The sequence below is a fragment of the Oncorhynchus nerka genome, linkage group LG14 (genome assembly GCF_034236695.1).
Source record: "Oncorhynchus nerka isolate Pitt River linkage group LG14, Oner_Uvic_2.0, whole genome shotgun sequence".
Lineage (NCBI taxonomy): Eukaryota > Metazoa > Chordata > Actinopteri > Salmoniformes > Salmonidae > Oncorhynchus > Oncorhynchus nerka.
In genome coordinates, this window is record NC_088409.1 from 38,957,493 (window position 1) to 39,018,440 (window position 60,948).

The 60,948-nt window shown below is 41.7% G+C and overlaps 4 protein-coding genes across 6 annotated transcripts in view; 1 reads left to right on the forward strand and 3 right to left on the reverse strand.

The window, feature by feature from the left end:
* LOC115141011 (tumor protein p53-inducible nuclear protein 1-like) overlaps positions 1 to 6,463 on the reverse strand; it is an 11,290-nt gene extending 4,827 nt beyond the window's left edge. The window contains exon 1 of the mRNA XM_029679574.2: positions 6,303 to 6,463. Coding sequence (XP_029535434.1) covers positions 6,303 to 6,429 — 127 coding nt within the window. The 5' untranslated portion in view covers positions 6,430 to 6,463. The remainder of the gene's footprint in view (positions 1 to 6,302) is intronic.
* Positions 6,464 to 15,246: 8,783 nt separating this feature from the next.
* Positions 15,247 to 33,228, reverse strand: nagpa (N-acetylglucosamine-1-phosphodiester alpha-N-acetylglucosaminidase). 2 transcript variants are annotated; one of them, XM_029679575.2, is made up of 12 exons: positions 33,046 to 33,228; positions 31,026 to 31,237; positions 30,557 to 30,824; positions 29,295 to 29,434; positions 28,715 to 28,823; positions 27,944 to 28,072; positions 27,550 to 27,755; positions 27,379 to 27,426; positions 26,828 to 26,956; positions 25,977 to 26,108; positions 18,715 to 18,793; positions 15,247 to 17,987 (listed from the first exon to the last, which is right to left on the reverse strand). In XM_029679575.2, exons 1-12 carry the CDS (start codon positions 33,126 to 33,128, stop codon positions 17,741 to 17,743), a joined length of 1,782 nt encoding a protein of 593 aa, XP_029535435.1. In that variant the 5' UTR covers positions 33,129 to 33,228; the 3' UTR covers positions 15,247 to 17,740. The 2 variants fall into 2 exon arrangements, 1 of the variants encoding a protein (XP_029535435.1); XR_010458460.1 differs by lacking the exon at positions 15,247 to 17,987 and adding an exon at positions 20,729 to 20,853 and having other exon boundaries at positions 18,714 to 18,793.
* Positions 33,229 to 33,401: 173 nt separating this feature from the next.
* ndufaf6 (NADH:ubiquinone oxidoreductase complex assembly factor 6) lies at positions 33,402 to 49,226 on the forward strand. 2 transcript variants are annotated; one of them, XM_029679577.2, is made up of 9 exons: positions 33,402 to 33,676; positions 33,990 to 34,089; positions 38,834 to 38,956; positions 39,294 to 39,350; positions 39,446 to 39,548; positions 42,306 to 42,439; positions 43,808 to 43,909; positions 47,815 to 47,871; positions 48,631 to 49,226. In XM_029679577.2, the coding sequence occupies exons 1-9, from the start codon at positions 33,486 to 33,488 to the stop codon at positions 48,757 to 48,759; spliced, it is 996 nt and encodes a 331-aa protein (XP_029535437.1). In that variant the 5' UTR covers positions 33,402 to 33,485; the 3' UTR covers positions 48,760 to 49,226. The 2 variants fall into 2 exon arrangements, with proteins under 2 accessions (XP_029535437.1, XP_029535438.1); XM_029679578.2 differs by lacking the exon at positions 33,402 to 33,676 and having other exon boundaries at positions 33,991 to 34,093.
* Positions 49,227 to 57,654: 8,428 nt separating this feature from the next.
* LOC135574983 (trace amine-associated receptor 7c-like) lies at positions 57,655 to 59,748 on the reverse strand. Its single transcript, XM_065027121.1, has one exon. It carries the CDS (start codon positions 59,746 to 59,748, stop codon positions 58,690 to 58,692), a length of 1,059 nt encoding a protein of 352 aa, XP_064883193.1. The 3' UTR covers positions 57,655 to 58,689.
* Positions 59,749 to 60,948: the final 1,200 nt, after the last annotated feature.

Genomic DNA, 60,948 nt, shown 5'->3' on the forward strand with positions numbered 1-60,948 from the left:
TACAACCATTGAGTTTTATAATTGGAGATAAAAAAAAACTCCCCATGGCAAAATATAAAAATGCAATATGATGGTCTTGAGCTCAACCTGGGTGGGATAACAACTCACATGCAATACCCTAACATGACTTTAGGGGGCAATGTGGCAGAGAAAATGGCTTTAGTAATCAAAACAAAAACCATCTTTTCCCCTGATGTATTGGTGTCAAAGCCCTACAGGCACAGCGCAGTGTTCTGTCTGTCAGAATAACATGCCTGACCCAAGATACTAGTGTGTGTGCGCAAGAGCTGTCACTCATAGGATCAAGCAGCTTCAGCAACTCCCTCTACCAAACTGCTGCCAAATGCTTTCCAGTCTTTCCCAACTCTAGAATGCACCAAAACACTTTTTTTCCCACTAGCTAACTATCTCAAAAGGATAGGAGAGAAACTAAGTTTCAATAGAATAAATCTAATCAAGTTAAATGAGGTGGTTTGGCAGGAGCGAGAAGTTGCATTCACTGCATCCCTGGGCAATACAGCATGTCTTGCTTTGAGACTCGGTGGTATTACTGTCAATAGTGCTCTAATAAATCAGAATAATACACTGCCATATGGGAAGTATGATGGAAAAAGCAACTTGATACCAGATGGGAATCAAAGCCAGCAGATTGCTGTTTGGGTTCCCATTATACTAAAAATAGCCTGCACAGACGTCTGACCAAAACTTAATTCCTGGCCAAAGTTTAAACCTGACTGTCTGTCTTTTTTTTGGACAGAATCTCTGATAAACAGCTGAGTGTGTGCATGTACATGTGTGTGTAGATGTTTTCCTCTGTGTTCTTTGTGTATTAACAGTGTTCTCTGTGCATAACAGTGTTCTCTGCACATAACAGTGTTCTCTGCACATAACAGTGTTCTCTGCACATAACAGTGTTCTCTGCGCATAACAGTGTTCTCTGTGCATAACAGTGTTCTGTGTGTGTATTGGATGTGTTCCCTTGTGTGCATGATCATGAAAGTTTTCCTCTCTTTCCTTTTCAGATGATGTGTGCATAGATGTGTTGTGTTCCTCAGAGTGTGTTCATTTCTGAGTGTGTTATGGTGTATATATGTGTGATATAAATACACCCACTCCCAAGGACACCAGTTCCCATCCTCATCTTTCTCTGTCACGCATGTCAGCAGCAGTGCAGCCACCTTGTTTACTCCAAAAAATAAAAATAGTAAATCTCATCTGTGCCGACACACACCCTTAGTTTAGCTGCTAAGCAACACAGCAGAACCCTAAAACGGCTTACATTCATCATCACTGCCTCTGTAAGGCTAATTGGGACCTGTAATCCTCTCACCATCCACCTTGTGTTGGTTTGTGTGTGTGTGTGTGTACTGTATGTGTGTGCGCACGCAGGAAGGGGGAAGGAAAGCAGTCCACGCTATTGATATAATAGATTAGCAGTTTAGAAGAAGTAGGAGACTAGTGCAACTTGAGGTGTTGAAGTGTGCCAGGAATACAGCTCGTACACACTAAGTAGTACACACTTTAAGTGTGTGGAATCAATCCCTACTGTAAAATAGGTCACGGTACTGCAGTCTGTGCAAGAAAGAATGTTTCAATGCTGTCAGAGACAAAACATCTGACCTCAAGTGTCTGCTTACTGCATTCACTCTAACAGTTCTATAAAACAGACACGTAATAAAGGGTTTATGATACCATGTATCATCAGATATTAGAGATTCACTGTGATCAGATGAATCATTATTATATCATACTGTTCTATGATCACATAACAGTTTGGGTAAGGATACAGAGTGCTTGGACTGTAGGGTAATATATCAACCACCTGTTTGTAAAGCATTATGAATTCAAGCATTTACATGGAACACCTGTAATGAATGATGTGTCACATGGTTTATGAACACATTGTCAGCCATAATGCATTTCCCAAAGGTTGTCGTAAGAGGCTATGAGCTACATATGCAAGACAAGTCCAATAACGAATTATGGCGTGATAGACGACGCTATGAATGCATTAATCGCAGGTGGTTTGGGTCATAGACCGTGTTACCGACTGGGGACAATTCTGAAGGGGAATTCTGCTGGGCTGTCTGCCCACACTTCTCACTCCTCAGAGCCCAGAAGGGCAACTCTACTGGGCCTATTTTTATCTTCCTCCCCTCAGCCCCACATGCTGTTGTTTGACCCGATTACAGACATATTGCCCATATACTGCCCCATATCCCTTCCACCACCCTCCCCTCCCCCATACAGAAGTGGGCCAGCAGGATTCAGTCTCTCACACCTTGAATATTCACACACTTGTGGAATATGAGTTCTATCAGAGACAGACGGGCTGGATGCACTCCCTTCCCCCAAAGAACAAGTGTGTGCCAGGTGTGTGTGTGTGTTATTGAGCAGCATTTATATACTGTATATGTATAGAACCATGCATGTATGGGCACACGTGTATTTGTTTTTGTGTGTATGGATATTGGGAACTTTGCCAGGGCTTAGAGTAGCATCCTTGTGTCTGCATTTGTGAATACAGGTGAACCTAGGTTGCATCGGTTTATAGAGACTATAAGGCACCTAAGGACTGCATAGCCAAGCAGTTGGATAAGGTCATTTCATAGATGTTTATGAGATGTAATATCTGATAATATGCTCACATGGAAAAACAAACGCTGCAGTGGCATATACAGTGGGGCAAAAAAGTATTTAGTCAGCCACCAATTGTCCCACTTAAAAAGATGAGAGGCCTGTAATTTTCATCATAGGTACACTTCAACTATGACAGACAAAATGAGAAGAAAAAAAATCCAGAAAATCACATTGTAGAATTGTTAATGAATTTATTTGCAAATTATGGTGGAAATAAGTATTTGGTCAATAACAAAAGTTTATCTCAATACTTTGTTATATACCTTTGTTGGCAATGACAGAGGTCAAACGTTTTCTGTAAGTCTTCACAAGGTTTTCATACACTGTTGCTGGTATTTTGGCCCATTCCTCCATGCAGATCTCCTCTAGAGCAGTGATGTTTTGGGGCTGTTGCTGGACAACACGGTTTTTCAACTCCCTCCAAAGATTTTCTATGGGGTTGAGATCTGGAGACTGGCTAGGCCACTCCAGGACCTTGAAATGCTTCTTACGAAGCCACTCCTTCGTTGCCCGGGCGGTGTGTTTGGGATCATTGTCATGCTGAAAGACCCAGCCACGTTTAATCTTCAATGCCCTTGCTGATGGAAGGAGGTTTTCACACAAAATCTCACGATACATGGCCCCATTAATTATTTTCTTTACATGGATCAGTCGTCCTGGTCCCTTTGCAGAAAAACAGCCCCAAAGCATGATGTTTCCACCCCCATGCTTCACCGTAGGTATGGTGTTCTTTGGATGCAACTCAGCATTCTTTGTCCGCCAAACACTAAGAGTTGAGTTTTTACCAAAAAGTTATATTTTGGTTTCATCTGACCATATGACATTCTCCCAATATTCTTCTGGATCATCCAAATGCTCTCTAGCAAACTTCAGACGGGCCTGGACATGTACTGGCTTAAAGCAGGGGGACACGTCTGGACCTGCAGGATTTGAGTCCCTGGCGGCGTAGTGTGTTACTGATGGTAGACTTTGTTACTTTGGTCCCAGCTCTCTGCAGGTCATTCACTAGGTCCCCCCGTGTGGTTCTAGGATTTTTGCTCACCGTTCTTGTGATCATTTTGAGCCCACGGGGTGAAATCTTGCGTGGAGCCCCAGATCGAGGGAGATTATCAGTGGTCTTGTATGTCTTCCATTTCCTAATAATTGCTCCCACAGTTGATTTCTTCAAACCAAGCTGCTTACCTATTGCAGATTCAGTATTCTCAGCCTGGTGCAGGTCTACAATTTTGTTTCTGGTGTCCTTTGACAGCTCTTTGGTCTTGGCCATAGTGGAGTGTGACTGTTTGAGGTTGTGGACAGGTGTCTTTTATACTGATAACAAGTTCAAACAGGTGCCATTAATACAGGTAATGAGTGGAGGACAGAGGAGCCTCTTAAAGAAGTTACAGGTCTGTGAGAGCCAGAAATCTTTGTTTGTAGGTGACCAAATACTTATTTTCCACCATAAATTGCAAATAAATTCATTAAAAATCCTACATTGTGATTTTCTGGAATTTTTTCTCATTTTGTCTGTCATAGTTGAAGTGTACCTATGATGAAAATTACAGGCCTCTCTCTTCTTTTTAAGTGGGAGAACTTGCACAATTGGTGGCTGACTAAATACTTTTTTGCCCCACTGTAATCATACTATACCGGCTCCGACACTCGTCGGATGTGGCAGGGCTTGCAAACTATTACAGACAACAAAGGGAAGCACAGCCGAGAGCTGCCCAGTGACACGAGCTAAATAACTTCTATGCTCGCTTTTAAGCAAGTAACACTGAAACATGCATGAGAGCATCAGTTGTTCCGGATGACTGTTTAATCACACTCTCCGCAGCCGATGTGAGTAAGACCTTTAAACAGGTCAACATTCACAAGGCCGGAGGGCCAGATGGATTACCAGGACGTGTACTCCGAGCATGCGCTGACCAACTGGCAAGTGTCTTCACTAACATTTTCAACCTCTCCCTGTCAGAGTCTGTAATATCAACATGTTTCAAGCAGATCACCATAGTCCCTGTGCCCAAGAACACTAAGGTAACCTACCTAAATGACTTCCAACCCGTAGCACTCAAGTCTGTAGCCATGAAACGCTTTGAAAGGCTGGTCATGGCTCACATCAACACCATTATCCCAGAAACCCAAGACCCACTCCAATTTTCATACAGCACCAACAGATCCACAGATTATTTCATCTCTATTGCACTCCACACTGCACTTTCACACCTATGTGAGAATGCTGTTCAATGACTACAGCTCAGTATTCAACACCATTGTGCCCTCAAAGCTAAGGACCCTGGGACTAAACACCTCCCTATGTAACTGGATCCTGGACTTCCTGACGGGTCGCCCCCAGTTGGTAAGGGTAGGTAACAAGACATCCGCCACGCTGATCCTCAACACGAGGGCCCCTCAGGGGTGCGTGCTCAGTCCCTTCCTGTACTCCCTGTTCACTTATGACGGCACGGCCAGGCACGACTCCAACACCATCCTTAAGTTTGCTGATGACACAACAGTGGTAGGCCTGATCACAGACAATGATGAGACAGCCTATAGGGAGGGGGTCAGAGACCTGACCGTGTGGTGCAAGGACAACAATCTCTCCCTCAATGTGATCAAGACAAAGGAGATGACTGTGGACTAAAGGAAAAGGAGGACTGAGCAGGCCCCTATTCTCATCGACAGGGCTGTAGTGGAGCAGGTTGAGAGCTTCAAGTTCCTTGTTGTCCACATCACCAACAAACGAACATGGTCCAAGCACACCAAGACAGTCGTGAAGAGGGTACGACAAAACCTATTCCACCTCAGGAGACTGAAAATATTTGGCATGGATCCACAGATCCTCAAAATGTTTTACAGATGCACCATTGAGACCATCCTGACGTGTTGCATCTCTTCCTGGTATGGCAACTGCTCAGCCTCCGACGCAAGGCACTACAGAGTGTAGTGCGTACGGCCCAGTACATCACCAGTGCCAAGCTTCCTGCCATCCAAGACCTCTATACCAGGTGGTGTCAGAGGAAGGCCCTAAAAATTGTCAAAGACTCCAGCCACCCTAGTCATAGACTGTTCTCTCTGCTACTGCACGGCAAGTGGTACCGGAGCGCCAGGTCCAAGAAGCTTCTGAACAGCTTCAAATGGCTATCCATACAATTTGCATTGCCCCCCTTCTACACTGCTGCTACTCTGTTATTATCTAACTCTACCTACATGTACATATTACCTCAATTACCTTGACACCGGTGCCCCCGCACATTGACTCTGTATTGGTAGCCCCTGTATATAGCCACGCTATTGTTATTTACTGCTCCTCTAATTATTTGTTGTTCTTATCTCTTACTTTTTTAAAGGTATTTTCTCAAAACAGCATTGTTGGTTAAGGGCTTGTAAGTAAGCATTTCACTGTAAGGTCTATCTATACTTGTTGTATTCGACGCATGTGACAAAAACTATTTGATTTGCCTTTTAAAAGGTAGTGAAGTTCCCACCATGTGACTGTATGGAAATGATGCTCACTGTTGAACCCATCTGACCTGTTTTGTACATGGATACCAGGAGGTTATGGTGTGTGAGGGGTTGATTGTGTTTAGAGTATGTATTTGCATTTTTGTTTGTGTATTTTAGTGTTTATGTCTGTGTATGTTTCGTCTGTGTGTGTCTGTGTATGTTCTGAAGCTCACCCAGATAGTCCACCAGGATCCACTCTTCATCCTCCTCCTTCTGGCCAAAGCCCTGTTCTCCAGGGCCTCCCCCGCTCACCTCCTCCACATTGTCCCCGAACAGGACACTGGTGAGCCTCTGGAACATACTGGAACTCCTTGGGGGGGCACAGAGGGACTAAGGGGGGCTGAGCGGTGCGAGGACGGGGAACAGGCACTTTGGTCATCAGCTGCAGGTGCTAAAGTGCTTCAATAAGGTACGGATGTCTATCATCTGAGGGGAGCTGTGTAAAGTCTGGTCATAGCTCACCTCGACGTGTGCAAAATTACAAAGGACCTGAGAGACAAAAGGGGAGAGGGAGAAAGAGAGAGAATACGTCGTTGTGACCTTGAGTGACACATTTGAGACCATATACATGAGCTTATAAAGACCTGTGTGAAAAGGGAGGGGGAGATGCATACAAATATCCTTTAGCTTTTGGGCAATTGGCAGGAGGAAAACATGGTTCAGACTGAACTGGAAGGACATCCATGTTTCGTTCTGGCTCACTAGTTTTAGAGTACACTCCAATATAAACACTCTCTGCCAATAAATAGGTTTTCTATATCTCTAATACTCGATAATAAAACATATAAAAGGGTAGCCAGATCATTCACAACTGTCACAAACTTCAAAGAGGCACCGTATGTGGTCATAAATGTTTACAGGTGTGGGTATTATTTGCCTATCTACCAGACATCCCTCATACAGGCAATTATGGAAATAGACCCATCATCAACTAGCTGCCAACTGTCATAGACATACTGGCCAAATATGTGTGGGCCTAATAGGTCTGTAACCTAGCAGCTTGTTCACTGATAGGGTGGTCCTTTATAGAACACACACTATAGTGCTGATTATGCTGTATCTTCACCTAGGGATCAACTCTCTGTGGCCTTACAGTCCAGTATTGGTGGTATAGGCCTGACCTTTCTTTGCAATTAGACCTCCAGTCCCACTGACTAGAGTGTAAAAAGCCAGACAGCATTTGTCTGCTGATAAAGTTAACTACTGCCCCCACACTGACACACCAGGGATACAGCAAAGCAGTGACACTGTTTTCAGGTCATACATTATGACCCCTGACCTGAAGCAAGATCAGTGATACACAACAACCAATATTCTGCCAGACAACATTGAATTCCTACTTGTGAAGCCACATTTGTCAGTGGAATTGTAAACTATGAGTTGTATGCATGTACACATGTATGGTAAACAAATACAGAGCTGTGCAGCCAATAATTAGAGATCTGTGGGTTTGTAAGATCTGAAAAGCTGAGAGAACTACAGTAGCTTCTTTATGATAATGTTCAAAAAGGACAAGATAGTTGTTTGGTAGACCTGACACAAAAACTGAAACCTGGTCTGCCAGATAGGCTACAGGCAAACACACGTTATGCCAGAATTACAGGTTTGTCATATATTACCTAACATCAGACATATTCGTCAGAAGATGTGTAGGATGCAAGCGATTGCAAACAAGTCGTTCTTTGAGTCAATGTCCTCTTATTTGTTAGATTCAACGACAAATAAAGTGAGCAGCTGTGCTATGAGGTTGAGGGACTGAGGGCTTTTCTATGGGACTTTATCTACAGTATGTCCAATACGCAACCGGGTTATAATCTCCTGCACCTGTTCGTCCTCAACAAAATATCGCTTGCAAGCATTTTCTTCCCAGAACGGTGGCTCTACACGGAGGGGGGATGAAAGCGTCGTGATATTGGCAACATTAAAAAGGCACAATATTATTATTTACGGAATGAAACGGTAGGTTAATGTGAGAGCTCACTGGATAATATTTTCTTGTCGTATGTATTTGGATGGTTGGTTGGAGGCCTGTCGTCGACACCTTGGAATAGAGAACATTAGGAGCCGTAACGATTACGTCATATGGATATTCTCCATGAGTGTTACACCCAGAGCAAAATGCCTGAAATTGTCCCTGTAATAAAACAAAAAAATCTCTGAAAATATGAATTAAATGTTCAGTTAGTGTCTGTGGTAGGCTGTCTGCTTGCGGGATGATTTGTTGACTAGCATACAATCGGAGGGTGTATAGCGTAACCCTACACCTCTTAGGCGGGTCGCAGCTCCTACAATGTTCAACTGCCAGCAAAGTTTAACTTAAAAAGTACAATTCTGTTTTGTGCATATACTTAGCTCATCCCTCAATAGATAGGTAGACATCTAGACCTTGCCATTTTAATACATTTTCATTAGACTGCGGTCTGACTCTTATTTGGCAAAAATGTGCCGAGAATCTTATTTTTGCTACACAAAACACTGTTGGTGCATAAAAACAGTGGAAATAGGCTATGTATTTGTGCTAAACCGTACTTGTGTAAATAAAGTAATGTCAACAATGGCCTACAATTAAAATGCAAAAGAGAACTGTGTGTTCTTTCAACAACAGACAACAAAGAGACCCCCCAAAAAACTCACCTGCGGCAAGAAAAAATGTGAACAGCAAAGGACGGATATTTAGTGATAAAATCCTTAAGACTTTGAGGTAGATTGTATCTTTTCGAGAATATAAAGAAAGTTTTCTTCACGGAAGAAATGTAGTACATGGACCTTTGTTTTCGGAACAACACAGTTCGTTACTTTTCCGAGCCTTTCCGAGGTCCCACTGTTCCCTTTGTTATTGTTGAGGCGAAGTAACAGCTGATCGGAGTGACGTGTTTTCGGGCAGCCTATGGGAGGGCCCTGTATTACATCTGTAAGCCAATCATACGCCGCCGTTGACTATGACAGACTGTCACCAACGCACGTGACCCACCCCAGAGAAAGACAAGACTGGGCTAGGCCCAGCCCACACGTTTTTGGGAGTGCTTTTCAAAAAGTGTCTTCAAACTTGTCAAAATATTTGACTAGGCACCCTTACTTCCTGTGATGTGTAAAATATCGCCCATGTGTTTCCTTTTTTTCTTTTTACCTTTTCCCGGCTTAATTAAATCAAGCTTTATGGACAGCAGGCTATAAATTAACAATATTGTAATATGCTTATACCATGTTAATACAATGCTTATAACCCTATGTTATATAACTGTCTGTAAAGGGTCAATGAAGCCATCCTGTAACTTTTCCTTCGCTCAATAAACATCTCCCGGTAGTCAAATGCTCTATTAATATGAAGGTGACATTATCAAAATTACCAAAACACACAATTTCATCCTGAGGTGACTAAAATCCTTCTTTACATGCATAAGAATAAAAGCACATTTAATAGTGTGGGACCATGTTACAAAGCAATGACAGCTCTGCACCTTCCCTAAAAGGATACATTCAATAATGAAAATATATAGATTTTAACCTTATACCAAGTTTTTTGTTGTTGCAATCACTAAAATTAGATGGACGGATGTCTCCTTTGTTGGGACAGAATGGGCCATTGGCTTCACAAACAAAAAGGATCCAGACAAAGGAATAGGGGATAAAAATATGACAGTGCACTCAATAAATAGTATGTAGGTCACCAGTGAGGGGTACAATAACGCACCCCATTCCCTCAAGCGGTGCACATTGGGAAAAGGGACCTGACCCAAGACATGACACACCAACCCCCATACATAAACCGGATTAAGGACAGTTTGTACAAAGGACCCCCTGGGGCTGGTTGCACCAGTTGGTCGTAACTCTTCGTCCGATGTAAAATGATCTGGATTGCTGGCCCAGTATTCCATTAGGGTGAAAGTAAGACTGAAATTCACAGTGGGTATATAGATAGACATATAAGTGTCTTTATTGCCTAATAAGTAAGCCAAACACAACTAATATAAAATAAATACCAATAGCAAATCGTTATTGAGGCTAGAAAACACACCTCAATTTGGCTAACATTTTCCGAGCCTTATAGACTATTCAAACAGACATTCCGTGAAAACCCTCAAAAATGACTGATTTATCAAGACGAGTCCCCACGTTTGTATTAAAGCAGCACAATAACGCTGAAATTATTGCTGACCCCACACACACACACCATTTAAAACAGTTGGACGACTGGGAGTTTCTGTAACAATATGATAAATGTCTTCAATGGCATTAGCCTACTTTACTCCAATATTCCCGTCATTCAGTGATATTCATTCCCAGAGTAATTATTGATTAATCCATCCCATTGTGGTTAAGAAAATGTGCATGCATAGTGATGAGCTTTGTGAAGTGATGGGACGGACATGCCCTGCAAAGTTTAGAACCAATTAGGTGGTTAACCCCTGAATGACTAACAGGGGCCGTTGTATTGAACCCTGCGCGCAACCATCATGGCACTCCTCAATTGTAAAACATTTTGGAAGCTATAGAAATGCATTTATTAATGTCTACATTCGTTTTTTATAATAGACACCTTAATGCATACTTTTAAATTATGTGAGCTAAAACATTTTCCTTAAAAGTATTTTTGTTGTTGAGAGTACTAATGTTACTTTCCCCACTACAAATTTTTGTTTGTTAAACACATGTAATTTTGTCCTTGAAAAACTGAATTGAAATACTGTAGAATTCCACTCATTCCTATGGAGGACTGCTCCTAATCCAGAGTGCCAATATGGCAGACCAGGGGCTTCGAAGCCTCTCAATGGCCAATATATAGCATCAGCAATCCAGGCTTTATATAAATCATTGTTCAGAACTGCCATGGCCTACCAACCATAATTATGAAGCAACAAAATCTCATGAAGTCGCATTGCTTAAGCCGGATATAGCTACGACTAATCTCATTTTTGGTTGGTGCAACAGGTGCAACCTAGCATTTAACACCAATTATTTTTTTAACACCCAACTGGTGCAATCTGCCCCTGGACTGCTGTCCAAGTATTCCATTCTGGTGAAAATGGAACTGTATTTCAGTGGGCATATAGACTGACATAGGAAGTAAAAAGACACTTGTCTAAGTAAGCCATACACAACTAATATGTAATACATAACAAATAGTTTGAGGCGGCTAGAAGAATATCTACATGAAAAGTATGTAGATTGGAATAGTGTTTCTAAAACACCCAAAACAAAGAGCAATGTTGAAATGAGGAAGTCTCTTGTCAAAGGGCTGAGTAGGATGAGGCCATCATAAAAAATGTAGAGACCATAAATGGAGTATGTGTTGTCTTATGCCACAGCCACCCTGCCCTCTCCCTTTAGGGCAGTCTGGTTTGTCTACACTGGACCATAGGGCACAGCCACCCTGCCCTCTCCCTTTAGGGCAGTCTGGTTTGTCTACACTGGACCATAGGGCACAGTTGGTATTTATGTAAGCACCAAGAAACTCTTCCTGGAAGGCAAATATTTTCCCATCACCCCATCTTTCAGAGGTGAGGTTATCTAAGTGTGAATCAGTCATACAATTGAAGTCGGAAGTTTACATAAACAAGTTTTAATGTCTCCAACCTAAGTGTTTCAACCACTCCACAAATGTCTTGTAAACAAACTATAGTTTTGGGCAAGTCGGTTAGGACATCTACTTTGTGCATGACACAAGTAATTTTTCCAACAATTGTTTACATACATATTATTTCACTGTATCACAATTCTTGTGGGTCAGAAGTTTAAATACACTAAGTTGACTGTGCCTTTAAACAACTTGGAAAATTCCAGAAAATAATGTAATGGCTTTAGAAGCTTCTGATAGGTTAATTGACATAATTTGAGTCAATTGGAGGTGTACCTGTGGATGTATTTCAAGGCCTACCTTCAAACGCAGTGCCTCTTTGCTTGACATCATGGGAAAAAATCAAAAGAAATTAACCAAGACCTCAGAAAAAGAATTGTAGACCTCCACAAGTCTAGTTCATCTTTGGGCGCAATTTCCAAATGCCTGAAGGTACCATGTTCATCTGTACAAACAATAGTATGCAAGTATAAACACCATGGGACCATGCAGCCGTCATACCGCTCAGGAAAGAGACGCATTCCGCCTCCTAGAGATGAACATACTTTGGTGTGAAAAGTGCAAATCAATCCCAGAACAGCAAAGACCTTGTGAAGATGCTGGAGAAAACGGGTACCTATATCCACAGTATCTATATAAAGTATCTATATCCACAGTAAAACGAGTCCTATATCAACATATATATCAATATATGGCCGCTCAGCAAGGAAGCCATTGCTCCAAAAACGCCATAAAAACACCAGACTACGGTATTTAACTGCACATGGGGACAAAGATGGTACTTTTTGGAGAAATGCCCTCTGGTCTGATGAAACAAAAATAGAACTGTTTGGCCATAATGACCATCGTTATGTTTGGAGGAAAAAAGGGGAGGCTTGCAAGCTGAAGAACACCATCTTAGCCGTGAAGCACGGGCGTGGCAGCATCATGTTGTGGGGGTGCTTTGCTGCAGCTTCGCTGCACTTCACAAAATAGATGGCATCATGAGGTAGGAAAATTATGTGGATATATTGAAGCAACATCTCAAGAAATCAGTCAAGAAGTTAAAGCTTGGTCGCAAATGGGTCTTCCAAATGGACAATGACCCCAAGCATGCTTCCAAAGTTGTGGCAAAATGGCCTAAGGAAAACAAAGTCAAGGTATTGGAGTGGCCATCACAAAGCCCTGACCTCAATCCTCTGGAACATTTGTAGGCAGAATTGAAAAATCATGTGAGAGCAAGGAGACCTACAAACCTGACTCAGTTACACCAGATCTGTCAGGAGAAATGGGCCAAAATTCACCCAACTTATTGTAGGAAGCTTGTGGAAGGCTACCTGAAACTTTTGCCCCAAGTTACACAATTTAAAGGAAATGCTACCAAATACTAATTGAGTGCATGTCAACTTCTGACCCACTGGGAATGTGATGAAATAAAAGCTGAATTAACTATTTTAAGAATGTGAAATGTCAATAATAGTGAAGTGGTGATCCTAACTGACCTAAGACAGGGAATATTTACTAGGATTAAATGTCAGGAATTGTGAAACGGAGTTTAAATGTATTTGGCTTAGGTGTATGTAAACTTCCGAATTCAACTGTACGTATCCATGTAAATGTTTTTTCAAAGTCTAACCAGGTCTTTCGGTAATTTTCCAAGCCCAAAAACAGCCACACCTGTGCTGTTTTAGTTGGCCTACTATTGCATAACTGACCAGATGCAGCTTTCAGCTCAACTCAATTTCCTTTTTTCCACAACAGTGTTACATCACTCAAAATCAACCCGAGTGTTCTTGACCTACAGAACTTGAGGTCAAATTTTACTTGGATAAACAAATTAAAACATACTATTGGGTTTCTATTCTATTAAGAACATGTTTTTCAGAAACAAATATGGATTATATTGATAAAATGTTAAATTACCATCAGGTGTAAATAATGTCAATCCACCTAACATCAAGTAGACTTTCTCAGATACCACAGCCTCTCTTTGTCAATATATTTAGTGCACTAAAAAAATATTTTTTTTTAACATTAATTGTGTCATTTTAATGGGCCATCGTCATTGTATAAAAAATACAATACATTTTCCCTTTCACGTGAAGAAACCACATCCTTACATAATGTTGCCAATGTTTGTTTCAAAGTGGGCAATCCTTTTTGTCAATAGCTACAAGGGGACACAGTTCATTGATGACTTGTCATCATAATTTCAGCAGTTTAATAATCAATAACGTACATTTTATTACAGAACAAAAACAGACTAATTTGCATTTTCTCTGATATTTAACATGGTGAATTTAAACCATGCATTTGACAGAAAAGAACATTACAGAATCTTCTCAGAGTAGTCCATTTAAAATGCATCCTTAGGGACAGCTATTCCTTGAGGGAGAGGACAGTTTGTAAATAGAGAGGGGGTAAAGAAAAGGAAACCTATGTCGAAGGCCATGTGAAAGAGTTTTGGTGTGTTGGGAATTTGGGACAGAAAACAGAGCTGTGTATTCAAGCTGTGGGGTAAAGAGACAAGGCTGTGAAAACATAGGGGCATGCAAAGTTAAGGGAGGTCTCATTTAAGTGGTAGGCTACAGGCTATTTCATTCAGCCACATTCTGTGGTTGGATTGACACTGTCCATTGACACTGTCCATTCCATCCCTCAACAACTTATGTCAAGTCAAAGCACTAGGAAAGATTAATATGGAACTATGGGTAAAAAAACAACAAATGAAATCAATGTGAAATAGGTTCATCGTTTTCTTTCCTCCAGTCCCTTAGGAATGGACAAAAATATACATCATAAGACAAAGACGCACATAGCCTGCAGTATGTTTGACACCCAAAATAACCTGCGATAAGGATCGATGATTAGGTGAAACACAGAATTTGGGTCTGGTTCTGATTGATTAACATTGACCCAGGGTGTGACAGTTCACAGGCAAACAAGTGAATTCTAACCAACACAAAGAAACCGTGGGAGGGCAACCTTTCCTGCCAGTCTACTTCAAAAAGAAAAGCACAAACACTCAAGCGAAGGCACACACAGAAATTCAATAGTTACAATGAATGCTTAAGTTATTGTTTTGAAGTAGTCACGAACACTCTAGGTAATGTGGGTAAGGTATGTCATGAATGGAGATAAGCGGGAGTAAGAACATGATAGGACAACAGAGAGAGGACATTGAGGGAGCAGAAAAGAGGTGGACAGGGAACAAGCAGAATAAGGAGCAAAGAGATGCAGGGAGGGAGAGTGACATCCCTCTTAAGAATTGCATCAGCTGAACAGGACAGAGAAGGTGGGGCAGACATGGGTGAGTCAGCAAGTGATCGGGTGGGCCATCCAGTCAGTCACTCCCATGGAAAATAACCTTGTTGACTGTTGAACACCAACATGTAATGGACGCATGAGATTATAAAAATCAATCAAATGAGTTCATTGCGGTTGTGGAGGCAGCCTACGGACTAGGCTACTTCCTTTGTCCACCAAAATAAATCAATCACTTGTGAATGAGGTGTATGAATTAAGTCCTAAATAGTTCCAACCTAGCCCAGAGAATACATTGATACTGAAAAAAAGGCTTTATTGGTGAAAAATAATCTTTACTAAAACTCAGCAGTGACATGCCAACCACCTTCAACAAAATGCAGTTTCTCAATTCTTGACATTTGCATATTAACAGCAGGAAGTTTCAAGTAGACAAGGTATGCGAGTTGTCATTCACCACAATGACAGTAAAGGAAGCACAATCATGGGAAACTTTTACACCAGTTTCAGTTCATTGACTTTAGTTTGTGATTAAACACTATACATGACTATAGTGCATCAAATACGTTCCTTGGCAAAAATTAACACATTATCAAACTTATAAATATTGAAGTATCAATTCCTGACCCTTATTGGATGGGGACTAAACATAATTATGTCCTTGCCTGAGTAAAACACAGAGGAAGTCCAATTTTTAACAAATATATATTAAATCAACCCCCAATCATTTGGCATTATGCTATTATGCAAAAAATAAAAAATAAATAAAAAAGACATTCAAGCAAAAGACCCATTAATTACAAGCGTACAGTATGTAATAAAAATAATTTGGTGGGTGCTTATATTAGTCCTATTAATACACGTGTGTGATTTGGAAATTCATTTTTTGCATATCCCAACTCTTCCCAAGACACCCTTCAGAGAGTGGGATCGCAGCCAGTGTGACCCTGGAGCAATTCGGGTTAAGTGCCTAACTCAAGGGCACAGAGATTTTTCACCTTGATGGCTAGCAAGGAACTAGCAACCTTTCAGTTACTGGCCCAATGCTCTAACCGTAAGGCTAACCTGCCACATATATGTTCCAGGGTAGTGAGGCCAGGCACCTCTAGTTGTCCAGCTAGCTCATAGAAGCTGCATAATAAAACATCTACAATTTACCAAACAAAACCAGTCTCGCAACACTACAACAGGCAAATGTATTGAAACAAACATCTACTCAAGCAATCACCCTGATTTGCATTTTGCCTTGCCTGAAGTGAGAGCGCAAATTAAATTCCTTCATTTTCTTCACCAGTTCAAGGAAGTGCGAGTCAAGATAGGTAACTATACAAACACAACAGCATCGCTAGCACACAGTGAGTCATTGTCACTGTATAAAGTCCTTTCACTGTTTTTGAGCACAGGTCATTAGCCGTCTCAGTGGGACAATTAAATTCCCTAACAGCCTCCATATAGACCACAATCTGGTAACCTGCATGTTAAATACACATGTAAGAACATCAACAAAACACATTTCCCATCAAGTGTTCTCCCACAGCCTTGTAATATAACAACCCCTGGTATTTCTCAAAGTGAATCCTAACCTTAGTCTGAGAGATATAGATAACTCCACACACAGTTTGATTAAAATTGAACATCCTTCTTTACATCCCCACTCTCCCAACATAATTACCCCCCCCACCTCACCAAGCCGCCACACAATTCTTATAATATGGAAAAGAGAAAGGATTATCTAGTCTCTGAAGCCTCAACTGAAAAATAACTAGAATTAACTTTCTGTTAAATAATTGAGATTGGGGTCAAGGAGAGGTCAACAATCTGTCAGACAAAAAAATATATACTCACTCAGGTCCTGTCAAACTAGTTTGAGTACATGCTTATTTCTGCATTCAAATCCCTACTGCTGCCTTAGAAAATTTTGGCTGAACCAGAAGCACACTTGGCACCCAGACAACCTTTAAACATGATTTCAACAGTTCGTCTGAACAGTTACAAAAATGGGTGCTTCATTGGGCTGGTGGAAACATGACTTCACAGAAAGAAAATAGTTTGGAAATATTAAAAACAATCCCAGTGAACCTGGGTGCATTGAATCATTTGAAAAAGTGGACTCCATAAATACAAGGTTCAGTGGGTTGGAGCGTTGGGGATTTCCTGGCTAGGGTTCAAAGTTCTTACCTTGTCTGTTCTCATGGCAACAAGTGGAGAAATCCATCCCATGCTTGTGGAACAGGATGGCAAACAAAGGTCTTCTCTGTTTATGTCCCCTTAAAATAGCTATTCTTATATTGAAACATACAGTCTACTATTGATATTAGTCCCGATTAAATATTTTGGCATATTGTTTCTTCTTTGTCACTTAGAAAAATCTAGAGTGGAGCACAATAAAAGTCATTTAGTTTAAAAAAAACAGTACAAAGGGTGAGAAGTTATTTTCTTCCTCTTACTTCTATGCCTCTTTCTTTTCAGTCTGTTTTTCCTCTTTACATCCACTCTGGATAACGAGATGGTGGCTGATGAGCCGGAGGGAAAATACAAAGAGCCCTCTTCAAATAGGGGATAGAGTTTGAAACATCCGGTGGCCTCGTCATCACACCCCCCCTCCTTCTCTTGGATCCCTCTCTCTGCACTGCACTCTGACCTCTTTATGCTCTTCTCTATCCCTGGCTCCATCTCTTCCTCTCCTTCATTGATTGCAACCCATTCTCTATATAAACCTTCCTCCCCTCTTTACAATATGTTAGAGGTCCTAACAGGGTAGGATCACTCCCACCCGTCCCCCATCACCCTCCCTCAGCGTGGACCCGACCACAGTTCATCCTGGGAGTCTGAGTCCATCTCGAATACGCCTCTGCTGGGTTGCGACCCTTTCCCTCTGTCCCCTGAACTGCACGCACCACCAATCTCTGTCAGTGGCACGTAGGAGTAGTCCACACGGCCGGGGTGGTGAGCCGGGGACCGCCAACACATGATCAGGTGACCCACCAGGCTGGACAACAGCAGAGAGGTCAACAGGCCAGTGACGATGAGCCAGCACTGCCTGAGGAGAGATGGAGGGATGAGAAGAGAGAACAGGGGAGATAAATGGAAGACATCTGGTACTAGGCATCGGAAGTGAAATAGGTATATTTGCGGTGTGTAGAGCGCTTGGAAAATGTACATATCCAATCCAAATCAAACCCATTTTTATCATTATTATCAGAAGAGGATTCATTGATATTAGTATGGGCCCCAAAAAGGAACATTTGTAGGACAATGAGTAAAAATGTGAGGAGGAATTGAGAACGGGAGAGAAAGATGATTAATGAATAAATACATTTCAACCTCTCACTCCATCTGTGGATGAAACAATAGCAACTCTAAACAATCCCTCACTAGCATGTGAAGGGTAAGGGGGTTAATAAATGCGTATGGCTTCTGCGGTCTGTGACGTGTTTACAAGTATGGAGGGGTCAAGCCTGCTAAATACAGGTCTAGACCACTGTTGGTCCATGCAAATATTAGCACATCACCAAACATAGCAGTGGACATGCTGTTCTAGTCACACGAGGTGATTAAGTGATGAATGTCTCTGTCTGAGCCAAGCTGTGAAAAAATAGAAAGGCTGTGTTTTGCACAATGTTCATCTACATAAATTTACAATAGGAGAGCGACGGAGGGATTCAAAGGAGGGAGAGTGGCTGTGCATGCGAGGAGGGCGGTTACATTGATTTGTAGGTGGTTAACAGCAGGGAGGGGTTTCAGCTGATATGACCTTTGGCACTTACTCGGAGAGATAAGGCTTGGATTTGTGTGCCTCCTCCTCACTCCATGTTGCAAACATCTGATTGGCCAGACAATGGCCAGCTGTGGAAACAGTGGAAACAGCAATTACAGAAACCACTCATGTCTAAAGTCTCATCCACACACACACACACAATATCATACCAACTATAGATGGTCGCTTCAGCATCCTTGTTTGACTGCACTAGCTGTGACAATTTCTCTCTCCATAAAAACAGGAATCAAAGTACAAACACAACAATTTGTTATTCCTCAACATTGCCTCAAGCAAATAGTGCCTTCAGAAAGTATTCAAGCAACACGTGACTTACACATTTTGATACAGCCTGAATTTAAAATGGATTACCTATAGATTGTCACTGGCCTACACACATTTAAAATTGAAAATGCTGAAATGTCTTGAGTCAACAAATATTCAACCCTCTTTTTTTTATGGCAAGCTTAAATTAGTTCAGGAGTAACAACTAATTATCGTAACTCACATAAGATACATGGACTCACTGTGTGAAATAGTGTTTCACAAGATTTTTGAATGACTACCTCATCTCTGTACACCACACATACAGATAATTGTAAGGTCTCTCAGTTGAGCAGTGAATTTTAAAAACAGATTCCCCCACAAAGACTAGGGAGGTTATCCAATGCCTCACAAAGGGCACTTATTGGGAGATGGCAAAACACAAACTCAGCAAAAAAAAAGAAATCCTCACACTGTCAACTGTGTTTATTTTCAGCAAACTTAACATGTGTAAATATTTGTATGAACATAACAAGATTCAACAACAGACAAACTTAACAAGTTCCACAGACGTGACTAACAGAAATGGAATAATGTGTCTGAACAAAGGGGGGGGGTCAAAATCAAAAGTAACAGTCAGTATCTGGTGTGGCCACCAGCTGCATTAAGTACTGCAGCGCATCTCCTCATGGGCAACAGAACTGACATTCCTGTCTTGCAGGAAATCACGCACAGAATGAGCAGTATGGCTGGTGGCATTGTCATGCTGGAGGGTCATATCAGGATGAGCCTGCAGGAAGGGTACCACATGAGGGAGGAGGATGTCTTCCCTGTAACACAGTGTTGAGATTGCCTGAAAACAAGCTCAGTTCGATGATGCTGTGACACACCGCCCCAGACCATGACGGACCCTCCACCTCCAAAATCGATCCCGCTCCAGAGTACAGGCCTCGGTGTGACGCTCATTCCTGCGACGATAAACACGAATCCGAACATCACCCCTGGTGAGACAAAACCGCGACTCGTCAGTGAAGAGCACTTTTTGCCAGTCCTGTCTGGTCCAGCGACGGTGTGTTTGTGCCCATAGGTGACGTTGTTGCCGGTGATGTCTGGTGAGGACCTGCCTTACAACAGGCTTACAAGCCCTCAGTCCAGCCTCTCTCAGCCTATTGCGGACAGTCTGAGCACTGATGGAGGGATTGTGCGTTCCTGGTGTAACTCGGCTGTTGTAGTTGCCATCCTGTACCTGTCCCGCAGGTGTGATGTTCAGATCTACTGATCCTGTGCAGGTGTTGTTACATGTGGTATGCCACTGCGAGGACGATCAGCTGTGTGTCCTGTCTCCCTGTAGCGCTGTCTTAGGCGTCTCACAATACAGACATGGCAATTTATTGCCCTGGCCACATCTGCAATCCTCATGCCTCCTTGCAGCATGCCTACCGTCTGTAAGGTGTTCGTGTCTTAACAACCATTCCACGGGTGCATGTTTATTAATTGTTTGTTTATGGATCATTGAACAAGCATGGGAAACAGAGTTTAAACCCTTTACAATGAAGATCTGTGAAGTTATTTGGATTTTTACAAATAATCTTTTTAAGACAGGGTCCTGAAAAAGGGACTTGACTTTTTTTTGCTAAGTTTATATAAGGTACAGATTGAATATCCCTTTGAGCATGGTGAAGTTATTAATTACACTTTGGATGGTGTATCAATACACACAGTCACTACAAACACACAGGTGTCCATCCTAACTAAGTTACCAGAGAGGAAGGAAACAGCTCAGGGATTTCACCATGAGGCCAACAAAACAGTTGGAGTTTAATGGCTGTGATTGTTGTTGATCCATCCTCAGTGTTCACCATAGTAGATTCTCCACAATATTAACCTAATGGACAGAGTGAAAAGGAAGCCTGTAAAGAAAAAAATATTCCAAAACATGCATCCTTTTAGGAACAAGGCACTAAAGTAATACTGCAAAGAATGTGGCAAAGCAATTAACTTTTTGTATTGAACACAAAGTGTTATGTTTGGGGCAAATCCAATACATTACTGAGTACCACTCTCCATTTTCAAGCATAGTCATGGCTGCATCAGCTTATGGGTATACTTGTAATAGTTAAGGACTGGGGGAACTTTTCAGGATAAAAAAAATAACGGAATGAGCTTAGCATAGGCAAAATCCTAGAGGAAACCCTGGTTCAGTCTGCTTTCCACCAGACACTGGTAGATTAATTTTCCTTTCAGCAGGACCTAAAGCACAAGGCACTGGAGTTTCTTACCAAGAAGACAGTGAATGTTCCTAAGTGGCCGAGTTACCGTGTTTAATTAAATATAAAAGGCAACACCTGAAAATTGTCATCTAGCAATGACCTACAACCAATTTGGCAGCGCTTGAAGACTTCTGAAAATAATAAATGGGCAAATACTGCACAATCCAGGTGTGGAAAGCCCATAGTCTGGGTTAGTCTCACAGCTGTAATCACTGCCAAATATGCTTCAACAAAGTATTGACTCAGGGGTGTGAATACTTATGTAAATTAGATTTCTGTATTTAATTGTCAGTACATTTCCAGAAATGTCTAAAAATATGTTTTCACTTTGCCATTATGGGATATTGTGTGTAGATGTTTGACAAAAAAAATGTATTCAAGCCGGTTTAAATTCAGGCTGTAACAAAATGTGGAATAAGTCAAGGGGTATGAAAACCTCCTGAAGGCACTCTACATTTACATACTAGCGTAAACACAAGGAACATTGCAAACAAGCTATTAAGAAATGAAACTTGATATGTGCAGTTGAAGTCGGAAGTATACATACACCTTAGCCAAATACATTGAAACTCAGTTTCAGTTTCTGACGTTTAATCCTAATAATAATTCCCTGTCTTAGGTCAGTTAGGATCACCACTATTTTAAGAATGTGAAATGTCAGAATAATAATTGAGAGAATTATTTATTTCAGCTTTTATTTCTTTCATTACATTCCCAGTGGGTCAGAAGTCTACATACACTCAATTAGTATTTGGTAGCATTGCCTTTAAATTGTGTAACTTGGGTCAAACATTGTGGGTAGCCTTCCACAAGCTTCCCACAATAAACTTGGGTGAATTTTGGCCCATTCCTCCTGACAGAGCTGGTGTAACTGAGCCAGGTTTGTAGGCCTCCTTGCTCACACACACCTTTTCAGTTCTGCCCACAAATTTACAATGGGATTGAGGTCAGGGCTTTGTGGTGGCCACTCCAATACCTCGACTTTGTCCTTAAGCCATTTTGCCACAAATTTGGAAGTATGTTTGGAATCATTGTCCATTTGGAAGACTCATTTGCGACCAAGCTTTAACTTCCTGACTGATGTCTTGATGTTGCTTCAATATATCCACATCATTTTCCTACCTCATAATGCCATCTATTTTGTGAAGTGCACCAGACCCTCCTGCAGCAAAGCACCCCCACAACATGATGCTGCCACCCCCGTGCTTCACGGCTGCGATGGTGTTCGTCGGCTTGCAAGCATCCCCCTTTTTCCTCCAAACACAACGATGGTCATTATGGCCAAGCAGTTCCATTTTTGTTTCATCACACTAGAGGACATTTCTCCAAAAAGTACAATCTTTGTTTCCATGTGCAGTTGCAAACTGTAGTCTGGCTTTTTTAATGACTTTTGGAGCAGTGGCTTCTTCCTTGCTGAGCGGCCATTCAGGTTATGTCGATATAGAACTCGTTTTACTGTGGATATAGATACTTTTGTACCTGTTTCCTTCAGCACCATCACAGGGTCCTTTGCTGTTGTTCTGGGATTGATTTGCATTTGTCGCACCAAAATGCATTCATCTCTAGGGGACAGAACGAGTCTCCTTCCTGAGCGGAACGACGGCTGCATGGTCCCATGGTGTTTATACTTGCGTACTATTGTTTTTACAGATGAACCTGGTACCTTCAGGCTTTTGGAAATTGTGCCCAAGAATGAACCAGATTTGTGGAGGTCTACAATCTTTTTTCTGAGGTCTTGGCTGATTTCTTTTGTTTTCCCCATAATGTCAAGCAATGAGGCACTGAGTTTGAAGGTAGGCCTTGAAATACATCCACAGGTACACCTCCAATTGACTCAAATGATGTCAATTAGCCTATAAGAAGCTTCTAAAGCCATGACATCATTTTCTGGAATTTTCCAAGCTGTTTAAAAGGCACAGTCAACTTAGTGTAGGTAAACGTCTGACCCACAGGAATTGTGATTGTGAACTTTAAGTGAAATAATCTGTCTGTAAAGAATTGTTGGAAAAATGACTTGTGTCGTGTCCAAAGTAGATGTCCAAACAGACTAGCCAAAACTATAGTTTGTTAACAAGAAATGTGTGGTTGAAAAAACAAGTTAATGACTCCAACCTAAGTGTATGTAAACTTCCAACTTCAACTGTACATATGTAGAGGGCTGGGGATTTATTAGGGTTACTCTAATTTGTGACATACATCCCAACACAGCTTGATTAAGCCCCCCTTAACCCTCCTCTCTTTTACAAGGGTCTAAATATTTTAAGCTTCTACACGTGTGTTGTAAGTAGCAGCCAGGCAGTCAGTAGGCTGTGGTGTGGGCCAGTCAGCCCATCATCCTGATAAAGAGCACTGTCCTGGGCTATGCTCAGAGAGGGCGATCAACCTTGGGAGGACATGGGATGAAGGACTGCGGGAGGGGGTGAGTGAGAACACACTAGAATGAGAGGGAATGAGTCAGTGTAGTGTGGCGTTGATGTTTACAACCCCCACACATAAAAACGCCACCAACATAGAACTAGAGTAAATAGAGATGGTGGATCCCACAGAGATAACTAAAGTAAAACAAAGTGGTGAGATTAGAGTCTGCACAGGCCTGTCATAGTTTAGGAGAGCTCATGAACACATCCCTACTACGCCCTACATATGGACACAACCAGCAGAATAAGGGAGGGGGAGATGCAGACAGAGAGCGAGTGATTACCAAACCTTCCATAACGAAGTCATTCCCTACACAGACATTAACATGGAGAAGAGTCCCCTAAGCTAGCTGGTCCAACACAATTAGACCCAACCAATTCATGAGAACTAAAATAATTATTTCCAATGTGTCTAAACAGAGTACAGAGCGGCAGAATACCGGACCACTGACTGACCCAAAATGAAGGAAAGCGTTTGACTATGTGAACATAGCCTTGCTACTGAGAAAGGCCGCCTTGGCAGACCAGGCTCTCAAGAGAATACACGCTATGTGCACACTGCCCACAAAATTAAGTGGAAACTGAGCTGCACTTCCTAACCTCCTGCCAAATGTATGACAATAGAGACACATATTTCCCTCAGATTACAGACCAGCAAAGAACTAGAAAACTAAAATTGATCAACTCAAATATATTGGGTGAAATACCACTATGTGCCATCACAGCAGCAAGATTTATGACCTGTTGCCACAAGAAAAGGGCAACCAGTGAAGAACAAACACCATTGTAAATGATTATTTCCCCTTTTGTACATTGTTACAACACTGCATATAGCCAACAAGTAACGAACAAGGGAGGTAAAATGACAGACAGGAACAAAAGAGAGGGGAAGAGAAAATGAGGTAATACATGGAAGGGAAATGAGTCTGGGTGTGCTGAGACAGCTGAGATCATCTCAGAGATAAACCTTCCTGATTTGTACTACAATGAGAACACTAGACACACAGGGCGACTACATTAGGGTGCCCCCCAATTAGTTGACAGGCTGTTGGTCAACCAAGATGGGTTCTTTTGTCGACCAGTAGCATGCGTGTATCACACACACGGCCATCTCAGTGAACTAATCTATTGCGAAGGCCTAGACTAAAAGCCCATTTATGCTAGATCCGAGATGTGGTCGGAGGCGCCGTATGGAGGGTGTAACGCAATTACGGTGCCTCCAGAGGCATGCAGCAGCCATGCACCTCCCAAATGAACCAATGCGGAGGGCCCTGTATAGCTCCGCATTGACATTATTGGTTGACGGTAGATGGGAGCTGTACTACTTCCTTTACAACAGCTCTGCACTGCGCTGCGAAGCGTGAATGCCATGACTTCTGCAGAGGCCGATTCACCATAAATGCTGTACGGCCAATGCAGACGTCGGATTGACCATGACTCGCCCAGATGCACAATGCACTTCTCTCCAGAATGCACTTTCTCCCACCAATTTGTGCACATTCATTGTTTCAGAACTTCATTGTGTGATTTTTTTTGCGTTTGATCGTTAGCGTCTATCAGGTCCACATTAAAGAGATCACCAGTAGTACATTTACCATTAATTCTTAATCTACAATGTTTGTTCAGCTATGGTCATTTCTGTTAATGCATTCAATATATTATTCCTTTTACCGTTCTCATTGTCGGAGTGGACACATTGTTTGCAGAGCACACAACCTATGCAACACTTGTGAGGAACAAGTTGGTTTATTTCATTACGAATTTTGCCAATTCAATTTAGTCATTGACAGGAGTGCTCCAGACAAAAGACAATGTTGAGTAAGGACACGCACCTGATTACACTTAGAAGTAGGCCTATAGGCTACCTGGCCTGCTCACAAATGTAAGCATATAAAATGTGCCCATTTGGGGATCTGATAGTATTTCTGATTGTCTTAACGCATCACGACTAATGAGCTGTGGAGCTTCTCAAAGTTATGTTTTCTTCACCTCAAACAGCAAGCAAAAAAAGTATGTTTTAACATCCATTGAGAATGACAGTAGTTCCTCAATGTATTTGAAAAATCTTTCCAGCGCTCTCCCTTTCAAAGACCACTCAGTGTGAATGGAAAAATGTCATGCTCTGATCCAGTGGAAATGTCACTAAATAGGCCTACCTGATCACTTCTCATCAGTGGTTGACTCAGACTGAAATAGGTCCCGGCCCCATTTTGGGTGCTGGTACTGTTTATATTTAGGTGCATGAGCTCCACAATAGTTTTTAGCTAATATTCTATAAGAGGTACAGGAGCTCAATCAGTAAGTAACAGGTGGTTCCATACCTCTGTGTATGCTCTGGTTCTTCTCTCCCTGGAACAGGGCATTGCAGGTTCCTGTGACCGGGTCACATGGGCACATGTCCTGGCACTGGCACTCCTGCCCACAGTCCAGCCCGTACAAACCCAGAGGACACTCTGAGGGGAACACAGGAAGTGATGCGAGACACCAGGGAAACAGGGTGAGATGTCACTGGAAAATACAATAAAGCTTTAATGTAAAGAAAGTTCCCTGCTGAAAACTACTGCTCTAGCTTGCAACATCCGGGGTTCGTACCAATGTTTTAGTTTCCTAGACCATCTTAGGGATTTTAAGATAATGTTCACAATATGTAATTGTCACACATAAGCTAGTCCATAGTACATGGGAACTACAGCATTGATGAACATGAAGAGTTTAACAGCTCTGACAAGACAATAAGACATCAGAAATAGCTTAATTTAATCTCCAACGCCACAGGTATTCAGTCCAGGATTTGGGCATCAGAGTGCCAAGGAAGTGATATAACGAAGGCTTAGCATATTAGGGCTAATGTGTTCCAGCAGTTCTCATTCAGAGATTTGGAGCAAGACTATTGGCAGAAGTCGTACAGAGGGGGAGAATGTTCTAGCCAGACCACTGGGAAAGCTTTTGTTGCTCACCGTTATCCCTGTGAGACTGGGAATAAGGCATAACATTGGAAGCGATCCAAGGTGCTATTTCTAAAACAGGTGAGGGAAAGTCTGGGAATGTGAAAGAGAAATTAGGGATTGATAGGGGATTACGAATTTGCTTTGGAGGGTCGTAAAGGTTGTTTTAGGTGTACACCAATCAATCAGGGTTACACACTTATCCTGCTGCACTACTAGCAACACACCTTGTTCACAGGAGTCGCCACGGAAACCAATGGGGCAGCTGCAGTCACCGTGAACAGTGTCACATAAGCCCCCGTTAGTGCAGGTGCATGTCTGGTTGCAGCCGTCTCCATAGAAACCCAAATCACACACTGAGCGAGACAGAGAAAATAAGTTAAAATACACTAGTAAGCTGTGATGGGTAGACGGTCAGATACTGTAGATTTTGGAGGGAGTATTACAAGATATGAGGACAATATGTCATTGTATACAGTTATGTAGGACACAGGTTTGGTCAGGAAGGTAAATAGTGTATTATAGGGCCATTGGGTTGGGAGAAGGTGCAGTGAGTGAAAGAAAATGTGAGGTCTAGGAGGTGTTAAAGTACTGCCCTGGAATGTGAAAGTTATAACTACCAACCGTAATTGCCAAAGCTCGACAGAGCACATTCTTCACAAATCATAGGGTCCTGGGGACAAGCAACATGTTTCACACCAGGAGAAATGACAGACTTGTTGTGTAAACAAACCAAGCCAGAGAGAGAGAGAGAGAGAGACAGAGAGAGGCTGATTACCTTGGCTGCAGTTCTTCCCTCTCCATCCAGCGTCACACGCACAGCCATCTGCACCAGGAGAGAGGGATGAGAGAAAGAGAATAGAGAAATAGGAGAGGCATTTCATTGTAACCTCAGAGAGCTGGTTCAGAACTCGAGAGGAGAGAAAAACTGTACCCACTCCTCACTCACCCTGTGTACAGACACCGTGGGCACCACAGGCGGGAGGTTGGCACACCAGGGTGTCACAGCCAGTCCCACTCCAGCCCTCCTGGCATTGGCAGTGCCCATTGATGCACGTCCCGTGCCCACTGCAGTCCTCAGGCTGACACTGGGGCTGGTGGACGCACAGGATGGTGGAGACCCGCCGAGGGCAGCGCCACATGGGGTTTGAGACACTGAAGGAGGGAATAGAGGAGCATGGAGACAAAGAGCAGGTGAGAGAATGAATATCATGAATATTATAATTTACAGTGTGTCAAACAGCAACAACATATGACTAAAATAAAAGCCACAAAAAGCAGCTCCATAAACCTTGTAATGTCATTGCAATGAATATGTGACGTGAGCTTTCTGATTGGCTTACCAGTGGTCCGAGGGGTAGCTGGCCAATGAGCCGTTCGCCACATAAGTGGAGGAACCACCCCCATCCAGGTTGATGGCATTGATGACCCCCTGACCTTTCAGAAAATCTGCCACCTCCCAAAGATTCATACTAGAGAGAGGAGAGAACAATTGGTACAAAACCACTAGTACAGTACTGTACCATAAGGCCATATAGGAGGAAGGTGCTTGCATTTAAAGCAAAACAAATCCATAAGGACTTCTGAAGCAATGTTAATTGTGTGACAAATAAGGTCAATTAATTGGAGAAGGTCAATGGTTGGTCTGATTTGCACCGAGAGACTGCGCTTACTAGATAAGATTTAATGACTTTATATGGCCTGATAGAGTGGAGAGGCCATGGACATGAACAGACATGTCCCCTTGTGGTCTTTCCAAAGCCATGTCTTAAACTCATGAAACTCTAGGTTAACGAGGTAATTTGTTCATTGCACCGGTGCAGAGAAAGCCAGATCAATAGAATTGATTAGAACCTTTTTACTTAGCCCCATCTCCCTTCATATGCCTAAATGGCCCCACTTCTGCCTCCAATCAAACCTAAATTGTCTCACATTCCTTTCACTCTCCATCACTTTGACCCCCCCCCCCCACTGTATTCCCTCTCCTGACTCCCACAATACTCTCTACTTTTTCACCCTCATCCAATTACACCTGTATTATTTTCCACCCTTTCTATCTCCTTACCCTCTTCTCCCTCCCTTTTCTCAACTCCTCATCTCTTGTCCATTCTTACCCTCTGTGGTCAGTCTGTCCGTCTATGTGGAACAGGATTAGTTTCCCCTCCTGATCGTGACCAACCGCTGTCCTGGCTGACACTACGTCCACAAAATGGCGGAAATTCCCTGCGGAATCAAATGCATGAAAATTGAATTGAAGCATACTGGCTGAATTTGATAAAAACAACAATGATGTATTTATTCTACATAACCAGAATGGGAAAACAGGGTTTCACCATATGCATTTGTCAATTGTGCCAAATGCAATTTCTCTTCATATTTCTAAATGTATTTTTTACGATGTATTTTGACAACTCCCTGATGTTTTAAATGGCCATGTTATACGAGTGACGTGAAGCCAAAAACAGATTTCTACATCAAGTCTAGGACAAAGTTACCACCAAGTGCTGAGGTAAGGCCAGTCCTGCTTTTCACTTCCTAATCTAATGGTTGAGTAAGCCGATGCTAGACCTGCATTTAATGGAGACTTTTACCTAAAGTAATATTAAAATATGTCAATACTAACTACATATATCTCTAGCATTTTAAGTAAGTATGCCTAAGTTGAAGACATCCTCAGTATCCTGCAGTAGCTACCTGTCTCCTGTGTCGTGTCACACTCAGCCTCTATGCTCTGGTTAATGTAGACCTGGCTGTTTCGGAGCAGCCACACCACCCCACTGACCAACTGCACAAAGGGGTTGGCTTCATCCTGAACGTCCTCCTCAGAGAGATAACTTGAGACAAAAAGAAGTAGAGAAACAGGATGTAGAGAGGGTAAATCAGAGACAAAGATGAGGAAAAAGTCAAGTTACCCCCAAACAGCATCAAATAACACCAGTCAGTCATATCTCAAGAAAGGAATAACCAACTGTGGAACAAGGTCCTCATGAGATCACATGCTTTGATACTCATGTTAAAAAGGGTACATTCAGCAATCTAGTGAGATAAAACATGTTGGCTTAGTCAGCCAAAAAGCTCAAGTGCATCCTGAATCTCTGTACACAGTGTTTTCACCTGGCTAGCTTTGTTGGCCCCACAATAAATGTTTGTACTTCAATTTGTGACAGTTAAATAGCTTAGTGTTCAAAGCCCTCGGACTCTAACCTACGAGAAATCTATGGGGGGAATGAGATGTGGGGGGCACATTGGACACAGTGAATGGTTTGGTGATTCTGCCATTACAATATTACATCAGCCACTACACAAGAACCAAGCGGCTGGTTTCATCAGTTTAGGGACCACTGCTTTTTTCACTGCTCTTATTTTTCCCCATCAAACGTACCTGAACGTAAACACCATTATCTGGGAAACAGGAAAATTCCAAGGTAGAGCCAATACTCTACACGGAATGACTGACAGGTCAACACAACACGCCGTAGGGGTACGGCCACTTCTCCAGGGAACAGGGAGTACCGTCCTAATCTAACTGGTTATGTTCCAAAGTAGACGTCATTTACGCGGTTATTGTGGCATGTGCGTGTGTTTGCGTTGGGTTGCTTAATTTGGGCATGGAGGTTTGGCTAGCGGAAGTCCATTAAAGTTTCATATGGAGAAACAATAATAATAATTGCTGTTAGGGAGATGAGATAAGACTTGCGATAATTTAGAATGAGTAATAATCGTAGCATGTAATAAAGACCTTTGTGTTTGAGCAAATAAACATAAGATATTTGTATTTTATGATAACAGGATCAGTGTTCCACAATCTCAACTACAAGCCTTGACAGCATGTCTAGAAAAAGTTATGAAGTCCAAATTTCTGTTAGAAATTATACACATTACAACCACAAATAAAGCTCAAGTTGAGGTACAGAGAGATATTGAGAAGGAAATTCAACGAGACCGGCAGCTCTTACCCAAACACCAGCGTCCCGTCCCTCCGGATGCCAAACTGGGCATTCTGCAACCCTTTGCTGTCCCTCACTTGCACCCCGTCACTCACTAGATTCCCCAAACACTCCCCGGTCCTAGTATCAAAGAAACCTCCATTCTGGGCATAGAGACACCTGCCGGCTCTAGCAGTTTCCTCCACCGCCTCCCTCTGGTTCATCCCGCACCCCCCCGGCCCTCCAGGCTCCAGCACAGACACCGTCCTCAGGGGGTCGTGGACCACTGTAATGTGACCTGTGGCAGGGAGGAAATCATTTCTTAATTTTAGAGTTTATATACACAACAAAAAATTGGAAAATAATCTCACTTGACAAAAGCCTAATATTGTAAGGGTATGGTGTTTAAACTGCTGAATAGCTATGGAAACAAAGAAAATAACATTTTGCCATTATGATTTTTAGGGGTATTTTCAAAATAAGTATTTCCTCCACTGACCTGTGACCCATCGGGTTGTGCCAGGGACGTCAGAGATGAAGACTTTCGACTCAGCCACAGGCACCCCAGTGTGGTTGCTGGCAGGCCAGGTCTGGTGGGTGACGTTGCCATGGACAACGGACTGGCAGTCTCGGACATGACGGTGGGAGTGAGAGGGTCCATGGCTATGGCCGTAGGGGTACGGCGATAGGAGGTCATCGTCCAATGAGGGACTGTGGAGAACAAATATCCAGTTGTTTCAACTTTATTTACTCATGATGATACACTTCTCCTGAGTCCATATTGCATTAAACCTGAGGCAAAATAGACAAACTGCATTCAAAGAAATCAAGATCTGCAGTGAAAATGTTTATAAATGTTTTCTTTAAAGTAAAAGTACTTGTGACACATTTATTGAGTTGAGTCCAAAAACACTCTCAAACAATTGACTTATTATCAGTGCGTCAATGTGTCAAAAGAGTGTTGGTCATGTGACTAAATGTTTTCCAGAAGAAAAAGCCTTGGCCCACTTCAGACCAAGTTCTTTGCTATCCGGGATCCTTGGTACGTCTCAATGCTTATGTCACCAAATTGAAGTTGAAATGGCTACGGTAAGGGTTAATAAAGATGCACTATGCAAGATACAATATGCAGAAATCACACCTGATTTCAGTTAAAGTAACAAAACAGGCAAGTATCGTGTAGAGAATCATTGTACCATCTAAACCACTGTGAAATATATATTCCATAACCAAAAATATAGTATTTTTAGCAGTTTGAAGCTGGTCGTACAAAAACAATAGTAAAAGACGCAAAAATGTAACTTTAAAACAGAAAGCATTGAAATAGGGTACATAACAGATCTCCCGCTTCATAGACATGCTTTCAATGAGCTCTATAACTCACATTTCTATGTGAATTTTGTGGGGTCGCCCAAAAAGTTGCATTTTTGCAGCTTTAACTTGAGACCTTCAAATGGGTATTCTATGACATTAGACAACATATGACAGCTTATGCTAGTTGATAGGATGAGAGAAATGCTGGAGAGGTTGTTGTAACAAAGTAAAGACAGGGTCTGTAAAAAACAGACAAACTTGAGAATTGATTACTAGGAATTGATTTATATAATTTGAGATACAAGCACAGCACTATACAATACTGCTCTCTAGTGTTGATTATATCCAACTACCCGGAAACTTCAAGATGGGTGGTGACCAAAGAAACATCTCTGCCTCAATGCAATGACGTGTACTTTACCGTGGACTTCAGATTTGTACTTTAAATAACAATATAATTTTGTCAAGAATAGGGGAGGAGTTATTTCATGCATTAAAAAAATGCTCATATTTAACATTAGCAACGTACAAAAAAATACTAATATGAAAATGTATGGACTAAAATGTCAAATGTATGAGGGTAAATTAGTATTCCCTACCTATGTTCTGGGATTATAAACTAACCAACTAATGCATTCATAATTTGGTCAGTTATAATAAACACACATAGTGTATTTCAGATGGGTCCTCAGCTTGCAGTGAAGCAAAGTGTGCGTACCAAAGACTTCGTCACTTGACTATATTCACAAATGGACAGCATGCCGTTATCTCTACTGTCAGAGACAAGAATGACTTTGCACTTTACTGCTGCCACTGCAATAGATAAACATTATAATCAAGCAACTGGCTGGCTATAACTGACCAAATTATGAATGCATTAGTTGGTTAGTTTATAATCCCAGAACATAGGTAGGGAATACTAATTTACCCTCATACATTTAACATTTTAGTCCATACATTTTCCTTGGGAATAGAACCCACAAATCTGGAACTGCATGAGCCATGCTCTACTAACTTAACTACACGGGACTACGAAGTCAGATAAATGCTCCTCACAGGCTGTCCTAACAAGATTATTGTCTGCCTCTTTTAGACAGCAGCACAAGCACAACCAACCTAGCTAGCTAGCGAGCAGGCTAGCGCTTGTTAACTTCTGAGTCTGATTGTGAAAGTTTTGCTAGCGAGCTAGAAACGACGGCCCTTACCCAATATTGTTGCACTCCGAAAGCCAAATACCAATCCATATCAGGAGCAACGCAAAATGACCATTCACTGAAAGTGTTGCCATATGATAGCATAGACATTGAAAGTGTGCGCCTGCCTCACTCTACTTTTTAGCTACCATAATCAACGCGAGGGAAGTCATATGACTTGTCCAAGACAAGAAGAGCACATGATGTTCTGTTTACTTTGCCTGCTGAAAACGTCCACTATAAATTACACTGAAATGCACAGTTGTAGCTGCTACATATTGTTCGCTAAATTAGCAAAGTTAACCAATAATTAACTAACTTGAGACAAATACTTGACCTAAAACGAGTGTTCTGTATTTAAAAATACAGAAAGCGGAACACAAATTAAATAGGGAGGAAGCCTTTTGTTGCGACACAAGGTAAGGGTGAAAGTTGAAGGGTATGTTGTCAACATGGCATCTGGCATTAGTGCAAAGCATGGATTATTAACCACCAAATGTTCGGTGTTTCACTCACTCCAAAGAAAGATATTGCCACACGCTATTTGCATTCAACGACCTACAGAAGTGAAATGTCTACGAGCTTCAACAAACTCGACTATAGAGTCGCAGCACAACGAAAAATACTGTATCGATATTGTGAGGTAAGCAAGCCAATTTGTTAGTTAGTTAAATATGGCTCTAAATGGTATGACTTGCAAGCATCCTTCTATGCACAAATTGCATGGGCCCTCTGTGACTGGCTACATTGTCCAAATGTTCCTCAATGAAATGCTTTGAAGAGAATTGGACTTTCAGTGTATATACTGAATTGACCCCAACCCTGACTAGTTGTTTGTTTTTGTTACGTGTGTTACTGCATCCAATGTTTTCATTGTGAAGAAGATAGTCCACCACTAGCATTACACTTGACTTGTTTTGATGAACTTGCCTGTGTTCACTGCCTTGTTTCCCCAGGTCTCGGGACTATGACGGTTTTGTGTCTTCCCTGCTTCTCCCTGAGGATGCCCGACGCTCCTCACTGGCCCTGAGGGCCTTCAATGTCGAGCTGGCTCAGGCAGGTATTCCAGCAAGCTCAGTACTGAGTACCCTTGACTTGTTCCACATTTTGTGTTACAGCCTGAATTCAAAATGGAATATTAGCAGGCTTCCAGCCCACAGAGAATATTTTTTAAATATTTAAATATCACTCATCGTAACACAATACTTCATAATGACAAAGGGAAAATATTTTTTTCAAATGCATTTAAAATTAAATACAGAAATATCTCGTTTACATAAGTATTCACACCCCTGAGTCAATAGTTTGTAGAAGCACCTTTGGCAGCGACTACAACCCAGTCTTTCTGGGTAAGTCTCTAAGAGCTTTGAACACCTGGACGCAGCCACCAACATGCTTGCAAATATGAAGAGTGGAACTCCGTGACGTGTTGTGTTAAATATGCCCCAAATATAACACTTTTTATTCAGGACATAAGGGTAATTTCTTTGCCACATTTTTTGCAGTTTTACTTTAGTGCCTTATTGCAAACAGGATGCCTGTTTTGGAATATATTTATTCTGTACAGGCTTCCTTTGTTTCACTCTTGTCAATTAGGTTAGTATTGTGGAGTAACTACAATGTTGTTGATCCATCCTCCATTTTCTCCTATCACAGCCATTAAACTCTGTAATGGTTTTAGTCACCATTGGCCTCATGGTGAAATCCCTGAGCGATTTACGTCCTCTCTGGCAACGGAGTTAGGAAGGACACCTGTATCTTTCTAGTGACTGGGTGTATTGATACACCATCCAAAGTGTAATAAATTCACCATGCTCAAAAGGATTTTCAATGTCTGCTTTTAATTTTTTTTTGCCATCTACCAATAGGTGCCCTTCTTTGCGAGGCATTGGAAAACCTCCCCGGTCTTTGTGGTTGAATCTGTGTTTGAAATTCACTGCTTGACTAAGGAACCTTACAATTATCTGTATGTGTGTGGTACAGAGATGAGGTAGTCATTCAAAAATCATGTTAAACACTTATTGCACACAGTGAGTCCATGCAACTTATTATGTGACTTGTTTAATACATTTTTAACCCTGAACTTATTTTGGCTTGCCATAAAATGGGTTGAATGCTTATTGACTCAATACATTTCAGATTTTGTATTCATTTGTAAACGTTTAGAAAAACATAATTCCACTTTGACATTATGGGGTATTGTGTGTAGGCCAGTGACCAAAAAATCTCAATTTAATCCATTTTAAATTCAAGCTGTAACACAAAATATGTAAAGAGTTGAGGGGTGTGAATACTTTCTGAAGGCGCTGTATGAATATACAGTGGGGAGAACAAGTATTTGATACACTGATTTTGCAGGTTTTCCTACTTACAAAGCATTTTTTATCATAGGTACACTTCAACTGTGAGAGACGGAATCTAAAACAAAAATCCAGAAAATCACATTTGTATGATTTTTAAGTAATTCATTTGCATTTTATTGCATGACATAAGTATTTGATACATCAGAAAAGCAGAACTTAATATTTGGTACAGAAACCTTTGTTTGCAATTACAGAGATCATACGTTTCCTGTAGTTCTTGACCAGGTTTGCACACACTGCAGCAGGGATTTTGGCCCACTCCTCCATACAGACCTTCTCCAGATCCTTCAGGTTTCGGGGCTGTCGCTGGGCAATACGGACTTTCAGCTCCCTCCAAAGATTTTCTATTGGGTTCAGGTCTGGAGACTGGCGAGGCCACTCCAGGACCTTGAAATGCTTCTTATGGAGCTACTCCTTAGTTGCCCTGGCTGTGTGTTTCGCGTAGTTGTCATGCTGGAAGACCCAGCCACGACCCATCTTCAATGCTCTTACTGAAGGAAGGAGGTTGTTGGCCAAGATCTCGCGATACATGGCCCCATCCATCCTCCCCTCAATACGGTGCAGTCGTCCTGTCCCCTTTGCAGAAAAGCATCCCCAAAGAATTATGTTTCCACCTCCATGCTTCACGGTTGGATGGTGTTCTTGGGGTTGTACTCATCCTTTTTCTTCCTCCAAACACGGCGAGTGGAGTTTAGACCAAAAAGCTCTTTTTGTCTCATCAGACCACATGACCTTCTCCCATTCCTCCTCTGGATCATCCAGATGGTCATTGGCAAACTTCAGATGGGGCTGGACCTGCGCTGGCTTGAGCAGGGGGAGCTTGCGTGAACTGCAGGATTTTAATCCATGACGGCGTAGTGTGTTACTAATGGTTTTCTTTGAGACTGTGGTCCCAGCTCTCTTCAGGTCATTGACCAGGTCCTGCCGTGTAGTTCTGGGCTGATCCCTCACCTTCCTCGTGATCATTGATGCCCCACGAGGTGAGATCTTGCATGGAGCCCCAGACCGAGGATGATTGACCGTCTTCTTGAACTTCTTCCATTTTCTAATAATTGCGCCAACAGTTGTTGCCTTCTCACCAAACTGCTTGCCTATTGTCCTGTAGCCCATCCCAGCCTTGTGCAGGTCTACAATTGTATCCCTGATGTCCTTACATAGCTCTCTGGTCTTGGCCATTGTGGAAAAGTTGGAGTCTGTTTGATTGAGTGTGTGGACAGGTGTCTTTTATACAGGTAACGAGTTCAAACAGGTGCAGTTAATACAGGTAATGAGTGGAGAACAGGAGGGCTTCTTAAAGAAAAACTAACAGGTCTGTGAGAGCCGGAATTCTTACTGGTTGGTAGGTGATCAAATACTTATGTCATGCAATAAAATGCAAATTAATTACTTAAAAATCATACAAATGTGATTTTCTGGACTTTTGTTTTAGATTCCGTCTCTCACAGTTGAAGTGTACCGATGATAAAAATGACAGACCTCTACATGCTTTGTAAGTAGGAAAACCTGCTAAATCAGCAGTGTATAAAATACTTGTTCTCCCCACTGTATATGCATATATTGGAAATGATGATACTATAATCCTCAATGGGGTGGTCATACAGTGGGGCAAAAAAGTATTTAGTCAGCCATCAATTGTGCAAGTTCTCCCACTTAAAAAAGATGAGAGGCCTGTAATTTTCATCATAGGTACACTTCAACTATGACAGACAAAATGAGGGGGAAAAAAATCCAGAAAATCACATTGTAGGATTTTTAATGAATTTATTTGCACATTATGGTGGAAAATAAGTATTTGGTCACCTACAAACAAGCAAGATTTCTGGCTCTCACAGACCTGTAACTTCTTCTTTAAGAGGCTCCTCTGTCCTCCACTCGTTACCTGTATTAATGGCACCTGTTTGAACTTGTTATCAGTATAAAAGACACCTGTCCACAACCTCAAACAGTCACACTCCAAACTCCACTATGGCCAAGACCAAATAGCTGTCAAAGGACACCAGAAACAAAATTGTAGACCTGCAACAGGCTGGGAAGACTGAATCTGCAATAGGTAAGCAGCTTGGTTTGAAGAAATCAACTGTGGGAGCAATTATTAGGAAATGGAAGACATACAAGACCACTGATAATCTCCCTCGATCTGGGGCTCCACGCAAGAACTCACCCCGTGGGGTCAAAATGATCACAAGAACGGTGAGCAAAAATCCTAGAACCACACGGGGGGACCTAGTGAATGACCTGCAGAGAGCTGGGACCAAAGTAACAAAGCCTACCATCAGTAACACACTACGCCGCCAGGGACTCAAATCCTGCAGTGCCAGACGTGTCCCCCTGCTTAAGCCAGTACATGTCCAGGCCCGTCTGAAGTTTGCTAGAGAGCATTTGGATGGTCCAGAAGAAGATTGGGAGAATGTCATATGGTCCGATGAAACAAAAATAGACTCAAGTCGTCGTGTTTGGAGGACAAAGAGTGCTGAGTTGCAACCAAAGAACACCATACCTACTGTGAAGCATGGGGGTGGCAACATCATGCTTTGGGGCTGTTTTTCTGCAAAGGGACCAGGACGCCTGATCCGTGTAAAGGAAAGAATGAATGGGGCCATGTATCGTGAGATTTTGAGTGAAAATCTCCTTCCATCAGCAAGGGCATTGAAGATGAAACGTAGCTGGGTCTTTCAGCATGACAATGATCCCAAACACACCGCCTGGGCAACGAAGGAGTGGCTTCGTAAGAAGCATTTCAAGGTGCTGGAGTGGCCTAGCCAGTCTCCAGATCTCAACCCCATATAAAATCTTTGGAGGGAGTTGAAAGTCCGTGTTGCCCAGCAACAGCCCCAAAACGTCACTGCTCTAGAGGAGATCTGAATGGAGGAATGGGCCAAAATACCAGCAACAGTGTGTGAAAACCTTGTGAAGACTTACAGAAAACGTTTTACCTCTGTCATTGCCAACAAAGGGTATGTAACAAAGTATTGAGATAAACTTTTGTTATTGACCAAATACTTATTTTCCACCATAATTTGCAAATAAATTCATTAAAAATCCTACAATGTGAATTTCTGTATTTATTTTCTTCTCATTTTGTCTGTCATAGTTGAAGTGTACCTATGATGAAAATTACAGGCCTCTCTCATCTTTTTAAGTGGGAGAACTTGCACAATTGGTGGCTGACTAAATACTTTTTTGCCCCACTGTATGTCCAATACTTGTCCAGAGCTACGTGTTGATGTTCAGGCATCCTGCTATTGAAGATAATGCTGTTATGTCTAGAATAACACATCAACCTATAGACCTAGATATGAACATGGATAACAGTGAGGGAAGGATCTAGTAAAGCAATACATTTTTTGTGAAACTCTATATGCCTAACAGTTTAAACTCATTCAATGAAGTCTTCTGAAAGGGATTGAGAAAACCCTTGTTTTTTGTTTCTCTCCAAGGTGAAGGACTCTGTTTCCCAGAAGACTATAGGTCTGATGCGGATGCAGTTCTGGAAGACTACAGTGGAGGAGATCTACAGGGACGACCCCCCAGTGCAGCCTGTCAGTGCAGAACTATGGAGGGTCTGTCTGGAGTAGACGTCTTCTGTTTTCATTTTCAGTGCTGGATTTTCAACTGCGGCTATTACAGTCGACTGTATATCGTTTGGACTTTGCATATAGCCTGGTTTCTTCCTAGGTTCTGGCCTTTCTAGGGAGTTTTTCCTAGCCACCGTGCTTCTACACCTGCATTGCTTGCTGTTTGGGGTTTTAGGCTGGGTTTCTGTACAGCACTTTGAGATATCAGCTGATGTAAGAAGGGCTTTATAAATACATTGTATTTGATGCATAGCATTAAACAGCTTTTCCAATGTATTTGATGTTTACTGTTTTAAACATCTTCAAATATCTCCTTTTGCAGGCGGTGAAGAAACACTACCTGACAAAGAGGTGGATGCTTAGGATCATCTCTGAGAGAGTAAGCAAATGTTGCATTTTAGGTCATGGATTTGTGTGGGTTCAATTCTAGTTCCGTTTCATTTATTTGATATATGTCTCTATTGTTGCCAACAGGAGAAAGACATGGAAGACAGAGCTTATAGAAACCTCCAGGAGTTGGAGGCCTATTCAGAGAATACCCAGTCCTCACTACTGTACCTTCTTCTGGAGAGTTTAGGTGAGCAGGTGTATGTGTGTTTTGTGCTTGACTCCACTGACTGAAGAGTGTACAGCATGTGCATTGTTCTGTTCCCGAGAGGGGGGAGACATCGAATTTATATTCACAATTAACTTCCCAGTGTTCAAGTACCTCTTTTAGAAATGATGAGGATCGTGCTTGCCAATGCAGCACATTGACTAAAATGATAAAGATGAGAATTGCAGCCACCGACTGGAACATTGCCGGGAACTTTAATTGTGCCTTGTTTAATGATACCATGTCCGCCATGGTGTTACAGAGCGCTCTATGCATAATTGCACTTTGAAAATGCCATCAGAATGAATCAATATAGCCACTGATCTCCAGTAGATTTTTGTTGAAAGGCTGGACAACAGAAACTACCCATAATTTCCCCTCTACATGAATTGAATGACTGATTATTTTTAATTAAAAAATGTTTTAAACCTTTATTTAACTAGGCAAGTCAGTTAAGAACAAATTCTTATTTTCAATGACGGCCTAGGAACAGTGGGTTAACTGCCTGTTCAGGGGCAGAACGACAGATTTGTACCTTGTCAGCTCGAGGATTTGAACTTGCAACCTTTCGGTTACTAGTCCAACGCTCTAACCACTAGGCTATCCTGCCGCCCCATTATGACTCTGCTCCTTCCCTATTTGGAAGAATCCTGACAGGAACAGTCACATTATATTGTGGATGTACAGTGCATTCTGAAAGTTTTCAGACCCCTTAACTATTTCCACATGTTACTTTACAGCCTTATTTTAAAATGCATTAAATAAAAATGTTCCTCCTCAATCTACACAGATAATGACAGTGAAAACGTCCATATTTATAAAAACAAATAAACAGAAATACCTTATTTAGATAAATATTCAGACTCTTTGCTATGAGAGGTGAAATTGAGCTCAGGGTCATCCTGTTTCCATTGATCATCCTTGAGATGTTTCTCCAACTTGATTAGAGTCCACCTGTGGTAAATTCAATTGATTGGACATGATTTGGAAAGGCAGACACCTGTCTATATAAGGTCCCACAGTTGACAATGCATGTCAGAGCAAAATTGTCTGTAGAGCTCCGACACGTGATTGTGACATGGCACAGATATGGGGAACGGTACCAAACACTTCTGCAGCATTGAAAGTCCCTAAGAACACAGTGGCCTCCATCATTCTTAAATGGAAGAAGTTTGGAACCACCGAGGCTCTTCCTAGGGCTGGCCTCCCAGCCAAACTGAGCAATCGGGGAAAAGGGTCTTGGTCAGGGAGGTGACCAAGAACCCGATGGTCACTCTGACAGAGCTCCAGAGTTCATCTGTGGAGATGGGAGAACCTTTTAGAAGGACAACCATCTCTACAGCACTCCACCAATCGGGCCTTTATGGTAGAGTGGCCAGACGGAAGCCGCTCATCAGAAGGCACATGACAGCTCGCTTGGAGTTTGCCAGAAGGCACCTAAAGACTCTCAGACCATGAGAATCAAGATTCTCTGTTCTGATGAAACTAAGATTGAACTCTTTGGTATGAATGCCAAGCGTTACGTCTGGAGGAAACCTGGACAAAATCCCTACGGGGAGGTTTTCTGTGTCAAGGACTGGGAGACTAGTCAGGATCGAAGGGAAGATGAATGGAGCAAAGTGCAGAGATCCTTGATGAAGACCTGCTCCAGAGTACTCGGCACCTTAGACTGGGGTGACGGTTCACCTTCCAACAGGACAATGACCCCAAGCACACAGCCAAGACAACGCAGGAGTGGCTTCGGGACAAGGCTCCGAATGTCCTTGTGGCTCGGCCAGAGCCTAGACTTGAACCCGATTGAACATCTCTGGAGAGACCTGAAAAGAGCTGTGCAGCAATGCTCCCCATCCAACCTGACAGAGCTTGAGAGGATCTGCAGAGAGGAATGGGAGAAACTTCCCAAATACAGGTGTGCCAAGCTTGTAGTGTCATACCCAAATAGACTCGAGGCTGTAATCGCTGCCAAAGGTTCTTCAACAAAGTACTGCGTAAAGGGTCTGAATACTTATGAAATATTACATTTACATCAAACATTTCTGAAAACCTTTATTTGCTTTATCAGTATGGGGTATTGTGTGTAGATTGAGGAAAAAACAACAATTTAATCAATTTTAGAATAAGGCTGTAACGTAACAAAATGTGGCAAATCAAGGGGTCTGTATACTTTCCTGAATGCCTTGAATACAAAATAATGATTACTTATGCAGATTGTTTTATGACTTGAGAGGGAGACTTAGAAGAAGGTCCAGCTGTATTCACTTGCGCGATTAATTAAGTGGCATTTCTGCATCGCAAGTACCTGCGTTTCTGTCAATCATTTGCATGTTCTTTTGTGGAATGTCATTATATTGTCCCCCTCTGCAAAGGAACCTGTCACACTTGTTCCAGTCTAATTGACTAGAAGAGACATCTGACTCAAAGCCTCAACCTGTTTCAAGTACTGGGCACTCAGCATGAAAGCATTTCCCAGTTATTAATATCAAAGTGTGTGCACTTCATTGTTGTGATAAATGATGTATACAAGAGAACAGTGTCTGCTTAAGGTTTTAGCATGGCCCTAGTCAATCAAAAACAGTAACTATGTTTGAGGTAAACTAGAAGACAAATTCTTCTTGTACCTAGACAAAGTGTATTTAATACAATAGTTAAAAAAAAGTTTTAAAAAAGGGGTGCAATGTTTTAACTTTTAGTTATTTTCTGCCTTCTCTGATTCCCTTTGTGTGTGGTGTTTTTGTCCAGGTGTGAAAGATGTCCATGCTGATCATGCTGCCAGCCATATTGGTAAGGCCCAGGGGATCGTGATGTGCCTAAGAGCCACGCCCTACAACAGCAGCAGACGCAAAGTCTACCTACCTATGGACATCTGCATGCTGGTGAGTGACCATATCTGCAGCAGAGGTATCAAAATGATGACACTCCTGCTAGTGACGTTTGGTACAGATGGATGCCATTCCTGATCTATCTCAGGCCTTTATGTCACATGATATTCCTGCTAGACCGGTTTGGCATTATCAACACAGTGAGGGAGTGTGTCACTACCTCAAATGAAGTATGCCAGAGGCACAGTTATAATGAAGCCCCATGACAAATGCACTGGCTGTAGTTACAAGTCAAATTCACAGCTTTGTCTGATCCATCTGTCGACAAGGCCTCTGAGCCACAGCTGGAGTGACAGAGGACTGTGTGCAGCTGGTTTATGATGTGACATCAGGAGATGTTTTTACCGCTACTAGTCCAGTGAGTGTGACATTAGTGACCTCGTCAGGTTTGTGGAGGCCTCCAGGTCATTTGCCTATCACTATTGTTTTGGCACCTGGGGGCGCTATTGTAACATCATAAAGGTCTAGTTCTGAGCACAATTGAAGCTCCCAGAGTTTCCCCCTACAGTCCATCTATGATTCACCCCCACATTAAAGCTCGCTAAAGCCTGGTGGGTTTTCTCCACTTTCTGTGTCATTAAGGGACAGTGAGTGCTTTGCAATTTCCCAATTATTTTCATCCGGTCATAAGTTAATTGCTCTGGTCGGAAGCAGAAGGGACTGTTGGTGTCCAGGGGTTTAACTACTGCAGCCTCTTGTCTGTGGTGATGTTACATTTATACAGGCTTTGGCATTGGACCCTCTGTATGTTTGTGCTTTGTTGTTGCTCCCATTGCTTGACAACAGCTTCTAGCCGAGCTAATAACTTGCAATACCAAGCTTCATTGCATTCAAATAGTATTGAAGTTCCCTGACTTGATTGTTTAGTTTGTCAAGCTAACATGTGTAGCAGCATGTCTACAGACACCGACTGCCTTGTGTTTTTGGGCAATACAAAACTCCTTGTCCTCATATTATTGTTAAACTATATCAAACTAAACTCCCTTATTTGTGTAATAAGATTCAGATTACCCATTTTTTTATATATATATATATATATATATATATATATATATATATATATTTTTTTTTTTTTTTGCAGTCAAATCATCCGACTTCTACTCAGTTTCTAAACAACTTCTGTCTATCAGGGGGCTGACCTGAGGCCAACAGTTTAAAGGAGAAAGAACTGAGATCTGACAATAGCTATACATGCCGTGAATAATGAAGATCATTATCGGGAGCTTCACTTTATTCGCCCCATTTAGAGGCCATATGCTCTCAGCATGAGCAATTGGTTCGCTCGGCTAGATTAGTGGTTTGAAGGAACAAATCTCTCCTGTGTGAATAAGTGGTGTGAACAAAGGTGTGTGTCACCACCAGCACAGAGCCTCCCAGGAGGACTTCATCCGAGGAAGCCGGGAACAGAATGTGAGAGACGTGGTATATGACATTGCCAGCCAAGCCCACGTACACCTACAACACGTACGTACCCTTATGAAATTAGGACAGTGTTCCTCCAATGTTATTTGATGGGCTGTTCTTGCTGAACAGTTTTACTGCTTTAAAAACCCCAGTCTTCAATAAGATTTGATTCAATTACATTTTCATCCAGTCCTGGTAAAAAAAAAAAAAATGGAGGGCTCTGACTGTGTTCTCATGTGGGATCAGTCGTTTTCTCTAATGGTTACTACAATGCGTTTTTTCCCGTACGACACACACACTACCATTCAAAAGTTTGGGGTCACTTAGAAATGTCCTTGTTTATGAAAGAAAAGCTACTTTTTTGTCCATTTTAAAAGAACATCAAATTGATCAGAAATACAGTGTAGACATTGTTAATGTTGTAAATGACTATTGTAGCTGGAAACGGCAGATTTGTTTAATGGAATATCTACATATGCGTACAGAGGCCCATTATCAGCAACCATCACTCCTGTGTTCCAATGGCACGTTGTGTTAGCTAATCTAAGTATCATTTTAAAAGGCTAATTGATCATTAGAAAACCCTTTTGCAATTGTTAGCACAGCTGAAAACTGTTCTGATTAAAGAAGCAATAAAACTGGCCTTTAGACTACATGAGTATCTGGATCATCAGCATTTGTGGGTTCAATTACAGCAGGGGTGTCAAAGTCAAATGGACGGAGGGCCAAATAAAAAAATCAGCTACAAGACGAGGGCCGGACTGTTCGAATGTTCATTGAAAAATGTTTAAATGACGCATATAGTCTAGTGAACCTAATTGAACCTACTGAAAACCTAACAAATATATTACAATATGATCAGATAAATAAAGCAATATTTTCTTATGGCTCTGTCAGTAATCTTTAATTTTCAACAGACACAAAAGACAAATTTCCTTTATATAAATATCCCCATAACATGAACATTAAATGAAAGAAACCGGTATTCAAGGCACCATCAGTAGACTATATTTTCTATTTTAGCAAAAGTGGGCTAAATTTACTTCAAAGAAAAAACAATAATAGCAATTTTCTATCATCCACTCAACTGAAATATTTTAAAAATATAATTGGATTGAAATACAAAAAAATAAAGTGCAAAAATCTATTAATCAAAAACAACACTTTGTTTAAGGAGAAGTAACATGCAGTGAAAACAAATATTAAATTTTAACTTTTAAACTTGAACTGAGTAAAAACTCTAAATATGTGATTGCACAGTAATGTTCACTTGTTTGAGGTTGAGGGTGATACTTGGTGGTGTCCCATCTTTTCCACAAGTTCATCAATGTTCGGGGTAAGGCTCTGAGCTGAAGAAATCCTCAGAATTGAGTGGAGGTGTTCAGCAGTAAGTCGACTTCTGTGTGATGTTTTGTTCAGGTTCATCAAAGAAAACAGTTGTTCACACAGGTATGTGCTGCCAAACATAGACAACGTTTGAGCAGCCTGGATGCGCAGCTGGGGCATTGTGCCGGGAGGAAACGGGCGAACTCCGCAGCACCCACTGCCGCATATTTTGCCCTCAGTGCATCATTGCATTGAGGTCAATCAACTCCATTTGGAGGTTTGGTGGTGAGCTTTCCACGTCAACAGCAAATGGGTTACCGAGCAGTTCCAACCTGCTTTTTGTGCTTCAAAGTCAGCAAATCGGCGTCGAAAGTCAGCGGCAAGCATACCTATTTTATCAGCCAACTGTGTGCTCGGGAACGCACTGGTAGAGAGCTTCTCTTTCATGGTCTGGCAGCTGGGAAAGTGGCTCAAATTTTCTTTCCGCATCTGCGTCTCCCACAGAGTCAGTTTGGTTTTAAATGCCTTCACTGTACTGTACATATCAGAGATGACACGATCCCGACCCTGCAGCTGCAAGTTTATTGCATTCAGATGACTCGTAATGTCACACAGAAAAGCCATTTCACACAGAAACATTTCGTCTCGGAGTTGTGTTGTGTCTTTCCCTTTGCTGTCCAAGAACAGACAAATCTCCTCACGAAGCTCGAAACATCTTTGAAGCACCTTTCCCTGGCTTAGCCATCGCACCTCTGTGTGATAAGGCAAATCACCATGCTCCGTTTCTAACTCCGTCAGAAATGCCTTGAACTGGCGGTGATTCAAACCTTTGGCTCTGATAAAGTTAACTGTGCGCGTGATGATGCTCATTACATGCTCCATTTTCAAGGCTTTACCGCACAACGCTTCCTGGTGTATGATACAATGATAAGCTGTCAGCTCACCTGTCGCGTTTTCCTCTTGCATCTTTTCCCGTATCTTCGCCACCAGTCCGCTCCTGTGTCCACACATCGCAGGTGCTCCGTCGGTTGTCAAACCCACGAGTTTTCCCAAGGCAGCTCCATCTCATTTACACATCTTGACACCTCTTCATACAAATCATGCCCCGTAGTTGTGCCATGCATAGGACGTAAAGCCAAAAACTCCTCTGTCACGCTTAGGTTGGAGTCCACTCCGCGGATGAAAATTGACAACTGGGCAATGTCAGAAATGTCGGTGCTCTCATCCACAGCCAAGGAATATGCAATAAAATCTTTTCCCTTTTTCACAAGCTGCTCTTTTAGATTGATGGACAACTGGTCTACTCTCTCGGCAATGGTGTTTCTGCTCAGACTCACATTTAAAAAGAGTTGCCTTTTTCTGGGCAAACTTCGTCACAAACTTTAATCATGCAGTTTTTGATGAAATCCCCATCCGTAAATGGCCGGGCTGATTTAGCGATCTCTTCTGCCAAAATAAAACTGGCCTTGACAGCAGCCTGGCCTTGTGATTTGGCTTTTGAACAGAGCCTGTCGAGATTTGAGGCCTCGTTTTAATTCCTCTGCCTTTTGTAGCCTTTGTTCCCTTTACATGTCCATATTCTTGTTTTTGTCCGCGTGTTTCGTTTCATAATGTCGTCTCAGATTATACTCTTTCAGTACCGCCACACTTTCTCCACACAGAAGACACACAGGTTTTCCAGCTACCTTCGTGAACATATACTCCGACTCCCACCTTGTTTGAAACCCCCGGTTCTCAGTATCCACCTTCCGTTTTGCCATTTTTGATGGGTATCTGAAAGTTAATTTTACTGTGATGCTGACGACTGCTGTGCCAATAAATATTGAAATGAAGCAGCCTACTGCTCGGTGCGTCACCTTTGCATTGTGGGAAATGTAGTATTGGTGCGTGTAAAAGATCTGCGGGCTGCCGGCTTGCTGCGGGCCGGTTCTAATAATAAATCAAGATCATCCCAGGGGCCGTAAAAAACCTTCTTGCGGGCCGGATGTGGCCCGCGGGCCTTGACTCTGACATATGTGAATTACAGGCTCAAAATGGCCAGAAACAAAGGACTTTCTTCTGAAACTAGTCAGTCTATTCTTGTTCTGAGAAATGAAGGCTATTCCATGGGAGAAATTGCCAAGAACCTGAAGATCTCGTACAACGCTGTGAATGCCAAATGTTTGCAAGGCTGTAATTGCTGCAATCGAGAATTCTTTGTTGAAAGCAAAGTTTGAAGGACACAATTTATTATTTAAATTAAAAATAATTATTTATACCTTTATATCCTCAACCTTTATAACCTCAACGTCTTGACTATTTCCTATTCATTTTGCAACTAATTTCAAGTCTGTTTTCCATGAAAACAAGGACATTTGAGTGACCCCAAACTTTTGAACGGTAGTGTACTTAATCAATTAACGTTGGTGATACTTGTAACTTTGTTTTATTGTGAGCTTTGAGTTTTTTTTTAGTTTTGAGTTTGTACAAAAAAGGGATTGAAAAGAGAAGCAGTCCGAAATTAAGTAGCTACTACTGGTGTTTTATATGCGCGTCATTGATTTTGTATGTCTACAGACCTTCATCTGTTATAAAAACAGATTATAGCTTTATTAGCCTGTGTTGGTCATTTTACTCAGTTTGAACCTTTGTCTCCACAGGCCAGATCATTCAGCAAGAACATACCAGCTTCTGCTTTCCCTGCCTTCCTCCAAACGGTGGGTTGTTGTTATTATTATAAGAAGGATTAGCATTTATTGGGTTAGGTTGTGGTCACTGTGACTGACGTAACATCTTGAAAAGGGTCATATTTTGTAAAGCGTTGACCAAAGACAAGACTCGTGAACTGATCTATGGGGCTTCTTTAGTCTTGGCACCAGGGAAGAGACCAGGTCTTTGTGTTAGTTTCACTTCGTTCTCTTATCATTCGATTATTATTATTTTTTTCATTAATCCTCCAATCAGGTTCATCTAGGTAAGGAGGAGCAGCAGCATCTGTTGAACGATCCTTTCTCCTCCTCAACCACCTCCCAATATCCTGACATGGCTGTCTAGCCTATCCCTCCCTTCCATCACAGCACGCTCCCCATCAGTTGGCCAGACAGACCTTTTTAATGCTCCAATTTAATCGCACCAGACAGACCACCAAGGGACTGCATTATGGGCTCTTACCACTGGCACTCTCAAAAGCAGTCTGATTCCCACAGAGAAGGGGCATGAAAGAGGGCAATAAAGGAAGGGCAGGGCATATTAACCAGAGCCTTGAGAATGACGCCACGGTGAAGAATTTGAGGTAGACAAATGCCCCGCATCGTGTGTTTTATGTTTTGAAGGGTGGATGGTCACAATGCGTCTAGGGCAAAGAGGAAGCACTTTCCTGAGCTCCGATAATGCTCACACTAGCTACCACATGTAGAGAATAAGGACTGACACACAGTGTGTTGATGCTGTTTCCCTCTTTCTGGCTGCTGTTCTAGGTGGTGCTGGAGGACTACCTTCAAAGGGTGCGGCGGGTAGACTTTGATGTGTTCCATCCCAGCCTACAGAAAAGAAACCCACTGATCCCCATCCAGCTTTATATTCGCTCCTGGAAGAAGACCTATTGACCTGTATGGTGGGACCTTATCGTTTGCCCTATTGTAATTTATACCAGGTTTAAACATCCGGTTTCCCAAAGTCCCGCTCTCGTATGTTGGTTTCTAAGGAGACCTATCTACAACAGTGGATTTCAAGAGACTCCTCCATCTATGACGTCAACACTCCCCAGAAAAGGATTCTGATCTAAAACATGCCTCTGCCATCTAAACCAGTTCACCTGTGTTATTCCCTGTTGTAGACTAGACAGCTGAGGACCACAGACAGAGATTATTGTAAAGCAATAACTACAGTACTGGAGACTGAACTGATGCCCTGATATATTGAGTATTTTCAGTAATAAATCGTGTAGCCATGTTGGTCTGTGTTTTCTCTCCTTTTTAAAGCTTAAATAAAGATGTCACAACCATAATAACAGTAGTGTATGTCATTGTGAATTATGATGACATTTAAATAAAATCTAGAGCTTTTTACATGACTTAAGTGTAATTATCACTGTCATATTTGTGGAACAGGCTGTATACATTCACAACATAGCTTTTTACCAGCACAAAATTATATGGTACTGTTGCTCCTGACAACCGTTTATAGCCAAAGTAGGATGCAAGTGTGTAATTAGCATAGTGCTTAGTTTACCAGAGAATTTCTGCCTCCAGTTGATTGTTTTGATCTGGACCAGATGCCAGGTTGTGGAGTTGAAAAGAAAAGGGCCATTTTGAACAGTTTATATACGTTTAGGTTTTATTCCTCAAAAGCAGGAAACTCTAAGGCTTCACCTTAAAGAACGTCACAGAGAGGGCCAGGTCGTTCACCCAGGGTAGTTTTATTTATGATAAATTATGTATTGTCCTCCCTGTTGTGAATCATTACAGTCAGTGTGTTCCAGACCCTGACGATGACCTCTTCAGACTAGGCTACCCTAGCTCTTCTGCCCTTAACAGAAGGGAAAGTCCTCCCATCACTTTTTTCTGGCTGGTCTCAATGATGCAGAGAGCTGTTGCATTCCAGGGATTCATTGGGTTCTATGTTCCCAAGCAACCCTCTGTGCTACTTCTGTCCCCTTAAGGCTGTTTCTCATTTATGCAAATCCCTGTGGCCATTCGTTATATCGATGTTTCATTCTACCATGGAAATCTTGATGCAGTCAATGGACTACTGATAAAATGAAGTTGGTATCATTCACTGGAAGCAATCCAGTGAAGTCCTGGACAAGTGCCATGTTTTGATGAGAAGGGCCTTGTACTTCCAAAGGGAGAGACAGTGAGAGGGAGAAAGAGGCTAGAAGAGACCTAGGATCAAAGGATGTTTGATATGTTGGTTTATACCTTCACCCAAGATGAGCGAGCATTGTCACAATTTATCGATTTTTCGTCGCCAAGCCTGTGATGGCCAAAATAAAATAACATGCACACAGGCAGAACTCAAATCAAATGCACCTTTTCTTTTGAACCAAGATGCCAGCATGTGATGGCCAAATATGGTGTGTGATGGCCAGTCAGTTCTCTATAGTAGTACTACTACTACTACTACTGTCTCTTTTGGTATCATCCAAAGTGTTCTATTCCACATTGGTTCAGCGTCATTTCGTTTTATACACACATTTATTCAACCAGTGTGTGCCCAGTGGATCAGAATTAAACCAACTTGATTGTCACCTCGCCATTTGACTTCCTGCATTGTGCCGATGCCTCTTGAAAACAGTTTGTTTAATAATGTAGGAATGATGACTTTGTTGAAAAGTGACTTGCAGTCTGAAGGGTGACCTATAATATGCTTAGGAAAGATGTTTCTTCCAGTAGATTCCACTTTTCTTGTCTTACTAAGTATTGCTAGAATGTCAGTGGGGTGGTTCAAGGCTAACTGAACTGTGTGAATCTAGAACGATTGGTGTAGTGGCACTGCTGCTGGTACAAAGCATCTGGTCCTGTTATACTTCAAAGGAGGAGAGCATGAACCAGGTATGAGTCATCAAGCCCCCAACTAGAATGCTAATGATCAAGCATCATTAATAGGTCGTATTATGATCTGTTGCTGTGGAAAACTGCTCATCCTTCCAAGACTGATAAATTGTGTCAATTGGTAAAGATGTTGATTGTTATTCTAAGTACTATAGGCACACTAATCCAAGAGATGTTGACCTGTGGTTTAGATGTACAACTTAATTGCATCAACATGATGCCAATTTTACTTTTATATAACCATTTAGTGTCTAAATGCAGAATTGCATTTAATGGGATTGTCAAGCTAAATAAATTGCTGTGATGCACAACATATTGAGATTAAATTTAAATTGTGTGCTGAACCCTATGTGACTTGACAAGGTTCCCTGTAGTCAAAAGCCTACTAATTCCATATTGCAGGAAATATAGGTCCCTCCCAGCACTTGATCCGTTCTGTACCAAACAAAAATATAAATGCAACATGGAACAATTTCAAAGATTTTACTGTGTTACAGTTCATCTAAATTAGATTACGACCTAATGAAAATAAATTCATTAGGTCATTAGATGACTGGGAATACAGATATGCATTGATTGGTCACAGATACCTTTTAAAAAAGTAGGGGCGTGGATCAGAAAATCAGTCAGTATCTGGTGTGACCACCATTTGCTATTTACCTCTTGAGCTGTCTATCCTCCTGACTGGTGGTTCTTTTTTTTAAAGAAACTTAATATGCTTCCCTGCATCTCTGCTAAAATCTGGGTAAAAGATTGAAAAGAATATGAGTCTTATCCAGTACATTTAGTAGTTGCTTGCTTTTCTAAAGTCGACCAACCTTGCCAGCAGGCATGCCAGCTAAAATACAGGTAACTGCCAAAATAATGGAAACACTTGAGTTAATGAGAAATACAAAATATATTGAAAGCCGGTGCTTCCACATGTGTGGTTCCTAAGTTAATTAAGTAATTAACATTCCATCATGCTTAGGGTCATGTATAAAAATGCTGGGCAGGCCATTATTTTCACTATTATTTTGGCTACCATGGCTCTGCCCCAATAGGATCACAATGCCCCCATCCACAGGGCACAAGTGGTCACTGAATGGTTTGATGAGCATGAAAACGATGTAAACCATATGTCATGGCGGTCTCAGTCACCAGATCTCAACCCAACTGAAAACTTATGGGAGATTCTGGAGTGGTGCCTGAGACAGCGTTTTCCACCACAATCAACAAAACACCAAATGATGAAATTTCTCGTGGTAGAATGGTGTCGCGTCCCTCCAATAGAGTTCCAGAACACTTAGAATCTATGCCAAGGTGCATTTAAGCTGTTCTGGCTTGTGGTGGCCCAACACCTTATTAAAACATTTTATGTTAGTGTTTCCTTTATTTTTGGCAGTTACCTGTAGTTGGACAAGCTACTGTAACTTGATTGATAGCATGAAATGGCTTTTTGGTAGCTATTATGAGGTTGGCAGATAGGTTTCCAATCTGGGCTAGCTTAAGCCAACTTCATAAAATGCTAGTAGTATTACAGAAAAACAACACTTACATTTTTTTTTTTTTTAAACAGGACAAATCTGTGCCCCCTATGGGCATGCCACCTCTGTATATGAACATACAGTGGGGCAAAAAAAGTATTTAGTCAGCCACCAATTGTGCAAGTTCTCCCACTTAAAAAGATGAGAGGCCTGTAATTTTCATCATAGGTACACTTCAACTATGACAGACAAAATGAGAAGGAAAAAAATCCAGAAAATCACATTGTAGGATTTTTAATGAATTTATTTGCAAATTATGGTGGAAAATAAGTATTTGGTCAATAACAAAAGTTTATCTCAATACTTTGTTATATACCCTTTGTTGGCAATGACAGAGGTCAAATGTTTTCTGTAAGTCTTCACAAGGTTTTCACACACTGTTGCTGGTATTTTGGCCCATTCCTCCATGCAGATCTCCTCTAGAGCAGTGATGTTTTGGGGCTGTTGCTGGGCAACACAGACTTTCAACTCCCTCCAAAGATTTTATATGGGGTTGAGATCTGGAGACTGGCTAGGCCACTCCAGGACCTTGAAATGCTTCTTACGAAGCCACTTCTTCGTTGCCCGGGCGGTGTGTTTGGGATCATTGTCATGCTGAAAGACCCAGCCACATTTCATCTTCAATGCCCTTGCTGATGGAAGGAGGTTTTCACTCAAAATCTCACGATATATGGCCCCATTCATTCTTTACTTTACACGGATCAGTCTTCCTGGTCCCTTTGCAGAAAAACAGCCCCAAAGCATGATGTTTCCACCCCCATGCTCCACAGTAGGTATGGTGTTCTTTGGATGCAACTCAGCATTCTTTGTCCTCCAAACACGACGAGTTGAGTTTTTACCAAAAAGTTATATTTTGGTTTCATCTGACCATATGACATTCTCCCAATCTTCTTCTGGATCATCCAAATGCGCTCTAGCAAACTTCAGACGGGCCTGGACATGTACTGGCTTAAGCAGGGGGACACGTCTGGCACTGCAGGATTTGAGTCCCTGGCGGCGTAGTGTGTTACTGATGGTAGGCTTTGTTACTTTGGTCCCAGCTCTCTGCAGGTCATTCACTAGGTCCCCCCGTGTGCTTCTGGGATTTTTGCTCACCGTTCTTGTGATCATTTTGACCCCACAGGGTGAGATCTTGCGTGGAGCCCCAGATCGAGGGAGATTATCAGTGGTCTTGTATGTCATCCAGTTCCTAATAATTGCTTCCACAGTTGATTTCTTCAAACCAAGCTACTTACCTATTGCAGATTCAGTCTTCCCAGCCTGGTGCAGGTCTACAATTTTGTTTCTGGTGTCCTTTGACAGCTCTTTGGTCTTGGCCATAGTAGAGTTTTGAGTGTGACTGTTTGAGGTTGTGGACAGGTGTCTTTTATACTGATAACAAGTTCAAACAGGTGCCATTAATACAGGTAACGAGTGGAGGACAGAGGAGCCTCTTAAACAGAAGTTACAGGTCTGTGAGAGCCAGAAATCTAGCTTGTTTGTAGGTGACCAAATACTTACTTTCCACCATAATTTGCAAAGAAATTCATTAAAAATCCTACAATGTGATTTTCTGGATTTTCTTTTCTCATTTTGTCTGTCATAGTTCAAGTGTACCTATGATGAAAATTACAGGCCTCTCTCATATTTTTAAGTGGGACAACATGCACAATTGGTGGCTGACTAAATACTTTTTTGCCCCACTGTATGCCCAGTCACACCCAGAAACACAGACAGTTCAATAATTCTGGAGGATCTATTGTGACTGTTGAAACCGAAGTTGAGAATGTGTCTGATAGGAAATGAAAAGTGTGAGGAAAAGTGTGAGGAACAAGGAGTTAGGAGGAGTAACTCGAAAACAACTCCTGCTGTTCTGTTCAACTTCTTCAAAGGAAGTGGTGGGTGAGTAGGGAGGCTCCTGATGCTTACCAACTTGAAAAGATGCACAATGGCTCCTGCCCTGTGCGTGGGGGCAGACTGGTTAGCTAATTGGAATTTTTGTGACTGATCCAGATTCATGCCAGATAGGTTCATGCCAACATCAGATTGAAGGCCTTTTTTACAGCCACATTCCCTCAGCAGGGTTGTATAATGAGACAAGAGGGGAAATCATCAGAGAAGAGTATACTGGGAATAGATCATGGAATAAACTGAGTTTATCATTTCTCTCATGTCAAGTCCACTATTCACATTTTATCCTTTGAAATGACTGGCAGGTAGAGATAATGACTATGTCACCCATACCAGTCACAGGACTTCTGTTGCTTCAAGCAGGTCCAAATAAACTGCATACTCAGGCCCTAGACATATTTAAATGAATGCAGTTTAATACATCTGGTCTCCTTCTGTAAACAGCATTTTTATGAGTACATGAATCCTAGAGTGTTATGTAGCATAAGAATTATATTTCTGACTTATCCTGCTGGAAACACTGTTCCGGGTTTCGATTCATTTAGGCGTTCGGTTTTTATGGAGATTACAAAATGTATCTCTGGGAAGTACTTAATACTCCCTGGTTCCCCCACAATAGATGTTTACAGAGGAGCTGTAAAGGACTAACTCTTAAACCACCTGAAAGGCCCTCCCACATGCACCGAACAAACACTACAATCTTTTTAGCCATAGATTTGATGTACTTCTTAAAGCAACTTCCCCTCTTCTATTATTTTCCATGGCAACCTATTGTAGATATTATTCTATGTCATTACTGTGATGTTACATAAGAACCTCAAGGTTGTATGGGTTTATTCAGAGAACTTGGGTATTTCATGAAGTTCTACTGTTGCGTGGTTTACTGGTTGGAAACACTTGGACTTGATGTAGCCTACAAGATAGAAATGACAATCACAACAACCGTCTGCTGAATATACTGTAAGTAACGCTGAAGGAGACCGCATGCTAAATCAAACACGTCAAAAAGGGGGCAACCGAATCAATATCATTCATATTTCATAACTACTTGCTGAGAAAGACAGCAACATCAACTTACACCCTTTAGTCATGGCATCTTGCTTCTCAGATGTTCATATCTAGAGGCAATTACGTTAGTAAATAGAGAGAAACATGGGGAAATATAGTACATTGTTTTTTATAAGCACTGGACACATACACTAAGTCTCTTAAAGCTGATAGTGTTTTGTCATTTAGGAGTGTCAAATTAAGAAAATTAAGAAATGGAAATACTGGATGAGCTCCTTTCGTCTGCTCCGCGGTTATGAGTGTAATGAAAATGGCTCTGCGTTCTGCTAATTTATTTTTGTCACCTAGTATGCCTATTTTTCACATAATTGTTGTGGACTTCACCCCATTGTAACACTGTATGTGATAGGCTGTGAAAGTGCTTGACAGAAAGCTCAAGTTTTACTTTTGAACTGTTACCCTTTTTAGCTGTTGTGTGAATAATGTAGAAGCCTGCTATGGCCTGCTATAATCACTTTAGAGGCTACTTCTTGATAACCAATTTGTTCTTATTTTTCCAGTATCAGCATGAAGCTCATGATGGTTAGGCTAGTTAGTTAAGCTAGTTATAGCCATGGATAATGAAGGAAGAGTGGAAAACAAAATAATGACATGAGAGAGGGAAGACAAATGCCTTTGGACTCTCTTATATTAAGGTCAATCTTATTCACTCAGCTGAAGAAAGGATCCTTATTCCCATCATTTGTTTTGCACTTTACAGTTTAAAAGCTATTTATTGAAGTGACGTAAACATGAGCCTTTTCATGTAAACAGCAAAGGTAATAATGCCACAAATGAAGTCTGAGGTATGTCAGCGCCGTGTTGCCTGTTAGCTACTGAGAGACCCATAATCAAAGGTTATTTCAGTAGAACTATTGTGTCTTTCTAAAGAGGACTGTATGTAACTTCAATGTGTGTATGTGTGTGTGTGTGGTGTGTGAGAGAAAGAAAGAGTGTGTGCATGTATTGCAGTGCAGTCGCTCTCTCTCTCTCTGCGGTGACGTACACATGTCAACCTCCCCATGTGTATGTACATGTATTGCAGTGCAGTCACTCTCTCTCTCTCCCTCTCTCTGCGGTGACGTACACATGTCAACCTCCCCATGTGTATGTACATGTATTGCAGTCTCTCTTTGTCACCTTCACCATTGGTCCAGATGCCTTAGTAACATATGTAATTCTGAGAAGAAACAGGATATACAGTATACTGAACAAAAATATAAACACAACATGCAACGATTTCAATGATTTGACCTAGTTACAGTTCAAATAAGGAAATCTGTCAATGGAAATAAATAAATGAGGCCCTAATCTATAGATTTCACATGACTGAGCAGGGCTCAAATGATGGGAATAAGGATCCTTTCTTCAGCTGAGTGAATAAGATTGACCTTAATCTAAGAGAGTCCAAAGGCATTTGTCATGGCTGGCGCCTGGGAGGGGATAGGCCCACCCATTTGGGAGTCAGACCCACCCAATGGGGAACCAAGCCCAGCCAATCAGATTGAGTTTTTCCCCACAAATGGCCTTTATTACAGACAGAAATACTCCTCAGTTCCATCAGCTGTCTGGATGGCTGGTCTCAGACGATCCCACAGGTGAGGCCGATTGGACTTACTGACAAATTTGATAAAACGACGTTGTAACAAAAAAATATAAAGGCAACATGTAAAGTGTTGTTCCCATGTTTCATGAGCTGAAATAAAAGATCCCAGACATTTTCCATACACAAAAAAATGTACCTCAAATGTTGTGCACATATTCTCTAAAACCACATTGTAGCCAAAAATATAAAGGCAACATGTAAAGTGTTGTTCCCATGTTTCATGAGCTGAAATAAAAGGTCCCAGACATAGAGAAATGGTAGAGAAATTAACATTAAGAGCATTTTAAATTGCGCGATGGTTCTCATGTGAATGGTCAGTCGCCACGAAAAAGAGTGGCAAGCGCAAGGCTGGATATCAGAGAAGAAACTCATGATTGCAGCTCCGCGGAGCCGTAATCCCCAAAACGAAATTTAAGACCGTTTTAGAAAAATTCCAACTCTGCTCAAGATTATCACTGGCAACGTTTGAATATTTTCTCCCTGTGTGTTTGTGCGTGCGCGTACGAGTGGGTGTGTGCGTAATCAGATTGACAATGGTGGACACTTCGGCCTGCCTATAGGAAACCTATAATAGAACATACGCATTACACATCTTCATCATCATCGTATTCATTCCTTTCAGGCTACCATTTTAATAACCAACTATTATAATTTCTGCACAAAACAAATTCATATGCTGCCATGTTTTTGTTAATGTTGAGATTGACCCTCTGCGCCCTCACACGCCGCTCTACCCCAAAGTAGCCTATCAGAGTGAGGTGAGGTGTAGCTCCGGTCTGTGATTATGGTGTTAATAGAAAGTGCAACTTCCACCCATATGAAAAGGCTCCATAAATTGTATTTGTAACAAAAAACACATGTATTTTTAATAGTCAGCGAACACATTGTGTCAATAATACCACATATTTGAGCAAGTGTAGTACACACAGTTTACACGTTGACAAGTATTGCTGACTAAAAACAATCATTTCACATAATGGCTAAGTGTGCACTGAACATGACATAACCTAAGACACAGCTGCTATACCATCATATTTGAAAACGTGTTATGCTTTTATGATGTCATTTTATTTTTTATTTTTGGACATAAAATACTAGGAAAACACCGGCAAATCAGCTCCAAGTGATTTGAATGTTTGGTGTCTGTTCTGAAGTATTCCAAAAATCGGAGAAATATACACTGAGTAGACAAAACATTAAGAACACCTCTTTCCATGACATAGACAGACCAGGTAAATCTAGGTGAAAGCTATGATCGCTTATTGATGTCACTGTGTTAAATCCACTTCAATTAGTGTATATAAAGGGGAGACTCGTTCAATAAGGATTTGTAAACCTTGAGACATGGATTGTGTATGTGTGCCATTCAGAGGGTGAATGGGCAAGACAAAAAATGTAAGTGCCTTTGAACGAGTTATGGAAGTAGTTGCCAGGCGCACCGGTTTGTGTCAAGAACCGCAATGCTGCTGGGTTATTCACGTTTAACAGTTTCCCTTGTGAATCAAGAATAGTCCGCCACCCAAATACATCCAGCCAATTTGACACTGTGGGAAGCATTGGTTTTCCTAATGTTTGGTATACTCCGTGTATGTGATCGTAAACAAATGTAACCAATGTTTGAAATTATTGTTATAGTCAATCAGCTCCAAGTGATCTATTTGGGCTTCATGCGGTAAATTTGTAGTCGACACATTATTTGTAATTATGTTCCTGCACCTTGACCAAAAAATCTGCCTGCGTGCTGAACCTAGTTGATGATCCCTGCCCTAACAGGTGTGGGCGTAAAGCATCGATCACATAGATACTATAGCCTAGCATTTCTCTGTAGGCTGCTTTGATTTCGTTATTACATTGTCTTTGGTACCATTATCATAAATCCGTCATTTCGACATGTACAGAAATGTCAAAATGGGATTAAGACAAAATGTCCACCGTTTTTGAGGTCTTGGAGACATTCTTGATTTGGGAAGGAATCAGAAGCTTGTGCGCGCGCAGCCTAAACTTCTGGTCTCTCACACTGTATATTATAACATTCCAACAGCTATTCGTAGTCAGTATCCAAAAAGCAAAAAGCGAAAAGTTGCACCATTCGTTTCCAATAACATTTCCCACGACAAAGACAGCAATGGGGGTGAAGGATAACGTAAAAGCCAGCGTTAAGGTCCCTATCGTTTTGGCAGCCTTGATATCGGAGAAAGTGGGTTTGGAGCCGCTTTCGCTTTCAGCCAGATGTTTTCTCTGCTTTGAGTTCTGGCGTATGCTAGACAATGAAATTATATTTATCACCACGGTTCCACCAAGGAGTGTGAAATCAAACGCGGGAAAGAGCAGGAGAATGTTCCATGCCTGGGAAGGAAACGTGTCGATTGTGCCCAGTGCGTAATTGCACATTCTACTACATAGGTTATATTCGAGGGCAATTTCATTGCTGAAAATCATCGGAGACACAGCCAGAAAGAAACTTCCCATCCATGAGAAGAGTATGAGGATAGTGGTCCGTTTGCGCGTAATGACTGATTCCTTGTGCAACGGCCTCAAAACCGCGATGCTCCGTTCGATAGTAAGGAAAAATATAGTCGTAATGGACACAAAGGTGCAGCCAGCGAAAATGGGGCCAATTAAATTGCACGGGTGAAAAGTTGTTGCTTGTGAATTGTTCACGATCCATTCTGGCGCGGAGATGTTCAACATAAGCGACACCTCTGCGTAAACGGAGACTGGCACCACAAATATCCCTACCGCCAAGTCAGCCACCGCTAGCGACGCTTTCAGATATCCCTGGGGCGTATGAAAGTGCTTAGTCCCGCACAGTACGGCTAATGTCACCGAGTTGCCGAACAAGATAGCAAAAATCAAGATGACCATAAAAACTACCATCAAAATCTTGTTGGTCACAGTCCAGCAACACAGAGTACAGTTTGTCGGCTCGGTTCCCTCCGGCAGCATGATTGGTCTATATGAGAAACAGACCATGAACTGAAGTTACTGTAATAAGGATGACTATCCTCCTCTCTTCAACTGCATGTTACAGCAAGAACAGCTGTGGTAAACAGATTTGACTCCAGGACAGGGCACGCGCTGTGCTGTCTCGCGTCGAGCTGTCACTACGAGTAAGGCAATGACGTCTATTTAGTCATGACAGCAGCTGGAATAGTAAATACAAATTGTATTATTGGTAAAGTGGATTTCATAACGGAAGTCTTGCAACCCTAATATTTGATATGAAAAAAAGACAATAAAATGTACTAAAAACATAATATTCTAGGCTATTGTTATACAGTAGGCAATCGCTATTATAAGAGTCGTTATTGCAGATGATAGAAACAACTCACTTACTTTAAATAGATTTTCAAATGATTAGATATACAATTCACCAATATGCTTTATTGGGCGCACATAGGCCTACACAGTGGCTGCATCTTTTGCTCCAATTTAAATATTCCATATATAATCCCTCTCATAAAATAATGAAATATGACAGATTACTATTCTCAAACCCACTTTTTAAGATGACTCTTGGAGACGAGGACCACACCCAGTCAGTCCGGGACGATATGACTGGACAGGGCTTGAAGTCAGTATGACTGTATATGCACTGCACTGCATGGTCGAATATTATAGGCAGAACTAGAGATGACATTTTTACGCAGGCAGATTCAACCCCATTGGCTGATGTCCTTGATGACAATATTTATGTTTAAATGGTCTTTTTGACATATGACGTTTGCTTTGCACACTTTTGGGATGGCAAACCTGCTAATTTACAGTTGAAGTTGGACGTTTACATACACCTTAGCCAATTACATTTAAACTCGGTTTTTCACAATTCCTGACATTTAATCCAAGTAAAAATTCCCTGTTTTAGGTCAGTTTGGATCACCACTTTATTTTAAGAATGTGAAATGTCAGAATAATAGCAGTGAAAATGATGTATTTCAGCTTTTATTTCTTTCATCACATTCCCAGTGGGCCAGAAGTTTACACACACTCAATTACTATTTGGTAGCATTGCCTTTACATTATTTAACTTGGATCAAACGTTTTGGGTAGCCTTCCACAAGCTTCACATAATAAATTGGGTGAATTTTGGCCCATTCCTTCTGACAGAGCTGGTGTAACTGAGTCAGGTTTGTAGGCCTCCTTGCTTGCACACGCTTTTTCAGTTCTGCCCAC

Coding starts and splice junctions, on each gene's coding strand:
- nagpa (XM_029679575.2), bottom strand. CDS start 33,128: ATGGCAACACTTTCAGTGAATGGTCATTTTGCGTTGCTCCTGATATGG. Junction 27,756..27,943: donor AGCTACCCCTCGGACCACTG/GTAAGCCAATCA, acceptor TCCCTCCTTCAG/TGTCTCAAACCCCATGTGGC. Junction 26,109..26,827: donor TGGCGACTCCTGTGAACAAG/GTGTGTTGCTAG, acceptor TGTTCCCCTCAG/AGTGTCCTCTGGGTTTGTAC.
- ndufaf6 (XM_029679577.2), top strand. CDS start 33,486: ATGGCATCTGGCATTAGTGCAAAGCATGGATTATTAACCACCAAATGT. Junction 42,440..43,807: donor CTATGGACATCTGCATGCTG/GTGAGTGACCAT, acceptor TGTCACCACCAG/CACAGAGCCTCCCAGGAGGA. Junction 43,910..47,814: donor CCCACGTACACCTACAACAC/GTACGTACCCTT, acceptor TTGTCTCCACAG/GCCAGATCATTCAGCAAGAA.
- LOC135574983 (XM_065027121.1), bottom strand. CDS start 59,748: ATGGTCTGTTTCTCATATAGACCAATCATGCTGCCGGAGGGAACCGAG.